Source organism: Manacus vitellinus, unplaced genomic scaffold, assembly GCF_001715985.3.
Source record: "Manacus vitellinus isolate BGI_N305 unplaced genomic scaffold, ASM171598v3 scaffold_3_pilon, whole genome shotgun sequence".
Classification (NCBI taxonomy): domain Eukaryota; kingdom Metazoa; phylum Chordata; class Aves; order Passeriformes; family Pipridae; genus Manacus; species Manacus vitellinus.
Window position 1 is genome coordinate 5,772,799 of NW_021940535.1, and position 71,764 is coordinate 5,844,562.

The 71,764-nt window shown below is 38.2% G+C and overlaps 2 protein-coding genes across 6 annotated transcripts in view; one reads left to right on the top strand and one right to left on the bottom strand.

Annotated features, from left to right (window-relative positions):
* Positions 1-2,129: 2,129 nt before the first annotated feature.
* CUL1 (cullin 1) lies at positions 2,130-54,743 on the top strand. The gene is made up of 22 exons (XM_018075721.2): positions 2,130-2,180; positions 17,459-17,751; positions 29,557-29,731; positions 30,623-30,790; positions 31,820-31,870; positions 32,845-32,935; positions 33,626-33,789; positions 37,080-37,242; positions 40,812-40,942; positions 43,763-43,870; positions 43,964-44,070; positions 45,216-45,264; positions 45,798-45,929; positions 46,480-46,597; positions 47,539-47,615; positions 48,106-48,237; positions 49,069-49,161; positions 50,473-50,520; positions 50,614-50,696; positions 52,169-52,274; positions 53,036-53,149; positions 54,113-54,743. The coding sequence occupies exons 2-22, from the start codon at positions 17,612-17,614 to the stop codon at positions 54,191-54,193; spliced, it is 2,331 nt and encodes a 776-aa protein (XP_017931210.1). The 5' UTR covers positions 2,130-2,180; positions 17,459-17,611; the 3' UTR covers positions 54,194-54,743.
* A 2,207-nt stretch (positions 54,744-56,950) lies between these two features.
* EZH2 (enhancer of zeste 2 polycomb repressive complex 2 subunit) overlaps positions 56,951-71,764 on the bottom strand; it is a 48,969-nt gene continuing 34,155 nt past the window's right edge. For 4 of the 5 annotated variants that reach the window (XM_029961815.1, XM_029961814.1, XM_029961813.1 and 1 more), the window contains exons 9-20: positions 70,689-70,780; positions 69,487-69,727; positions 68,892-69,061; positions 68,418-68,512; positions 62,607-62,647; positions 61,329-61,454; positions 60,775-60,953; positions 59,801-59,896; positions 59,115-59,196; positions 58,229-58,309; positions 58,028-58,112; positions 56,951-57,285 (exon numbers count right to left, since the gene is read on the bottom strand). In XM_029961815.1, coding sequence (XP_029817675.1) covers positions 57,225-57,285; positions 58,028-58,112; positions 58,229-58,309; positions 59,115-59,196; positions 59,801-59,896; positions 60,775-60,953; positions 61,329-61,454; positions 62,607-62,647; positions 68,418-68,512; positions 68,892-69,061; positions 69,487-69,727; positions 70,689-70,780 — 1,349 coding nt within the window. In that variant the 3' untranslated portion in view covers positions 56,951-57,224. The remainder of the gene's footprint in view (positions 57,286-58,027; positions 58,113-58,228; positions 58,310-59,114; positions 59,197-59,800; positions 59,897-60,774; positions 60,954-61,328; positions 61,455-62,606; positions 62,648-68,417; positions 68,513-68,891; positions 69,062-69,486; positions 69,728-70,688; positions 70,781-71,764) is intronic. The other variant, XM_029961816.1, reaches the window with a different exon arrangement.

Consider the following 71,764-nt stretch of genomic DNA (forward strand, 5'->3'; position numbering starts at 1 on the left):
ACTGGCCATGCTGAGGCTGACTAACACAAACTCTCCTCTAGCACAACTCACCTACGTTAGGAAGCCAGAAATTCAGCTGTGCCTAGGAGTGGTATTTGCAAAGTACATCTACATAAGCATCGTGATGCCACCCAGTCGACTGAGACAGTGTCCCTGCTACACATTAAACCAGTTCCTCAGACAGTGCTTCCCAGGTGCTTAGTCAGCACTGCTTCATTGGAAGGGCTGTGTCACTGACTGTGCTTGTGTCCACTTCAGTAGGCTGTGCCGTAGTAAGGCATTATTATACAGGGAAATAATTTTTCAAGCGCTTATATGACTAAAGACCATTAGCTTCGAGAAGGCCAATTTTCAGAAAAGGTGTACAGCTGGTAGAACCAGAATGCAAGTGAAGTACTTTTCAGAGAAAAGAAATCTTCTGTTTCTTCCTATTGCTTCCCCATTGCTCTTTCACGTGAAGCTACTGCATTTTCTGGGTTGAACTCTTGATACTAATATAAAGGACAAGAATATTTTTTTGACATCTTTTGCAAACACTGTTCTTTTCCTTTGCACCACTGCCCCAGCAATATAATTCCACAGTCTTCAAGAATAATTAAGACAGGACTGACTCCAAACCACTACTTTTCTAAAACCTGCCCTAATTTTGGTATGATTTTGTATCATGGATTTCATACAAAGAAAAATTAACTGTCCTACTTTCAATCCACATATAAGTGATGCAAATATGCTAGGAGATTTACATTTTATCATCATATATTAAATTATCTAGAGTAAGTATTTTTGCTTAAATTTATTCACAGATTGCAAACAGGTCCGTGTAATTTCTTATTCCTCAATCAATTAGACCAAATACTTTCCCACATCTTCCAACCAGCTCACAGCTGAACAATAAAATTTCCTTTTTTTTTTTAATTTCTACCCTGTTCTTCTCTCTGTAATGTTGTTTCCAAGTTGTTTTGCTACTGTTCTGAAATTGACAATTACAGAAAGACTTCTATGTTCTTACAACAGCCACACTTTAATCAAAGTTTTCAAAGCAATGTTCATGCACCTCGAGGTAATGATTCCTGATGTGAATAACTCAAAGAAGCCTCACAGCTCGGTTTAACACTTGCTTGACAAGGACGCACTGTTATCCCACAGCTGTACCATCCACTCAGGCTCCCAGACACAGTATGGTGCCACTCAGTATGTCCAGGACGCTCTAGAAACCCACGTTTCTCAGAAACACAAAAGTAGCTGCGTAGTTAAGGATGGAGGAAGCGTTATCACGCCTAATGATATCATCCTGAAACACACAATTATAGAATCTAAGGGGTAGGAATGGACCTTAAAGATGACCTAGTCCCAACCCTCTCTGCCATGTGCACGGATACCTCCCACTAGACCAGGCTGCTCAAGGCTTTATCCAACCTGGCTCTGAACTTAAATTTCCCCTCTTTCAATTTGTACCCATTACTCCCTGTCCTATCACTACAGTTACTGATGAAGAGTCCCTCTCCGACTTCCCAGTAGTCCCCTTCAGATGCTGGAAGGTTGCCATGAGGTCTCCACACAACCTTTTCTTCTCCAGACTCAACAGCCCCAACCTTCTCAGCCTGTCTTCATAGGAGAGATGCTCAAGTCCTCTTATCAACTTCGTGGCCCTCCTCTGGGCTTGCTCCAGAGGAACACGAGAACTGTACTCAGGACTCCAGGTGGGGTCTCACAAGAGCAGAGCAGAGGGGCAGAATCACCTCCTTCGACCTCCTGGCCACGCTCCTTTGGATGCAACCCAGGACTCGTTTGCTCTTCTGGGCTGCGAGGGCACATTGCCGGCTCATGTTGAGTTTTTTGTCAACCATTACCCTCAAGTCTTTCAGCTCATCCTTCAGCTCTTCTGGCACTGGACTAACTCGGGGAGGGGTCGGAGCAGGGCCGAGGAGATGGCGGCCGGCCTGCCCCGCGCAAGGAGCTTCCACGAGCGGGCGGCTCCGCCAAAGAGCGCAGACCCCACCCTGGGCCGCCACAGCCCTCGGCCCCTCCGCCCCGCCGAGAGCCGGGGCGGGGCGGGTGGCGAGGGGCCGGCGCCTCGGCGATCCCGGGCCGCGCCGGGGGACTGCAACGCGGCGTCCGGGCCCGGCGGAGCGGAAGGTGCGTGGCGGACGCGGCCCTGACTCTGCGGACGCGCGATGCTGGTGAGTGCGGGGAGGCCGCGCGTTGTCTGTCGCAGCGACGGCGGGCCGGCCCGGGGCGAGCGGCGGCGCGCCGCGGAGCCGGCCGGAGCGGGGCCGGCATCTGAGTTCACGCCGCGGGAGCGTGGCAGGGGCGGCCGGGCCCGGCCCCCCGCCCGCCTTTCTTCTCCGGGCGCGCTCCGGCCCCGCTCCCCCCAGGGCGCAGGGGTGCGCGGGGCCGCTGCCCGAGCCCGACTCGTGATTCCGGCCGGGGAGCCGCGGGCCGCGGCCGGCTGGGCCGGGGAGGCCGCCGTACTGCGCATTCGGAATGCATCGCCCCCGTCGTGGGCGCTGGGACGGCGCCGGCCCCGCGCCCCCGGAGAGATCTGCCTGTCCGCTCCTTCCTTCTCTGCCTCCTGCCTGCCCCGGCCCTCCCTGCCCTGCCCCGTGACCGCGGCCCCCGCGTGGCCGGGGCGGCCCCGGTGGCTGCCCCTGCCTTTCCGTGCCGTCCCGGCTCCTCTCAGAGCTCGGGCCCGTCCTCCCGGAGCCCCATGCCCTCACTGTGCCCCTCCTGGCCCCCGGCACTGCCCACCCGAGCCGTGCCAGGCTCGTCCCAGGCCTCTGCCCTCATTTTTCCCTTATGAGCTTTTGTCCATAACCTCACCGTAAGTGTTTAAGGGTGTTCACCCGCTTTCTGTCCTCCCTGTCCTTTTCTGTGCCTCTTCCTTTCACCCTGTTGTATCCCAGCCATCCCCAGAGCCCCAGTGACGCTCAGGTCTGTCTAGGAGCTGTTTGGTTTTACCTAGAGAGATTCCCCAGTGTCCCCAGCACCATCCTGGCTGCTGGGGGTTATTTGCCACAGTTCATTCTAGTCACCTTCTCCAGGTTTGTCTTGCTCTCAAGGACTGTGCACCAGGCTTCTCCATGTTGCCTCCTACTGTTGTGGCCTTAGCAGAGAAGGTGCCCCCTGTAACCTTTTGTTTGTCTGTTTGTGCATTTATCGCCTCCATCCAGATGACTACTCCTGCAGTTTTTGTCTTTTTAAATAATCACCTCATTTGTTTCCCAGTTACTTTGCCACTGAAATCTAACTGTGTCCTTATTGGGATCCTTTCCCCATCCTTCTTACTTCCTCTTCTAGTTCTATTCCAACACCATGATTATCCCTCTACTACCTTTCCCCTTTCAGTTTTCTTCCTCCCAGTAACCATTTCCTTCACCATGTTTTTTTGCCCTTCTGATCTTACTTTCCTGTCATTAGAACCTTCCTTGTGATCTTACCTAATACTTTTTCCTTTCCACATACTCCTTTCCTTTGTAGACTCATATACTGTCTCCCTGACTTTGTATTTAAATCCTTCATCTGTGCCTTTGAGGAGAAAGGAATTTAACCCTAGGTTATCTGTGTACTTGTCAGCACTAAGAGGGCAGAGATGACTTAACTTGTTTTACCTTATTTTAATTTGTTTTGTTACTGACTTCCTTGGCAACCTGGTATAGGTGTTCATATGTAATCATATACCCCCGCCCTAAAACACACACATATCCTGGTGCTAGTCAGGGAGGGAAAAGTCTGTATTGGAAATCCTTTTGGCAGGACTGGGAGGAATGGTCCGTGTGGGCCAGAAATACGTAGTAGCCGTGTCACTTGAATTAGGCCAAATAATGTTTGTAATACCATATTGTGAATTGGTACTTAGTTGATGTGGAGTGTGTTTGGGATGCATCCTCTTTGGGAAAGTAGTAAGATAATATATAGGTACCTAATTTTTACTCACAATGAACTGCTGTAAGAGTGTGTGCTAATGGTTAGGTGTCCGTCCATGCTGCATCGACACTTTGTGTCTTTGATGGTGACTCGACTAGAAAGAAGTCTTTTCCCTCTGCTTTGTACCTTCTCTTGTATCTCAGTATTTGTTGTCCAACTTCTTATTTTATGTCTTTCTTAGCCACCTTGGGTCTTAAGATTGGTTACATTTCACAGTCATGTCACCACCATGTATCTGAGGTGCAGTTGAAACACTGGATCTACTTGTCCCATGGAGGCAGGATGAACACATTTGATTTCAGGAGTAATTTATACACCTAACTCGAAACCCCAGGTTTGATGCCTACCGTTAACAGCTTCATATTTTCTCAGCTGGCTACACACAGACCCTAGAAACTTGACAGCAGCTCAGAACAACTGAACTAGGCTTCTGATCTGAATTACCCCTCTGGCGGAAACTTTCCATTGCCTAGATAGAGATCGTGTAGAGAATACCTAAATTAGGCATATGCTTCCTGCTCCTTGGCTGACAAAATAGTTGTGCTGGTTTAGCTAATGATTCTTCTTCCACCTCACTCCTTTGTACACTGGTTTGAACTGGCCTTGTAACTCCGGCCTGTTACTGAGACTGTCAGCTTGAAAAAATCACATTGCTTTAATTTAAATAACTTAAATTCATTTAAGCAAAATGGATGCACATCCTTATTTAGATACTGCTTTGGGAGTGACTTTTTTTGAATTTAGCTTATTCTTAGCCTTGTTGAAAGTTCTTGGATTTTAGCTGTATTGTTATGAAAACAATACTGAGTCCTTTGAGAAAGTTTTCTCAGATATTCAACTTAAAATTTTTATCTTACATGTTACAATCTCTGAGTCCTTCTTTTCATCTGTAGTGTTTCTTAAGTAGTGCCTAGGTTAGCATAGCCACAATTATTTCAGTAGGGCCCAGCTTAATGATGAGTCATATCCTGGTTGTCAGTAGTTGTGTGAATTGGGAATACCTGGAATCTTCTCCTAGCTACTGGGAAGAGCACTAGTTTAGGAAACAGTGTGTGTCCCAGTGGGTAGTTTTCTGTCACTTTTCTTTTTACCCACAGAACTGCTGATGCCACAAGAGTAAACCTCTTCATGTTGCTGCCTTACATCTTCTTATAAATGCTACAGGTCAAAATCAAATACATATTTTTTTAACTCAACCAAACTTTGACTGCATTCCACTTTATATAATGCAGTGTTTTTCAAGCCCCTCTTTATCTATGAGCCTCAGAGAAATAAGTGAAGGCTACTGTGAAAATAGGAGAATAGTAATTGTTTTGCACTTCAGGAAACTGGTATAGAGTCATATGTAAATTTTTTTACAAGAGTTGGTGTCTCTTATACTTTATCTCTCCAAAATTGCACTATTATCTTTGCCAGTTGTATCCTGAACTTGTAAAAAGAAGCAGGTGATTCTCACCCTCTCTTCTGCTCTCATGTGACCCTGCCTGGAGCAGTGCATCCAGCTCTGTGGCACCCAGCACAAGAAAGACATGGACCTATTAGAGCAGATCCAGAGCAGAGCCCCAAAAGTGATCAGAGGGATAGAACACCTCTCCTGTGGAGACAAGCGGAGAGAGTTTGGGTTGTTCGGCCTGCAGAAGAGAAGGTTCCAGGGAGATCTTATTGAGGCCTTTCGGTATATAAAGGGGGATTATAAGAAAGATGGAGAGAAACTTTTTACCAAGGCCTGTAGTGAGAGGACAAGGGGCAAAAGTTTTAAATTGAAAAAGGGTAGATTTCAATTGGATGGAAGGAAGAAATCCTTTATTGTGAGGATGGTGAGGCACTGGAACAAGTTACCCAGAGAAGTTGTGGATGCCCCATCCCTGGCATTGTTCAAGGCCAGGTTGGATGGGGCTTTGAGCAATCTGATCTGGTGCAAGATGTTTCTGCCTTTAGCAGAGGGGTGAGAGTTAAGTGATGTTTAAATGTCTCTTCCAACCCAAACCATTTTATGGTTCTTGAATAAACTGTGTAACTTTGATGTGGTGTTCTTCCAAAAACTCAGGAAAAAAATGTAGATTGTCTTCTTTTCTTACCCTTTTGATTGTTCTGGTTTTGGAGTCAGAAGGTTCACTGCTGTAACTTGGTGTAGCAGGCACAAGGCATTGCTTGACATCAATACTAAGAATAAAGGGTCGAATACATTTTCTCTGATATCTTTGTAGTTACCACTAGATTTGAATATCGGTTCGATACCATTGACTTCTGTTTTTCTTAAAATTACATACAGGTGTTCTAAAATGCTCCTTGTCTTTGGATTTCAGTAGATTTGCTCTGGTTAATGCTGCTATATGTCTCAAGTTTGGTGTTATTGTGAAGGAGAAATGGAAACTTTATTTACACATAGGATGGTGAGGACCATGATGATGTAAAGTCCTTGCAGTGTGGGCAACTTCTCACTCTGCTCTAGTAGTGCACTTATCTTTTGAGGACACACATATGCTTCTCTTCTCCCATTTTTTTGGAGGTACTGGTGGTTTTGATACTGGGACCCAGATGTATTCGATTCATTAATGTACAAGGTAGACAAAAGTTAATTTTTTGAACTTAAAGCAGGGATCTACAAGAATTTGGGTTATTAATAATTTAATTTCAGCCCTAGCTGAACTCAGAAGCTTCTTGTTTGTATTTTTAATTTGCGTGCAATGTAACTTTGCTTTTTGTTGCTCTGTGTGTTTAAGTTTGGACAATATCTTAATGTGGATTAGAGTTCAGAACTAAGGCTGCTGGTGTGACCTTAGTTCACCCTGTTTTGCTCTGTAATTTAAACTTAATTTCATATGTAAATTTGCAAGGTCCTCTAGTCTCACAGCAGTGGAGACTGTCATCTGAAAGCTTTACCTAAAGTTTGGAGGATTGAATTAGGGGAAAAAGGAGGTGTTATAGGAAATATACTATTTTATTAGCTGTTAGTGTTTTCATCTTACTGTTCATGGTAATAATAATTTCATGGGGAAATGCTCTACTTGCTTCTTGGTAGCTAAAGGATAAACTTTTCACAGTACAATTCAAAATGCTTTTTTAGAATGCTTGCATTTTCTTAAGAAAACAGATTATTCTCATACTGTCCTTTATTCAGAGGTAACTTTGAAATAGTTTTGTTATCTCTGAAAGTGTGCCATCACCCCTTTGCTAGGGTGCCATCACTAATAGGGATAGTATAAAATCAAAATGTGTATCCTTAGGTAATTAAATTGATTTCGTTAGATTCTGATGCAGGCTTGGATTTAAAACTTAATGATGCAAGCTTAATCAACAAGAAGGAGAACATAAATGTGACTGCTAGGGATGTGTGTCAATTTTAACTTTTACGAAATTAAGTCAAATTTTTTCACTTCTGTACCAGAGGTGCCTGTTGCAGTTATCAGAGGTCAAAACTGATTAAAAGTTTGGTGAAAACAGTAACTGAATTTAAGCAGAACTAACATTTTGTGAAGTCTAAATCCTTTACTGAAAGTTAGGGTTGTTACTATTCAGATTGCATAGTTGAAGCATAGAAATTACATACAAATCCCTTTCTAGACTTTAATGAGAAATTTCCCATTCTTTTTTGCACTGGCTGTGTAAGTGAGTACATGTGCCTTGTCAGTATTTAGGTGTCTGGAATGACTATATGAGAACTGAACTGTTCATTGCTAGCAGTGGTTGCAGCATTACACCATAGTAGGACTCAAGATCGCTAGCACATATATCTGTGCACTTAATGTAGACCTGATTTAAAAGAAAAATAAGAAAATATGGAGGGGGCGGCTTTCGCAGGTCATGATTTTGGAAATGAATGTGAGTAACTGCAACAGTCCTTGATAGTTGCAGTCTAGTGAAACATTAGTATGAAGGTGAATATAGGAGGAAGCTCTTCAGTATTTAAGCTGTGCTATTGTGGTATATTTGAATGTCTGAAAATATCAGACTGTTTGCAAGATGGATTGGTGTGACCATCATCTTTATTTATAAATTGAAATGGAAAACTGCATTGCCTTGATCAGATGAGCTCTTGCGAAAGTACCAAGATGGAAGATGCGGTAAAATTAGCAACCTATTGGGAAGAGATTCCAGCCAGAATTGTTTTATGCATGTTAATGTTGGTTTAAAATTGTCGGTATGAACTGCTGCCTACCAAGGGCATGGGAAAACTCTGTATGGAAATATTTTTGCAGGTGAAAATTCCTGTTTGTGTCTTAACAGGTCAGTATAAAAGTGTGTGTTGTGGTGCACTGAGTGCTGTTAAAATGGTGGGTGATTTGTATTGTAGTTCAGAGGTGCTGTGGGTTCTGGTGAAGGTCATGCTGTGTCTGAAGCAAACTGTAAGACATACCAAGGTTTTCTTCGTGGAGATCAGTAGGATCATGGTGTTTTAGCGTATTAACTTGGATTTAGTTAAAGTTTGATGTCTGGTAAGAGCTTTTGGGAAAGCAGTTATGTGTAAGAGTTGTCCTTGCAGGATCATTAAGGGCTCTAAACTGCCTCCCTGCTGCTGCTGCTTTTTTTCTTATTTTTTTTTTTCTTTCTAAGAAAACAAGGTGTGTTATTCTGTCTTCTTCTTGGCATGTTGGGTATCTAGCTTTGAGTTTTTTCATGGCTTGTCCTCCCTCATTTTCCTTTTCTGCATCTTCGTAACTGATTCAAGAAGTGTATCTTCATGTGTGTTGTCCTTCAGGGCTTATGCTTATTTGGGTTTTGTTTGGTTTTTTGTTTGCTTGTTTCATTTGGGTTTTTATGCAGGTTGTATCATATATATGATTTGAGCCAGAAAGAGAATGGGAATACTCAAGGCCCTTTGTTTTATTGTGGTGGTTTGACCCTGGCTGGGTGCCAGGCACCCACCAAAGCCACTCCATCAATCCCCTCCACAAATGAACAGGGGAGGGAAAATACAATGAAAAGCTCATGAGTTGAAACAAGGACAGGGACAGATCTGTCATTGATTACCATCACTGGCAAAACAGACTAGACTTGGGCAAATTAATTGAATTTATTACTAATCGAAATTAGAGCAGGTTTTGCGAAGTAAAACAAATCCTAAAAACACTTTCCCCCCACCGCTCCCTCCTTCCTGGGCTCTACCTCCTGCCCCCCAGCAGCGCAAGGAGACAGAGAATGCGGGTTATGGTCAGTTCACCACAGGCTGTTTCTGCCACTGCTCAGGGAGAGGAGTCCTTCACCTGCTCAGGTGTGGGATCCCTCCCACAACAGACAGATCTACATAAACTTCTCCAGCATGAATCCTTGCCATGGGCTACAGTGCTTCATGAACTGCTCCAACATGAGCCCTTTCCATGGGGTGCAGTCCTTCAAGCACAGCCTGCCCCAGCGCATCTTCCACAGGATCACAAGTCCTACCAGGAAACCTACTCCAGCATGAGCTCCTCTCTACACGGGTCCACAGGTCCCTGCCAGGAACCTGCTCCAGCATGGAATTCCCATGGGGTCACAGCCTCCAGGCATCCACCTGCTCCTGTGTGGGGTTCCTCCAAGGGCTGCAGGTGGATCTCTGCACTCCTCCATGGGCTTCAGAGACACAGCTACCTCACCATGGTCTGCACCTGCAGGCTGCAGGGGAACCTCTGCTCTGGCACCTGGAGCACCTCCTTCCCCTCCTTCTCTACTGACCTTGGTGTCTGCAGAGTTGTTCCTCTCACATATTCTCATTCCTTTTTTCTCTGAGCACGTATACTCCTTAAATTTGTTGTCCCAGAGGTGTTACTGATTGTTACATCTCTGATTGGCTTGGCTTTGGCCAGCAGAAGATCAGTGCTGGAGCTGGCTGGCATTGGCTCTGTGAGACATGGAGGAATCTTCTGGCAGCTTCTCACAGAAGCCACCCCTGTTGTCCTCCTGCTACCAAAACCTGGCCACACAACCCCAGTAAACTTATGTAAACCTTTCTTCCTTCTCTTCAGTGCGCTCATGTCTTGACTTGATTCTCTTTGTGTGATGTTGTTCTTTTCCTAATCTGCTGCCTTCCTTTTTCTGAAGTGTAAAAGCTGAGCATGATCAGTGTTTTAAGGAGGTATGAAGCTTATTATTACTGCAGGGCCTGTATCCTTTTTGTAGCACAGGAATATTGGAGCCCTTAGGTTAGAAAGGACATTTCAGTTTAGGAGTAATCTAAAAACTTTGTACGTAAGGATTGCTTCATCAATGACAAAGTGAGCTCTCTTAAAGATGACCAAGCAAAACTTGAAAAGTTTTGTCTGTACAGTTAAGTATGTAGTTCCCTTACCCTGTTTTCAAAGTTGATGTGGTAAGACTACTAGGAAACTTTTAAAGCTGAAGGGATTGTTAATATTGACCAAAGTTTACTTTAGTGGCAATTACAGAAGGGAGAGTTTTCTTTTATGGAATACAACAGCAAACCTTGTCTAATCTAGATCTAGCCTTCGTTTATGAGGCAGCATGTACATTTTGGGTTTTGGCATGTTTCAGGGTTTTTTTTGTTAGCTATTGCATTACTGTAGTGAGATATCTGTTAAAAACTGCAGGTCAAGGAAGACAAGGGTAAAGGAAGAAATAAAGGAAAAATGTTAAAGAGCTAATAAAAGAGTGGGCAAAGAGAAGTGAAAAACTCCCAAGTTTCTTGATGCTCTTCTGAGGAAGAGTAATTTATGTTTTGGAAAAATCCTTGTAGTCAGGCATGCAGATTAAAACCATGTTATTTAAAAAGGCTTTTAGTGAACACAATCATGCATAATTTAAATAAATAATGCTAGCGTGAAAACTATGATTCCAAGTTACTTCCGTATATTGTGTTTAAATTTGAAAATAAAAGTGAATTTAAGTGTCTTTCTAGCTGTGAAAAGCATATCCAGGCTTTTGTTTTATTTTTTTCAGCTGACAACTATATCATTGGCACAGGAAGTAATGTAGGAATGTATTCCTTATAATGCTTTAGATACCATTGATCAGAGCTATAACACATACAGGAGAGGGTGTGGGGAGAACACTGGAGCCCTAAACTAAGTTGTTGTTTGGGAGGTACAGTAGTAACTGCTCAAAATTTACACAAATTTACATGACTTGGTCTGAAATTACTGGCAAATTAAACGTACTTGCTTCTACTCTTTTTTTTTTTTTTTTTTTAATGCTGCACAGAATGTTTTTATCACCCAAAGACAACTTCTGGAAGGGAGGAGTGTATGCATGCATACATCTCTGCCTTTTTCTCATAATGAACTGAATTTAACTCTCTTGAAAATAAAATGAGCTAAAGCTTTTCACACTACATGTAAATCAGTATTTTGTAATAATACAGAGGAACTGAACATTGTAATTTTCATAATTTGTCTCTTAAATATCTTTATTGGAAAGGGAGAAAAGATTCTAATATTTCTCTTCTGGTACTGATGTGATTTCTGGAATAACCAATTTTTCACAGTAGTTGTGTCATTTTGCTGGGGCACTGTGAAAATGTCTGCTATAGACAGATTCTCCAGATGTTGAAGTGCTAAGGATGTTACACTTCCTCCTAGTCTTGCTTTAAGGACTGTGTCACATGCATAAACTGCCTGTCTAGTTTATATTATTTTATTTATATTTAGTGACCTAAAATACTTCTGGACAGAAATGTGAGTGCTAAATAATGTTGCATGCAGGACCATGGGCCAACTAAGCTGTGTTAAAATTTTGGGCTCATAATGGTAACCTTAGCTGGAATCAAGTAAACACAAAATTAATTTGCAGGTATGTGGATATGAAAAGTGTCTTTGAAATCATAAATTGTGAGTGCAAGTGATTTTAGGGACAAAATAGAATTACTTCTCATGTCTCCTCTCCATCAAACAGATATGCGTTGGAATGAAGGTTACGTCCTTTAGGAGTCAAGAGACAATTTTTTAACCTGGAAAAAATTTCCAAGAAATAGCTTATGCATTGTGAAGACAAAGAAGTAAAAGGTGACAGCAAACAGCTTTTAAATCTCTCCCCACCTTGTACTTAAATATTTATACTTTTGTAAGTATATACTTATATAAGTATACAAGTATATACTTATATATACTTCTCCCAGCACTTACATGTAATTAATCGTGTAGATTGTATCTTACAGGCTAACTAGCAGCAGAGGGAGATGTATTGTTGTTAGCTCTGTACATTGCATTTGCATGCCTTTTTAAAAGGCATGTGTTTGCATGACTTCAAGAGGAATCTTAAAGCTGGTTTGTAGTACGGGTCATTGGCAGTCTCCTATCTGTGAAACTGTCCCTGTTTGGTAAGAGAGGATATATGAATGTTAAATTGATTATTTTGGGTTTGGTGTTAATTTTTTGGTATGTTTTGTTTCAAGCTTAAAGCTGAAGACAATAAATCTGCCTTTGAATGCTTACTCTAAGGCAAAACCAAACCAAATGTTTTGATATGGTAGTACTTAAGGGTCACTTCAACTATAGCCATTTTGAAATTTATGTGAGCTAGAGTATAAACTAGCATTCGATATCTTATGTTGTTTTTAAAGTAATACAAGAACAAGCAAACAGTTTGTGCTAGACCAAAGGTTTTGTTTAATGTGCTTCTGTTTTAGTTTCTTGAAAATACTTGTATGCTTGTGTCATATAGCATTCAATCAATGTTGAATATCTTGGGTCACTTGAGTAGTTGCCTTGGCTCAGTGTAGTGGTAGCAGAGACTTTGAGGGGAATAAAACTGTTCAGGAACGTTATTGAGTGTTGCCGTTTGTTGAACACAAGAGCATCTGTTGAATTTCTGGATCAGACTTGGTGAAATACAGCAACAGGAGAGCAGGATAGAGTAAGTTAGAGGAGTCAGGCTGGAAAAATGGGGAGGGAAGAGCTTGCAAAAGAAATGTCATGCTGCATTTTTAAGGGTGTGACTGTATTAAACTTACTCCTTTTTCTTGTCTTTTGAAGCCAAAGATTAAACGTTCGTTATGCTTTTTTCTTTCAGCACAGAAAGATATTTTGCTTTTAGCAGCCATTAAAGTGAACATGGTTCACTGCCTCAGTTTTTACAAAAGTTACCAACCTGCACCCACTGTCCAAATGAACTAGTACTCTGTTTTTGTTACTGAGAAACTAGCATTCAGTTTTAGAAAATGAATATGAGGCAGTGTACAGAGATGAAATTCTGGCTTTTTACACATGCCTGTAAACTTTGGAAACTTCATAACACTAAAGGTCTTTGAACTTGTTTTTAATGACATTATTCCACAATAGCTTACTAGTGAATCTTGCTTCTCTTCTCTAATGTGTTTGTTTTCAGTATGATTAAATCTGGTCACCTTAGCTCATGCTATTATACATGACAAGAATGCTCTCTTCACGTCTGAAATTAGACAGGAGATAAAATACTTGGAAATTACTAAGTCTAGGATCTGTTCCTGTCTGTGTCTTTTAAAAAATGCCATCTGGGCTCTTGGGTCAGCCGGGAAACCTTGCTGTGGACCTGTAAGTTCTTTCTGGGCCAAGAAGCTGACAAGTTCAAATTCTATCTGTAATTATTGAAGTAAACTACCTTGAAATCTGTAATTTAGAAATAAGGGGTTGTGGGAGATTAGCAGGTGATGCATAGGCCTTGGAGCAGTGAAGCTGAAAGTTTTGTTGTATTAGGACACAAAAATGAGATACTTAAGCAGATGGCTTGAGATGCTGTAAATCTGGTGGAGTTTATTATGTTTTGTAGATAAAAGGGTTAACTTTGGCATTTTCCTAAAGGCCTCTTCTAGCATACAAATCATTTTCCTCGTAGAGGATACCTAAAAAAATACTCTTAATTATTAGATTATCAATGAAAACAAAACCACTGTTTTCTAACACAATGTGTTTCCTTCCATATGAGACTTGTCATGATGTGTATCCCCAAGTAATGAAAAAGAGGGAATAACATTTTCTTCAGTCCTTCGAGGCTGTTCTAAAGTGTTACCTCCTTTTGTTTTGTTTGACTGTTTTAACTGCAGTACCTGAATGGAAAGATTGGATGGTGTTGAACAGTCATATTGCTGCATCACACTGTGTGTATATTGTCTGGAAACTCCAGGGGTAATTTTTTTCAAGTAAATATAGTTGGCCTGAAGCTGTAATGAAATCTGGATTCTCTGTTCCAGAGCTACAGAGGGCATGTTGCAAATTGGGCAGGTGGTCTTATCCTTGAAGCAGGTCAGCAACAAGTCTGATCTGTTTGGGCAAGAAAGCACAGTGATGGTCAGTTCAAGACCAACTTGTGCAGAAGTCCTGCCAACAGCACTTTGCAAGGTGAGAGATCCCACTGATGTAAAGGTTATGACTTAATGACGAGGTTTTAATTCACCTGTAGCAATTCACCTTGCTCTCGGCAGTTGTGCATGGCCTGGGCACTGAGAAATTGAACTTAGGAACTCTTTCTCCCTCTTTTAAGTTTAGCCATTGGGAAGGTGGGTGAAGAGATGCAGAGTTACTACTGTGGACCAGATTTGACCTTCAAGAATTGTTTGCCTAGGAAAGGATTTTTTGTGTGTGTGTGTGTGATACACAAAAATAGCACTTTTCACATTAAATACAATTTCAGATTTTCACTGGGTGTTTGTGTATAATAACAGTGGTGCTGAGTTACATAGCCTTGTTTTACCCCTTCTCTTTCTATACGTTTAATATCATAACTTAGTTTAACCACTAAGTACAAATGATTGCATTCATAAATATGCTTTTGTAGTCAAAGTATTCCTATGTATTGAAACTTTATTCCTGTTAAGGTAATATATTAATAATTACCTTACTATTTTTCTGCACATGAAAAAATCTGCAAAAAAAATTAATAGTAGCTTCATCTATTGCTCTATTTCGTGGTTGTATTAACTAGTAATTAACTGGAAGAGGTAAATTATTTGAGCCTAAGAAGTGAGATGCTGTCATTCTGCTGGCTACGCTTTCTGCTAGCTAACAAGGGGTTGGCCTTTTGTTATAAACTTTTATCCAGCAGTCAAGTGTTTTGTATTAGGTACACCAAAATGTGTTCACTAAAATACGCTCTAAATCTAGGCTGCTTGCTTTTGGCAGATTGTTAAGAGAGCAACAGTCAGTTAATTTTTGCACACATTCATGATAGAATTGCAGATTTGTAACTGTGTCTTCTCTTCTGTAGAGAGTTCAAATAGTACCAGATTTAAGGAATCAAAAAGTTTCTGCTCTCCTGGATTGTAGACATTTAATTAATTTTCTTGCTTTACATTGCAATGCTTACTTATGATCATAGTCCAAGATTGTGGGTGTGTAACATGCACAGAGTATTTCCCTTAGTGGAGGTGAGTGGCAACTCCTGGACCTTTGTTCTTCCTGGTTTTCATTTCTCAGTTGTGAAAGTCCTTCATCATTAGTACCACAGCAGGTTCGATTTCCAGAAATTAAAGAAGTTAAATACAAACAAGGTATCATCTAGTTTACACTTCAGCATTATGATGCATTATTCTCATCTGTCTTTAATAACGACTTTGCTGTAATTACGGAAGGAAAACAACAGGGATGAATTTTAGGTGTGTGTTTTCTAGATATATATTGATTGAATTCTTGTTTTTCCACCTAATTCTCTGAGTAATTGTTACCCATAGAAAAAGAAAAATTAGCTACATAAGCAGTTGTATGTCAGATTAAAATGAGACAGTACTTGTTACTGAGACTGACATAATGAAAGTATTTCTCTGTGTATCTACTTAGAGCTTGAGATTTAAATGCTTACAGGTAATGGGAAAGTAAAGGGCTATTAGGAGTGGTAATTTCTGTGTTCCTGTAGTAAGACAGTCATTGGCTGAAAAAAATGAAGAAATGTCTTGATCTTAGCTGGTCTTTTTAGGGTCCAGGAGAAAAGGCAGAAGAGAACTACAAATAATTGGGTGGGGTTCAAGGAGAGTGTAACACAATACTTAATCTTTAAAACTCTGTGAAACCTGGAGCGGAACATGTAGTAGCCTGGAAGTGGCTGTGAGAAAGCACCTCTGACTTACTGTAGATCCTGAAGGAATATCTTTATATTCTGCTGTCAGAAGCCAAAAACAAATAATAGGATTTATCTAGTCTTGACCTATACTGTCTTTGAAATTATGGAAGTGTTCATATGAGCCTTTGATGACAGGTTTATCTTAAAGCTGTACTGTCTATAGAAGAATGGAAAAACATCAAGTTTCATTGTGTTCTGAGTATTTCAGTCAATGAGCTCTAGGGTACAGAATAACAGGATGGTTTGGGCTGGAAGGGACCTTTAAAGATCATCTAGTCCAGTCTCCTTGCCTTGGGCAGGGACACATTCCACTAGATCAGGTTATTCAAAGCCCCATGCAGCTCAGCCTTGAACACTGGCAGGATGGGCATCCACAACTTCTCTGTTTCAGTGTCTCATCATCACCCTCACAGTAAAGAATTTCTTCCTTCTATCCAGTCTAAATCTACCCTGTTTTAATTTAGAACCATTGACCCTTGTCCTGTCACTACAGTTGCTGGTAAAAAGTCATCTTTCTTATAAGCTCCCTATATAAATGGAAAGGCTGCCGTAAGATTAAGTTGGTCCTGACTTATTAAAACTCTTATTTTTGGGCTAATTTTTTTTATTGTGCTACCATCTTTGTTATTTTTTTATATCTTAATTTTGTTGCTTTGATGGATAAGACATGATTCCATGTTACTGGAAAAATATTTTTATGGACTTCTGTAAAAATGGATCTTCTTTGCTTGATGTTTTTAGTGTTCCCTTCCACGTGACTGTTTTCCTACCCTGTCATTTAATGAAGTTGATGAATTGATATCCTTTTTTTCACTATGTCCCAAACTATGGTCACTAAGACTCATTGGAGTAGTACATTTTCTTAGTTTCTGATTCTTTCATTCACAGTTCACACACTATTTATTCTGTGTACTTCCCTTAGTAGTTCCTTCTTCCCACCACTTTTGACTGCATGTTCTCTTGCTGTTAAAATTACATGAAGGAAGTGGTGTTCTTTTACTTAGCAAAGAAATCAGTGTAAGCATGTGTTTACCGGATGGAAAAATTCTCTGCTTCCAAAATACCTTGGACTTTCAGGTTACCTGCAATAGAATCTCAAGTCTGGAGGAGTTACTGGTAACTCTTTCTTTCAAGAAGAAGTTATTTGTAGTATCTTTTGGTTAATCTTTGGTATTCATTAGGATGTTTGTTAAACAATGAGCTACCACAGAACCTGGAGTTGGAAATACTGGAGTTTTACTGTTGTATGGGGAGGAAACACTTCTTGATAAGATAGTGATTGCTGCTTGGAAAGATTTTTACTGTTGTGTTTTGTTAATAGCATTAGGATTTTGTTGTCAGCTGCCCTGACCTAAGTACCTGCAGTCTTTGGGCAGCTCTGGGCACTAACTGTCCCATTTTCTAGTGGATTGCTGAATTGCAAGATTACATTCCTTGGTTTTGGTATTTCAGATCTCATCTTGGATTTCTCATCTATGTAATTGACAATGTTTCAATGAAATAATTAATTTTGTATCCTTAATGTGAATGAATTCGGACTGTCATATAAGGTGTGTATTTTCTTTTCCTCTTGCAGGTTATCTTCCTGGGAAACATCACTTCTTGCATGTAAAGAATATCTCACTGAGTTGCCGCAACTGAGTTTAGAATGTTACTTGACTTGTGATTCTGATGGAGGAATAACCAGATCTCAGGCTGCTGCACTGGAAGACTTTACAGGAAATACAAAATGTCATCGAATAGGAGTCAGAACCCGCATGGACTTAAACAGATTGGTCTTGACCAGATATGGGATGACCTTAGAGCTGGAATTCAACAGGTTTACACCAGACAAAGTATGGCGAAATCCAGATACATGGAACTCTACACGTATCCTAATGCCTGTGACAGTTAGTACCCTGCTAGTAGATTAGAGATAGCTTTTTACTTCTCAAAACTCAAAATTGTTTCATAACCATTGGACTTAATGGCTTTTAAGAATACTTATTTTTATTTTGAAGATTGGCCTTTTCTATTAAATATTACTGGCAAATAAGCAGGAACATTCTGTTATTTGGAAAACTGACTTCCATAATTATTATGGCTACCTCTGTATTTCAAGTTTGATTACTATTATTTTTGATAGAGCAGATGTTTAAAGTGATTTTATTAATAGGCGTAATTTTGAGTCCACAATACACACAAAGAAAACAGAATTTTTTTTTCCTTTATATGTTAGTCTCTGGCATTATGCTGCAGGTCTTAGTGGTAATAATGTCCAGTTACCTGAAAAATTTTTCAAATGTCATCCTCAAAGTAATATGTGTCCAGTGGATTTCTCTTTAATTCCTAGCTTGCATCAGAGAGCTGTTTTCCAGTATTTTCCCATTCTGGGAGTGGTTATAAGATGCTAAAAGGGGGGTTAACATCCTTGTGTGAGTGTGCTGGAAGATTGTAGGAAGCTTTTAAAGATTGTAGGATCTTTTAAAACTAATTTGAAAGAGACACGTGTCTTGTGCTATATTATAGCTTCAGTGTTTGACTTAAAGATTTTATTTAGAAAGTGAGAAATTCTTTTCCATTCCACCTATACAGTGGCATGTAAAAGGATTTGGTGAGAAACCACCTTTGTTTTGCATCTATTATGTTGCATTGACTCTCGTAACCTTGTATTGCTCTGTAGAGTAAGTGCTGCTTGAGAAGGTGGTGGTAAGTTGTGGTAAGTAAGAAGGTGGTTGCTAAGTGTGTAGACATATGATAGAAGTGATGACTGAATACATTTCATATCTTCCTTTGAGTAGTTCTGCTATTTTTCTTTATCAATTTTTAGAGTTGCTTTATTTTAACAAAGTTGTTGTTCTGATACATAAACTAACATCTAAAGCTGTTGTTGGCACTGAGTGCAGCATATGAAATTTTAGTCTGTGTTAATTTTTTTGAAAGGACAGAGCTTTTATAAAAGAAGGAGGAGCTTGAGGGCTATAAAGCAATCAATTCGGCAGTTCCTTGGACTTTCTAAGGAGGTAGAAAAGTTTTTCTGTACATGTAATCTCAGCATCAATGTGTATTCTTACCCATCTGTGCCTGCAGAATCTGTGCTTCCGGAGGTGGTGGGAAGAACCCTGATCGGTCTGCTGAGTGTTTCTAGGATACTTCTTTAATAGTGATGGGAAGATGTAATAACATTTGTTTCGGGTCAGACCTTTTACTAAGACTTAAAATTACTGATTTCTTGCAGCGCTAGGTTCAACATTGTTCTTGACTCAGTGAAACCAGTCTGCAAAAGTTGAATGTCTGACAGAAACTTGTCATGTGGTAGAACCTCTGAGAGAGTTTTTTCTTCTGAGTGCCTTTAATATATCCTTGTTTGTGAGGTCTGTTAAGCAGGGCAGCTGAAGGCTAGGTACTAATTATAATGGTAAAACACTTTTTTTTTTCCTCTCCTGATGTTCTCAAATATTCTTGGAATGAAGCTGTAAAAGGGATATACTGTCTATTAACTACTAATTTTCTTCCCATTGCTTCTTCAAGGAGTGGTCGGGTTCAAAACTAAAGACTGTTTTTGTTACTTTCATAAGTGAATTAATTTAGTGGATAATTTTGTTGGTCAAGTTTGATTTGTGGATTGTCAAGTTTGATAACTCAGAATATTTGACACTGGTTAGGCTGAGGTTTTCATCTACTATGAAGACAACAATGCATTTTGCATCCTATACCATGTGCACATGTTCAAAAGTTGTGCTTAAAAGATTACTGTCCTTTCAAATGCAGTAACTGTAACATAGTTGCTCAGTCTTTGTATACAGCAAGTCCAGTAGATTGATGGACTTTTATTTCAGGAAGCTCTGCCTATTGAACAGCCTAGTTTGGAAAGCAGAACAGATGCGGATGAGTTTCAGCTGCAACTGTAATTGGTCTGAAGATCAGCCCTACTTAAAGGATGCTAGGTCTTGTGCAGTGGGCACTTCAGTCTTCACTCATCCTCTTTTGTCCTTTTCCTCCCTTCTCATCCCCCGTTTTTTCTTTTTTTTTGTCAGGGTATGAAATGGATTCAATTTCATCCCTCTAATTTATAAGCAGAGGAGAACCATGCATACAAGCAAACTTGCCTTTAATCCTGTATCTGCTATTAATTTTTCAGTCAAAATTGATTGGAGATGTAGAAGGTTTTATTGTGCCTTGGTCAAGTGCATCTGGAAAAGAATGCAATTCAGATGTTTGTATCTCTATCACACCTGCACTAATTTTCTTTATTCAGTGTCTCTTTTTGTGAGACACTAGAGTCAATCTCTGAGTACAGGCCAGAGTTTGTACTTTAGGTGGGGGTTTTTTTCCCCTTCATTTCAGTGGGAGAAGAAAGACGGTTATTCCAGGGCTTTTCTAGATCTGAGAATACTGAGGTGAACTAAAAATCTTTCCTCTCAACGGTGGTTACCAAGGTCATCATCCCTCCTTTTTCTAACTAAAATTTATTTGTGCTTTTGATTGCAGGATGCGGGGGTTTTTGTCAGTTTTTTTGTCAGATCAGATGATCATCTGTTTCTTTCTTGTGTGTTTTGTTGTTCTGGTGTTTGGGCTTTTTTCCCTATATGTGGGATTCTTGAAAATGAAATCTGGATGCTTTTCTGTTCCTTACCCAGACATCAAGTAATTTCTAGTACTGAAGTGCCTGATAGCTCCTACAGCAGTAACTAACATCATCTGACAGCCTATATTACAAGCTAGCATAGAATTATATGCCAAGCATTGACTTCATGCAGAAAAGAGAAATAGTCAATAAAATTAACTAGATTTCTCGGAACAGTAGATCTAACAGCACTACTAATGTGAGTGAAGGGCCTGTGTACCCTATTTTCAGTTTAGTGACAATTAGTTTATAGGCTGTGAGCCACGGGACTAGCTTGTTAAAGTCAATGTTAGAGCAGTACATATAGACAGAACATCTCTCAGCAGCATTTAGTCTATTTGGAGGAAACTTCAGTTAGACTGTCCAGGAGAGGACTGTGTTTGTGTGTAGCAAGTTGCCAGTTTCTTTTTTGAATTGTTAGTTGAAGACTTATTACTTTGTTTACTGGAATTATTCTTACTTAACTTATTTATATTGCTGTAAGTCACTTGTCTTTATGGTCACCTCTTCTTAATGTCACCTGGCACGGATAAAATAGTCATACATCTTGTGTTATTTTCTTTGTTTTTTTTTTTGCCACAAGGTAATGCCTGTTTTTCGAACTAATCTTATGGTGAGCCTGCAGTTTATTTTCCTGAGGCCTCGTGGTATGAGAGGATGAATTGGGATTTACTTACATTTGTATTTAAACTTTGCAGTGGAGAGAATGAAAGGATTTTGTTAATTTTCTTGTTTTATGTATCTTAAGCAGATTCGCAGACCAAGTACTAGACTGTCAGAAAACTTTCCTGCACTATTAAAGCAGCATAATTTTTCACAGTGACTTAGACAAAAAAATTAGTAACTTCCTAAAATACTTATTTTTTTGTCCAAACACACATCAACTTACCAATTTTCAGATATGAGTGGTGAATGGAAAGATTAGTGTTGTGCTTCTATTTTGTATGTGTGTACTTTTTTTGAAATGCCAAAATTACCGTTTTTTTACATAAACTCAGTTTAAAGAAAATTCAGTTGGGAAAACTAAGACTGTTTAAAGATTCCAAATGCCATTAATTTACAACAAATAAGATTTTTCTTTACACGAGGATATCTTAAAATCTTTTCATTGATAAGGATAGTTTACTGTACTGTGGAAAGTGTGGTGTGGTTGTTTTGCTAAGACATAAAATGCAGTGTCCAGATTGTGGTGTCTGGATTGGCTTTCAGAGTCTTTCTAATGTGTACATAAAAATTACCAGTGATACATTTGAGTAGTTGTTTGGCATAATTATCATATAGCTCTTATGTGAAAATTTGAAGTAAAATGACTGAATTTACTGTGACTTAAGATTTGTTCAAGTCACCTGTAAATTGGATTTTTCAAATGTGTTTTCTTATATTATTCTGTTATTAGCCATCATTAGTAATTATTTTCAGAATAATTTTTGAAGTATTTTAAGGTTAGGCTGTTCTTTTACATTTCATTATTTTATGAAATCCTTGTTTCAAAATTTGCTTATTGTGATTCAATTTTTTTTACTTATTTACTTATTTTAACAAAGAGGTAGTTACTGATTATCCATTGGACCAAATGTAACTAACTGTACATCACAAAAGGTTACTGTAATTGTTTTATAAGGTGGGATTTTTTTTTTCTCAGATATTGGCAAGTGGTAAAGGAAAATGCTGTGTTAAACATTAAATAATTCAGTGTAGTATGCTTACATTTTAAAACTACCAGATGACTCAGGATAATCTGTCTGTTCATAAAATAGAATGTATAAATATAGTTAGCAATTTTTTTGCCTCTGGATAGATTCAGCACCAGTAGCACATGTTGCCCAGTCAAAACCATGAAGCCCTTCTTTTGGCATCCATTTGTAGTTGCTTCTATTGCAGTCCTTTTCCTAGTGGCTTTCACTTGAATTCCTGTATTTTAGTAGGATTTTTACTCAGCACATGCATATTAAAACTGTGAAAATCCTTATTTTCTAATCACATGATTCTGTTGTTACCAGGCAGCATGGTATGTTCTTGTGGGGTTTTTTTGTCTGAAGAGATTGTTATGCTTTTTCTGATATTGAGAAGATACTGAGCTGTTAGGGCATGCTTTTTTTTTTTTTTTTTTTTTTAATCTTGGAAACTTCCACTTTCTCTCGAGTTTCTGTCACTCTAAGACATCCTTTCACTTCAATGTCAGATTGTTTAAGGTCACTTTGGTGCATCAAAGCAGCTTCTGCTGTCTGCTAGTATTAGTCTTGCTTACTTTCAATACCTGATTTCGTAGCATTTATCCCGTGCCAGTTAGGGCTTGAAGGTAGAAGTAAATGTATTTGTTTACATGTTTGAAGGGTACATAACATGCCTTTACATGTGTGGAAAAGTAGGTATCATTGTATGGATTTGTGTGTAGTTACAAAAATGGCAGCTTCAGTTTGAAAGAAGGGCAGAATATGTTTATATTAATCATTTCCCTTTATGTCCTCTTCCACAGTGATTGCTTGCTGTTCTACTTTGCTTTTTATAGTAACCAATAATATTCTGTACAAAACCAACCTCTCTCAATGCAACGAAAGCTAAATTTAAAAGCAACCTCAGTTACAGTGGATCTTACATTTCCTGGCATTAAGACTGTGCACTTTGTTTATGCATTTGGCTTTGAAAATTTGTGTTTTTCTTGTAACTCAGTGCTTCTCTGTGATTCTTTTGAGTTTATGCCATGAAGAGGGAAAAAAGAAGTTATCTATTAGTCTTCAGATAGCTTTTGCTGGAAGTTTCTCTGATCTCAGACTTGTAGAAATGTGTCTGAGCTGAGTTATGCCTGGATTTTCATAGCAGCTGCACAGCTGATGCTGTAATAGCTCCTTCGTCCCTGCCCCAGTCCTTCCCTGACTAAAATGGTTTGACTGAAATGGGATGGTTGAACAGCAATTGTATCAAATCTAAATACTTAGATGTATCAATTAAGTCTAGAGACTTAATTGCTTTGTAACACAAGTGGTGAATGTGTGGGGTTGGGGAAGGGATCTTAATTTGTTTCTTTGTTTGTTTTCTTTGAACTGTTTTGTGGAGGTAACCCTTCCTTACTGAATGATGAACTGAACATACATAAAATCTCTTGATGATACCTTCTTGAAAAGAATGAAGGTTTCTGGGTTTTTTGTTTTACTGCTGCTCCTCACAAAGCTAAAGTGAGTGTTTAAAGCACTTGTTCTGAAGATTGATTGCTTTTTGACAACCTTATAATTTCAAGAACTTTTGCAAAATTCCTTAATCTGTTTGGCTTATGAAACAATAAAGTCATGTAGGTATGTCTCTTAGCAGCTTTACTTATGCCCGAGGTGGCTTTGTGAGGTTCACACAGCCTCATCTTCTGGATTTCAACAGAAGTTGAGTGGCTTTAATTTAAAGAAAATAAGTAAAGCTGTTCTTTAGTAAATATAATAGGCTGTATTGTTTGTATTAGAAGTGGTTTTACAAGAATACAAAACTTCCATAATCGTTCCTAGCAATTTTCTTATCAGTATTTTCAGTAACTTTCTGTATGGTGTTCTTGCATGCCTTTGGTGTGATCTAGGAAAAATACAAATTTTTCACAGAAGTGGAACTAATTTCAACTTAGTCTAAATTTATGTCTAAAACTGATGTTTATAATAAAGAGACTAGACGTAAAAACAGAGAAATTTTGGTAGAGCATTCAGCTTTTGTTGTTGTTGTGGGCTTCCTCCTTTTAAAAAGCTTAGTTGTCATTTCTCTCTGCAATATAGTTTGTGCTATGTTGTGTTAATTCTGCTTCCCTTTCAGTTCCTTCAATTTTACATATCTGTTCCTCAACAGACTTGCTTCCAGTTATATGAATTTTTCATAGGAAAATGGAAAAACTGTGGGGACCCAGCTGTACTGCTGAAAGAGGAATCAGTTATTACCTCAGCAGAACTGTTTTCTTTTTTAAAAATTTAAGACTAAGGACTCTTGCAAAACTGAGTAATTTGCACCCATCAGTGTAAAGTCTGACTGCTTTCCTGTTGTGTGTTGAATTACAAAACTGATAATTTTCCTCATATAATTTCTTTTTGCAGTTGCTCTTGGACAAAATTAAAAAAAAAAAAGCTGTATGGAGTACTTTGGTACTTTTCTGGGGAGGAGAGCAGGTTAGAGCTGAGCATGGCATGCTCGAGCTTGTGTTTTGATGGCATACTTGCCCAAAAAATATATGGACTGTTACTGAGAGAGCCTGTTTCACTTCCCTTGTGTGGACACAGAAGTTCAGATCTGTTGAGCAAAGGATCTGGGAACAGGGACAACAGTTAGTTGTAGTGGTGGTTACTTCCCTAGTCCAGATGACTGATGGCCTGCATGAGCTCTCATGCTACTGAAAAAGCAGGTGCCAAGGAAGATCTCCAGGTGGGTTGTGGAAATGGTCTTATACCAGATGGCTTGGAGGCATGGGATTTTTTTTTCCCCTTTGCTCTGCTCACCTTTAGAAACTGAGCCAAGGAAGTCAAAAGTAGTGTCAATTATATTGATGACAAAGGTGGTAAAATTAATTTGTCTTTGGCTAGTTTTTGTATCCCATTTCAAAGAGTATCGTAGGAGAATAACATTCTGAAATAGATTTTTCGTCTTGAACAGCACAATGCTGAATCATTTCATAAACTTCCTTGCAGTCTTCTTCCTTAAATTTTAATTTAGATAAGTAAATGTAATTTCTCCTTCACTGTAAGGAAGGTGTAGAGGTTAGAGGACATTGGTCTCGATCTGTTCCTCCTATAGATGGTTTGTCTGCTGGGCCAAATCTGAAGTTCAGCAACCAGAAGCTTGGGGACCAGCACGGCTTCACTGTGGTGCAAACTATTCTACTGATGAATTTACTTCTCTGCTTATTGTAGTTGGAAATTGCTATGCAGCATTGTGCAAACACCCACAAAAAAGTTTCCTGATAGCTGTTTGTATATGTATATGGCTTCTAGCATACAAAGCATTGAGGGGATTATTTTGCTTTCTGCAACCAAGAATTCTTCTCATAGTGTTCCCCTTGTTATTCTGAGATGGACTGTCATATACTTTGTTGTAACAGCACAAATCTGATTTTGTTTTGAATATGTCAATCTTTCTGTCAGTGGCTGGCTTTAGCAGATGGGGACACAGATTGTAAACAAAGTGTGAGAGAGCATTCTTTTAGATGTAGTATGTCAAAGAGTTATTTACACTTGCAAACAGCCTTCTGCACAGGCAAACTAACTTCAGTGTGACTTGTATAGAACAACTATATTAGAGAATTTCAAAAGTGCTGCCTTGAACCCTTTGGGTAGCAAGTCTCAAACCAGAATAAAAGACAAAGATGGGCATTACTGATATTACTTTTGTTCAGCTCAGAGTTGATTATTGTCAGGGATGGACAAAAAGTCTCAATCTCTCTCAGTATTTACTTCACAAGGAATCCTGAGTTTAATAGTAAAATGTATGGAGTTAGGAAAAGGCTTTTGCCTTCTAACCTTGGTCTTTATTTTTCTGAAGGTTGTTGTGATTATTTGTAGAGGTGAACAGAAGGAATATTTTCGTCAGGCGCTACTCTCAAAGCTGCAAGAATTACCCATCATCTAGACAGTCTTCATATTTTTAGGCTTGCTCAAAGCTACTTGGGATAAGAGAGTTAGAGGAAGAAGGAAACAAGTCTGTCAACTGGGTATTTATGAATCAGCCCTAAGTTCCTTGTATCATGATGGAGAGGTTTTCCATTTTAGATAAATTTATAGTAACTCCTTTAAAATTAAACTCTGAGATAAGCCCTGCTTTTCTTGTTTCTGGAAATAAAGTAAGTTGCGTATCTAGAAAAAAATTGTTGTGCTGTGTGGTGTTCCTCACTCGAACAGGGAATTCTGAAGTCAAAGTGTAGATGGTAATAGTAGCAGCAGTACCAGGGAATTTGAACAAACAAATGATTAGGAGGTAGAAAAAATCATTAATGTCCAGGAAATCAGTGGCTGATAGAGATAAGGGGCTGATTAAAAGTTCAGTTGCTTCAATTCAGCACAGATGAAGTCTTTATGTTACTTGTTGATACCATTGGAAATTTAGTTTTTTGGCACCTGGATGAGATAACAGATAGGAAATGAAAATATGCTTTATGTTTTCAGAAAGGGTTAATCTTAGACAAAGGGCATTTCTTCTTTGCACAGAATGCAATGGCTTTCTGAACAAGTATGTGAATACAGACCATGAGCAGTCTTTCCTTCCAGTTTGATATGAAGACTGTGGGCCTTGTTCCTGATGGCATGCAAGATACTCTGATCATTAAACCCAGTTTAAGGGTATGATTTGTCTATGAAGCTTTTTTTAAAGTTAATTACAAGAAAGTTAACTGGATACTGTAATAATTTTTTTTTACTTGAGTTTACTATTTATTACAAGCAACTCTGTTCACAGTGACTGTAATGTGTCATATATCTGGGGTTTATAATTCCCTTGGGATTTGGTTGTGCTGATGTCTTCCACTACATTGTGATGGAGTTTCTGAAAGGAAAGATAAAAGTCAACTCTGTTAATTTCATAGTATGTGTTGTACTGTGGAAGAAACCTGTCTGGTGGTTAAAGCTGGGTCCACTTGTGCTAAACACAAGTTAAAACCAAATTAAACCTTCTGGATTGGTTAGTACAGTGTTCTCTAACACGAGATGTGATTCAAAAGCCTGCCCTTAGACTGTCAGTAGAAGCATGAGTGCTCAGTAGCTTTGTTCCTGTTGGCTGATTGTTTGCTGTGTGAATCATTAGGGTGATTTTTGTTGTCAGATCTGAGTCCTCAGCAAGTTCTTTTAGGTGCTACCCAGCTAATTTATTTTTCTTGCATATGGAGTGATTTCTTTCAGGATGCTTTCTTATTTGAAATGTTTAGGGCAATGTGACTTCCTCTTAATACTTCGAAAGAACTCTGAATATTCGAATGTTTTAGGTCAGAAAACTGAGTGTTTTCTTGAAATGTTATATTAACAGTTCCAGGCTGTATTAGTGTAAGAGGAAAAATTATTGCTACCACTTCTTAGGGTTGTCTGCTGCCTTTGTGAAGCCTGGCTTAAAGGTGTGAAGAGAAAACTTCCTACCCTGGTATGGTCCTCAGATTTTTCAGGTAAACAGCGATGAAGTTGCAGCCAGAAGTCCGAGGGTAATCAACAGACACTTCAGGGCCTTGGGATGACTGATTAAGAGATCAGGAGTGCAAGTACTTTTCTCCTCTCTCCTTCAGTTGCAAGGAATAAGAGAAGAAACAGGAAAAGCTGGCAGATCAATACCTTGGCTCCAAGCCTGGTGTCATTGACAGAATTTTGATTTTCTTTTTTTTTTTTTTATCTTGGATTGGTTTATACGACACCAGGCCTGTTGGCAATAAACAGGATACACCTGTCTCAAAGGGGGGAAAGTGTCTTTGCATAGCAGGGCTCATTGAGAGAGCTTTAAACTAGATTTGAAGGGGGAGAAGGATGAAACCAGGGGGCAGCACCAACGTTTAAGGGGTAGCATGCTAGTGAGATCCTTCAGTCTGCCATCTCAGTTGAGGTAGGGGATAGAGATCCATGTGACAGCAAAGACAAAAGGGTCACTGATATGTTAGAAACCACAGAATTGCCTGGTTGCGTAGGAATTAGAGCTTTTCACCCTGGATCACCCTGGGTTCAGTAACCCAAGTGCATCTGTGTCAATGCATGCAGCATGGGCAACAAACAGGCAGCCAGTCACAAATGTTCTTCCCCAGGGCTCAGTACCAGCACCAGTTCAGTGTAATATCTTCATTGATGACTGAGACGAGGGAATCAAGTACACCTTCAGTCAGTTTGCACAGGACACCAAGTTAGGTGAGAGTGTTGATCTGCTGGAGGGTAGGAAGCCTCTGTAGAGGGATCTGGACAGGCTGGGTCAATGGGCCAAGGCCAGTGGTATGAGGTTCAACAAGGAGAAGTGCTGGGTCCTGCACTTCAGTCACAACAACCCCAGGCAGCACTACAGTTTGAGGAAAGAATGGCTGGAAAGCTGCCCAGCAGAAAGGGACCTGGGGGTTCTGGTTGATAGCTGACTGAACATGAGCCAGCAGTGTGCCCAGGTGACCAAGAAGGCCAATGGCATCCTGGCCTGTATCAGCACTAGTGGGGCCAGCAGGACCAGGGCAGTGATTGTCCCTCTGTACTTGGCACTGGTGAAGCCGAAGCTCAGATCCTGTGTTCAGTTTTGGTCCCCTCGCTACACAAAAGACTTTAAGGTGCTGGAGCATGTCCAGAGAAGGGCAACAGAGCTGGTGACAGGTCTAGAGCACAAGTTCTGTGAGGAGCAGCTGGTGGAATCACTGTCTCTGGAGGTATTTAAAAGACCCATAGATGTGGTGATTAGAGAGGTGGTTTAGTGGTGGACTTGGATGCACCAGGTTAATGGTTTGACTCATCTTAGAGGTCTTTTCTTACCTAAGCAATTCTATGAGTCTGTGATTTTACACTTAAATGTTGAGATTATACTTGTAGCCTAAAATTGGGTTCCATTATTTATTTATTAATCTTTTAAATGTACATGTTTCTCACCATTACTACTTTCCAGGTTTGTGCCCTGTCTGCCAGTGTTAAGTGGACAAATCTTTTATAAAGGATTGTGTTTGAAAGAATGCAAAAATATTCTCTATGTTTTCAACTACTGAATGTTGCTTGAGGGTTAGTGTTGAACTTTCTTCCAGTTCAAATGAAAGCTTAGGTATTTGTAGAAGGCCAATATAATACATCAAATAAATTCCATTTAAATGTTGAAAATAACCTTATCAGCAAATTCCACTGCTTTGTTTTCTTGGTGATCTTGTTAAGTAAGTGTTAGGTAAATTTGATGTTGAGGTTAGTACTTGCAGTGCTCTCAGCAGTTTTACAGATTTCTACTGCAGATAACTGCTGAAAATTACTTCATTTTCTTAGCTTTGGTATGATTTGATGTGGCCTAATGCATCTTGTAATGTATTATGTTTAAGTCATATAAGTAACATTATTGAAATGAATGTAGTTTTTCATTTTATTTTTAATGTCTTACACTGGTACGTATGTGTTCCTTAACGCTCCTGTCAGTCATGTTTATAACTACTGTACCAGTGTACACCAGTCTAATCAAGCACGGGGAGCTGGAGTACCTCCTTCTAAATCAAAAAAGGGCCAGACACCTGGAGGTGCTCAGTTTGTTGGCTTGGAGTTGTACAAACGGCTAAAAGAATTTCTGAAGAACTACTTGACAAATCTCCTTAAGGTAAGATGGGACGTGAGATTGATCTGCACTTGTAGTAAGTAATAGGGGCTAGGTTGAGAAAAGCTTGTATCAACAAACCTAGAAGTGTATGCAGCCACTGGAAGTTAAAAAAAAAAAAAAAAAAGAATAATCTTGAAGTCTGCTTTTGTCTCCATTAGCCACTAGAATGTTTTGTAGGCTTTACCTCAGTTGCTAAGTTGTACCTGTGAGCTGCTTTTCCCCATCAAGCCAAAACAGCATTCCTGTGTTTTAGAGAAGTACTGTTACCTGCCATCTTAAACTGTCTTGTATTTTAACATTATCCAGAATGTACTCATGGCTTTATTCCCTTGTCCATTCAGGCTGTAGAGGTCCAGTTTGGAAAGACACTTGAACTTTAAAATTTTATCTTTCCTTTTTTTTTTTTTTCTTAAGAAAAGGAAATATTATGCCATACCTGTTTTCTTGAATGTGGAGCTTCATTTACTACCCATTTACTTCATTACTACTTCTCTCCCATCCACACTCACTGGTTTCAGCTCCTCAAGGAGCAACAGTGGGAATGGGTGGTACATTTTATGGAGGTTGTCATTTTGAATGCGTTACCTGGTGCACCCATCAGTGTCACTGCTTGATTCTAACATAGTGGCCTCATGCTCTCTCCCACAGGAGGGACAGGAGTATTTTCTGGACCTTTGTCTATGTTGTGCATTTTTTTCCCAGCATTTTAATTCCAAAATCTCATACTGGCTTTGTGCTTTATTAATGTAGAACTAGATGTATTAACACTTATGTTTCCTATAAATACATTGCATGGTGTAGATTAATTACGCAGTCAGTTTGTACACCCTTATATATCTTGGTTTTACCTTGAAATTGCCCAACAGTACTGGTAAACTGTTGTTATTTTAGGATGGTGAAGATTTGATGGATGAGAGTGTGCTGAAATTCTACACTCAACAGTGGGAAGATTATAGGTTTTCAAGCAAAGTATTGAATGGGATATGTGCCTACCTCAATCGACACTGGGTTCGTCGTGAGTGCGATGAAGGTCGTAAAGGAATATATGAAATTTATTCAGTAAGTAGCTTTTTGAAGGGAGCAATTTATCTATTCCATCTGTCATGTTTGCATTATCATCCTGCAGATTGCTACTTGAATCCTGTAGGAAGTTCATAGAAGTTGAGCAAAGTGGAAATCTCCCTTCCTTCCATACTCCCACCCCAGTATATTTGTAAAAATTCCAAGGGTCTCAGCCTGTGAGATGTTCAATCTGCCTTGTATGTATTGAGACTTGCAGTATTAGACTGTTGAGGGTTGTCTGTCTGAATATTTGCTGCTTATACCACTGTCTGTGTGCATCAGTGTGGCCTTGTCATTCCACTTAGAATTCAGCCAAGTGTTTCAAATACCAAATGAAGAAGTAAATTGCAGTTTTTTTCTGATGACTTCAATACATCTCTTCAAATTTTTTAGCATTCAAGCTGCTAAGATTCAGTCAACATTTGGTTTGTAGTGTAAGTTATTTTGGTACAGTTCCGAAAGATTGGTATGTGATCTTGATAAATTTTTTTGTAATGTAAAGTAATATAAATAAGAGAAGAACTTAGCAGAAGTACTGTATCTCAGATAACTAAAAGTTTGTTGTTTGGGTTTTTTAGAAATGATAACTATTGTCCTTGCTGGTGTAGCATTAGGAAAGTGATTTACTGCTTCTCTAAAATAACTTTGCATATAGTAGAAAAACAGTTGGTATCCTTAGTTCCCTTCCTCTTAACTTTACTAGCCTAAAGCTAAGGGACTGTATCAACCTGGAAATTGCCAAGAAAAAAAGCTGTATATTGTCAAAGTAATTTCCTGGCTTTGTTAGTTTTCACAGTTGGCAGTGGATCTCTGTCAGAAAAGGCAGAGTTAATAATAAAGCAAGTGGTAATTTAGGTGTGAAACAGTCTTGTTGATTGAGAAATGGGTGTGCCAAAATACAATAATTGTAAAAGTTCTGATTATTTAGCATACTATATCAGCTTTCTTTAAGAAGTTATCCTGCATGTATATGTGTATATGTAAATATTTTTATTCCATCTTTCACCTCCTTTCCTTTCCTTCTAGCTTGCCTTGGTGACCTGGAGAGACTGCTTATTCAGACCATTAAATAAGCAGGTATATATATATAAATATATTATTATTATAGTGTTATTTTATTGGGTTAGTTTTATATATTGTTAGTAACTGCTTCAGAGAGAATTTGGAGGATGGGAGGGGCACAAATCCTGAAAATAAAAGGGAGCCTTCTGCTTCTCTTTTGTGATGTTAAAAAAGATAAATATTTGAGGGAATAGGCCTTTCTCTGTGTGTATGATTGAACCTTGATAACCAAGACTGTTCTGTTAATCTCTCTGCTGAGAGGACTCTTGTCTTTTTTTAAAAGAAAAAAAACTAAGGAGACTCATTTTAAATGAAGTAGCAACTTTAGCTGTTTCTAAGCCATGCAGGAATCGGGGCTGATGACAGTCATGTCTTAAGGTTTGAGAGTCAAGATTTTATGAGAATAGATAGTGACAGGCAGGGATTTTGGTCTTTTCTGATGTTACTGTGAATTGTTAAATCTACACTGATGCCTGGGAGATTCAGGTCAACCAAATATTTTAAATTATTTAAATCAACACAATATAAAACCAGACATTCCACCACAATTTTCAGGTATGTACGTATGTTGATTTCACTTACTTACCAGTACTTCATGAGGAAGTAGTTGCAGCAGATCATTTGTGTAAAGAACAGGTGGTGAGTTCAGCTCTTGCCACAGAGTCGTCTTGTCTTTTAGGTATAAAACAAAAGAAGTTTGGCTTAGAAGGTGCTTTTTTGAAATTAAAAAAAAAAAAAAGATGAAGAAAAAAGACTAAGCACTTTAATACCCATATATATCTGACCATTAATCAGACTGTAATTATGTTATATAACTTAAAGGTGTAACATACTCTGTAGGAATTTCATATGTTCAGATCTCTTTAAATGTTGTTTTCAAGGGGCTTGACTTGTCTTCAGTATAGGAATACACTCCTGATTAAATACTGTGCTTGATCTGCCAGCTGCTTTTTCTGTGCTTGACTTACTTTTAATTCCTGTTTTCTAAGGTAACAAATGCGGTGTTGAAATTGATTGAAAAGGAAAGGAATGGTGAAACTATCAATACAAGGCTGATCAGTGGAGTTGTACAATCCTATGGTAAATGAGATTTCTTTAAGGTTCTATTATTTTCTTAACAATAAGTAAATATAGGTACCCTATCAGAGCCTGGAAGTAACATCCCACCTCCTCGGATGTCCAATAAAGATTTTTTTTTATAGTAACTTAAATACAGTTGTGTATTTTTGAACTTCATATTTGTACTGACACTTGGTACAATTACAGTTGGTTATACCGTATTTGTAATACTTGAAAGTGCAACCGATGGACAAGAGTGTTCATTGTTTACAAATCTGTTATTTAGAACCTAAATCTGGAAGGGGAGAAGTATAGTAGTTTACAAAGCAGAGTGGGATTGTTTTTTCCCATTCGCATTGAGAATTTTGCCATCCAGATTATAGGTTTCATTAATAAAAACAAAAGCATATAATCAGGGGGGAAATTTGAACTAGCTTCTGAGATTGCAGAGTTTTCCAAATCCTATAATCCATTTAAGAAATGTATCCAAAAATGAAATTTACATGAGTAATGTCTTGTGTTAGTTATTGTGTAAGTGCAAAATCAATGTGTACTTTTAAAAGTTTTTAAAAGTGGCATTAATACAGTCCCAATCCATTACCTTCATCTAAGTTAGAAGGAGTATACTTTGTTTATTTGCACGAGACCACTTCATAAAAAACAATTTTGTCATTACTTGGGTTTTTTTGTTTTTGTTTTTTTTTCATGTAGTGGAGCTGGGGCTGAATGAAGATGATGCATTTGCAAAAGGACCTACACTAACTGTCTATAAAGAATCCTTTGAATCTCAGTTTCTTGCTGACACAGAGAGATTTTATACACGGGAAAGTACTGAATTCTTGCAACAGAACCCAGTCACAGAGTACATGAAGAAGGTAAGTTACTTAATCAGCTTTGTGATTAATTTTTTTCCGGATACAGGTATTTTTTAGAGGTAAAATAATATAAATTCTAGGCTTTTATTATCAATTTCTTAAAATGCTGGGTTTTTGACAGGAAGAGTTAGCTCTTTTTTCCTGTAGTGATTTGCTTCTGTGTTTATCTGGTCTGAAGTTTGTCTCCTTTGCTGCATTTCAGGAAGTACAGTGGAAGTTTGAAACATTCTTAATGGGCAAAACAGAAGAGAATGTTAAAGTAAATTCACATTTTGTTAGACTTCAAGACACTAAAACAATAATTTTGCTTTAAACCTACAGGTTGACTGTTCCTGTACAGGAACTGTGTGTTGGCACATTTATTGGAATCTCTTCCTGACCAAGCTGGCCAAGGAAATAGATCATTAATGAACTTTAACTCTCTCAGAATATTTCATTGTAATGAACCTTACACAGTTACTTCTGTTCAACAGAGGCCAGATTTTAAGTCTTGACTAGTCTCTGCTTTTGGGAATCCCAGACAGAGCAACTAAGAGCAAACAGGATAAACATTGACTATTTCTAGCCTGGTTATTGGATCAGTCTTACTGAATGTGAAATAGATAGGTCATCTTCCGTCTTGGACATGTGCTGCTTTGTATATTTTTCTCAGCACATTTTGTTACTTTCTGAATTGCTGCTTGTTTTTTCCCTTTCAACTTAGTTAAAAAATAAGAGTTTTTTGAGTATGTGATATGCAGATACACATCCCTCCATGCAGTATCTTTTGTGCAATGCTTTTTACCACAGAACACATCCTCTCTTGACTCTTGGCATTAAAGTCAATGAATTAACCAAGAAAAAAAAGTGGGAGAGTCCTTGATATAACATAGTAAATTGAATCATGCCTTTAGTCTGTTGGGATAGTTGCCCAGTAATTAGCCAACCTACCTATGTTTACTTTTCTGTTGTTGAATTAATTATTTTTTGCTACTTCCATTTTAATTTCTTGTCTTAACTTTCATCCTAATATATGTCTAAAAAGGGAGTAAGGGAATTTCAGTCATTCATAACCTGAATGACTGGCTCATCCAGGCTTCCTTGGTACAGGACAGTAAAAAGCTGTCTGAAGGTCATTGCTATTTCAAGAACTGGAGATTAGTGGCAAGTAGAAATAACTTATTAGTACCCCAAACAATCCTCAAGTCTTCAAAAATCCACAAAAGAGCAAATCACTGCTAGAAGCTGATGTTGAAGCTGAAAGCACTTATAAACTTGGCAAAAGACAGGGCAGATCTTCAGCAAGAAAATGTGTAGCCTTAAGTCTCCGCTCAAATTAGTATAGTAGAGATGTATACAAGCTATTTGAGCAGTCTTGGCATCTCCTTATAGACTAGTGGTTATAAGATCTTAAAAGTAATCTGTTGGAAGCATGAACTGCAGACGGAGTAATCTGCTGTTAGTATGCTTACTTGACATTCTCCCTGAAGCACTGCACATTAAGTTCTGACTGGGCATAAATAGCATCGTAAAATAAAAAGAAACCTGTTGGAGTACCTTAGTGCACACCAGCATAACATCACTGTTACCATGTTATAGTAGAATTGTGGTTGTTTCTTGTAGAATACTCAATGAAATCCTAATTAGAATTAGGATTTGTGTGTACAGTTATACAGGCAGACTTACTGAGTTTAGAAGGAATGTGAATTTTTCTTCTCAGGCCAGAACTCATGAGTAAAGCTGGCATAGCCTGATGTGCTGTAGGGAAAAAGGTCAGTATTTTTTAAGACTGTCCCTTGAAATATAGTCTGAAACTGAACTTTTGATCACTATAGTTAAAACAGGTGAAAATATTTTGTGTGAACTAATTATTTTTCCCTTGTTTCTGAAATGTGACTTTAAAAGGAAAATGGAATTATAAGAACACAAAAAAAATGAGACCATAAGCAAACATGAAGTCAGAGTAAATATTTCTTTTCATAAAGGAACTGAAAGTGAGAGTTTACTGTTAATGTTAAAAGTGATGGTCTAAGGATATTTTAAGAAGCAGCATTAGAAGCAGCAGAATTTCCTGAACTACAGAAGTACAGAATTGCTTAAATACAAGATCAGTAGAACTACTAGTCTGATTCCAGTCCCCAGTGTTCATCAGAAAGATTTGCTGTTATTTGCTGTCAGTAAAGATTTTTACTCCATACTGGTAAGAAACTAACAAGTACTCTGAAGCAGGAGCTTATATTCCTTCCCAAACTGTTGATTTCATTTCCTATATTTTAATCAGTACTGGTTTAGCTCTAGGAGACAGTAATCCAGGACCATTTCACAAGAACTTAAGTGCAAAATCATTACAGAAAGAAGTGAAGCTAGCAGTGGGTGAGATTATTTAAAGCTGTCTAAGTATGATGCAGTGGAATTGTTCCTTTTTTTGTTGTCCGTATTGTGATCTTTCATGCTTAGTCGATATTCTGACATACTAGGAAACTGAATTAACCTAATGTCATTTTCTTGGGGACACTGCTAATTTAAATAATTTGGACTGATAAGAGGACATACACACTTTATCCCTAATAATGTGCTGCAATTAGAGATGGCTTGTAAAGCAAATCTTTAACACTTTTCCAAACAAAGTAGAGATAATTGTTATATAAACAATTTCAGTTTTACATTTTGGCGTAGGTACTATTCCTCAAGTGACATTTAAAATTTTAGTTTGCCAGGAAGATACGCATATGTAGCATTTCATATGCCAAATTAAATGCTAGTATAATTTAAATGATTGTAGTTTATTGGGAAGCTTTTCTGTGTAAGAATGTAGATGAGATCATTCAAATAAATTTGTCATAGGCATACTGTTAAATTGTAGTTTTCTGCCTTTTAGTTTTGTGGAGGCATGAAATACATTCATGTTTGTCTTAAACAAAACTACCCCTGTAGCTGGTGAGCTTTCTGATTCTAAAACTGCCAGCATCTCATGTCAGCAGCTTTCTCTTTTTCTGACAGCAAATTTCCATCTGTAAACTTCTTATTCAGAAGCAATGGGAAAACAGTCTTGCTGTGATTCTCCCCCACCATTTAAACAGTACATAATATTATCATCAACATAAGCATCGATTCCAAACATATGTTATGATTTCCAGAAAAACAACTGCTTGAGTAGGTGGTCCATAACAGCACATTAGTGAGAGTTTTGATTTTTTTATTGTTGTTTTCTAGATTATTTTGTCGTTTTAAGATTATTTTATCTGTTTTCTGCTGTTGGATTCGTGTTCTGCCTTCCATGCAGGTTTCATGTTTCCTTCTGTGTTCTGTAGGCTGAAGCTCGCCTTCTTGAGGAACAGCGTAGAGTTCAGGTATATCTCCATGAGAGCACACAAGATGAGTTAGCACGAAAATGTGAGCAAGTACTTATTGAAAAACATCTGGAGATATTTCATACAGAGTTTCAGAATTTGTTGGATGCTGACAAAAATGAAGGTAAGGAGATTCAAACATTGGTTTTAGGCTTAGAGCTCTCCTCCCTGATGATTTGTTAATAATGTAAAATCTGGTGCTGGCTAAATATGATTTGTTCAGGAATTAGATTAAGAGAAAAGATAGTCACTAAACTGATTGACAAGCAGGTTTTGATTAAATTGGGATGTCTGATAATATTGCTTCAAGGAACCTATCCCAATCCCAAATACTAAGGCAGAACATCACTAGTTTGATTTCTATTAACATGGCTGGAAGAGCTTCAAGAGCACTGGGGCCATCCTTCCAGCAGGAGCTGAAGTTTGTGTGAGAGAGATGGGAGATGAAAAACAGATGATTGCTCTTTCAGCAATCCATGGATCTTTCTGAGTCATCAGTGAGAATTTTAAAATCTAAAGTATTTAGAATTATGTATAGGAAATGTGAAAAGAGGAATAGAAGCAAATAAGTAGCTTTTAAAACAGACTATATAAAATACATAAAACCCCATATCAGCACAAGGAAAGGGTGGAAATTACTAATTGATGAGCTAATTTTAGCTGTGAAAATGAGTCTTAAGTGTTACTAATGGATCGACTTTATATCATCATTGAGAATACCTAGAATAAAGTCTTCTTCAGCAGTTCCTCTAACAGAAGTGAAGATTACCAGAGTTTAGGTATCTTTAAGGAATTGTCAATTGTATTGGTTTTTATGAGTTTCTTTGGAAGTTAATACATAGCACAAAGTAAGTCACAACTAGGGGCAGGTAATTCCTGTGGATCGTGCAGATGATAAGGGTGAGTAATGTTTCTGATTTTCCAGTTGGGGAATTAATTAAATCTGTATTTGAAGTCTGAGTAAGGCTCTGTAGCTGAAATACTGCTTTTAAGGATTTAAGAGATACTATGATTAAGTTACTAATGATGATACTATTCACTTGAAAGTTTTGGATTGCAACTATGACTGTCTCATTATATATCAGTCTCAAAATAGCAACTATGAATTATTACTGTAATAGTCATGTTGATAACTAAGAGATGATTCAAAACTGAAAAGGGCAATTCAGCATGATTAGTAGGTCAGAAGCTAGCTGATTCAAATATAAATATTCTGTACTAGTATTTAAGAGTCAAATGTTTATGTTTGTAAATATTTACTTTCTAATTGGAATAAATGACTTTATAAATGACTTCTGACAATCAAAGTAGTAGTAGAATAAGCAAGAAAGGGGGTGTTTTGGACTCAGGAGGCCTTCACAGGCTTTTTTTCCCCTTTTATCAAGTTCATGGGTTATGTGAGCCTTTAATACAGTCACTTACTGTAGTGACACAATTCTGTAAGTTTGTCAGGGTGGAAAAAAAAGAAAAGGAGTATCTTGTGTCTTGGGCACTGTCTAGTTGTATGTCTTTGGTTTTACTTTCGTTTAGGTTATTTCTAAGATAAGTTAGGTCTTTTAAAACACTCGATTTTCTTCTTCTTTTTCAAAATATTTTCTTTTCTCTTATCGGGCTTCACTTGTGCAAATTACAGTAGTTCCCTGCCCCTTTTCTAAGTTTCACAAAGCCTCAAGATTAGAAACATTTATTTTGAAAGATTGTCTGATAATTCATTCTTTAATCGCTCTAATCAGTTCATTCTCAAATTTGTGATAGGCTAACATAGCCTTTTATAGACTATCCTAAACTTACAATAAAAACTTCTTGCTCTCAGTTAAAATATATATTGCTTTGCTCTTGAAAGTACACACTGGTTTTGAGGTCCTCCCATGTGAACTGTGCTTAAGCATATCGTATTACAGGCCACTCCTGTTGGTGTTCTGTAACTTTTTAATCTCATTGTGCAACTGATAAAGTGGTTATAAAGGTTGTGGGACACATTCATCATGTATCACCTGTTCACATCAGTATGATCCCTATAGGAAATAATTATGTTTATTGGGAGCAGACTGTAACAATGTAGGTGGAGTCATTGTGCAAATCTTCCTCGAGGCTTTGTGGCATCTCTTCCTTATTTCACCTTACATAGACATCCTGATAGACCAACCTGTGAATCCTTGCTTGTGGATAGATCTGGCAGCAGCTTATTATACCTGTGCATAGCATTATTTTCCTATCTTTTTTCTAAAATTCTGTACAGTATTCTTATGTTCTTATAAAGGTTAACATCAGGTTGCAATCATGGTTTTCATAGAAAAAAAAAGTTTCCTTTTCTAATCCAAAAGTTTGACAAAGTTCTAAGGAACAGAAAATGTTACACAGAAACTGATCTAAATTGAGGTGTCATCGCTTCTGTACTAGAAGGCATCAAACTGTGTGTTGTATTTCAGAGTTAGTTAGAGCTCCAGCTTCTTTATTGCTCGGTTTTGTTTAATCTGATAATCCTCATATGGCAACAAATTGCTCATAAGCCCTTCAGAGAAGTCCTTACACTTTAGAAGAGCTTGATGCAGCCGACAACCTTAAGATGGAATTGACAAGGTGAAATATCCTCATTAGTGTACAGTAAATAATCTGATTGTTTACTGTTTCACTTGAGTGCCTGTTCAGTGAGGGCAAGATTGCAAGAGGATAACTAGTGGGTTTGCATACCTGGTTCACAGTCATATTAAAGTTTGCTTTTTATTTTAAAGAGTTCTGTACTCAGAAGGTACAAAGCATCTACCCTGTTGAAACTGAATAATAAAACCAAAACCCTCTTCAATATTAGACTTTCCAGAATTACCAGTTGATTTGGAAAGTCTTGGCTGAAAACTGGTGAGATTTGAATGTGATGTTTTAACATATGTGAAATGACATCCAATTTATTTTTACCTTTATTAGTTTTGTTCTATGGTAATATTTTTCATAACCTCTTTTTTTCTTTCAGGTACAGTTATTTCTACTGATAATCAGTTTGGGTTTTTTTTTTAAGAAATGTCTCTTATTAACAATGCTTTATTGAGAGAAATTTGATTTATGATGTTTCAGTTTATCTGCTAAGGTCATATCAAGACATAACATTTTGCCCTAAATTTCCAACCATTACCACTGGTGCTGCCCAAAGTAAAAGTGTTAATATACAAAGGGCCACAGGTAGTGTTAGATCTCTGAGAACTGTCCTGTTCAGATTAAGATTTAAAGGACAGTGGTCGGCTGGAGAATGTTGTACTTGTAGCGCAGCCAGCAGTAATGCTAGTAACAGTCTCTAATTCATGGTAACACTTTAGAATGTTGTGTAAATAAGAGCATTTTAACAATCATTGCTTTAAATCTATGAAAACTAGAAATCAGAAGTAAATTTTCTACCATTCAAGTGGGGTTTTTATAGTCTTGAGATTTATATCACATGGTGAAGCTAAAACATATTAATATTAAAGGATTGTTTTCTCTTTAACTAGTGTTAGCTTTCCAGGTGAGTGCAAAAGTTTGCTATACTGTATAATTTTTTACTGTAGTTTTTTCTGGTTTTTTACAGAAGCAGTTGAATGTGTGTTTTTGTGACAGTGGATGTTTAATTCCTATTGGCAGCTTGTAAATGAGGAATTGGAATCATAGCCGGTGCAAATGGGAATTGTTAGATTTCCTCTTTTTTTTTTTTTTTGCCTTTTCCAGACTTGGGTCGCATGTATAACCTTGTATCACGAATCCAGGATGGCCTTGGAGAGCTGAAAAAGCTTTTGGAAACCCACATTCATAATCAGGGTCTAGCTGCAATTGAAAAATGTGGAGAAGCTGCTCTAAATGCAAGTATCCCATCAAACTAAATCTGTGTGCAGTTGCTGCCAGTTTTACGTTAGAGGATGGTGAATGCTTTCTGATAAAATTTCCAGTTTGCTTATGTTTTCCCTCTCACTAATTTAATTTGTAAGTACTAGGCAATTCTTAAATGTTGATAATAGGCTTAGAACAAGTTATATCACTTTATTACTACTCTTTGAGTTTTGAGGGGGTTTTGGAGGTGTTTTTCGGTTTTGTTTAGGTGGGAGGGGTTTTTGTGTGGTGGGATGTTTTTTTTGGTTTGGTTTGGTTTTGGGGAGGAGGGTGAGTTTCTGTCTGAGTTTTTGCTCTCTGTCAGGATGTCATGCTGCTTGGAAAGCTGGCTGTGCAGATACAACACCCAACACTTACAATACAAATAGACCTGACAGTCCACTGTTTCAAGAAGCATTATCTCCAGGGGACTGTATTTTATTTCATCGTCTTACAGAATTCTGACTTGGGTAGGACTGTCTGGAGAAAGCATCTGTTGGTTTGAGTTTTTTGGTACATGGTTTTATGCTTTTTAGAAAAGAATGAGAAATAGAAGAAGAAAAAAGAATTGAAGTGGTCGGAAAGGTCACAATATAAGGAGCAAGTCAGGCCTTCTGAATCACTGCAATCGTTTAGCCATGTAATTGGTTTTTCGATTTTTATCCCATTATTGTAATTTCAGACTTATGTCTAATACTAATTTGTATTCATTAGGGTTGCATCTTGGAAACATGATGTTGTTTAAACCCTTTGCTGACCTTTCTGCCTATATATAGACAATATGATATTTTCCAGGAAAAAAAAAATAATTAAACACTGCACAAGGCAAAATCAGGATAGAATATAGATTCTGGTAAATTTTATTTAAAGTGGAGTTCAGGAAGCACTTGGAGAATGCTCTCAGGCATTGTCACGGATGATCATAGCATGGTTCTTGGGGTGGTCCTGTGCAGGGTCAGGAGGTGGACTTCAGTGATCCTGTGGGTCTCTTCTAACTCAGGATATTCTATGTTTAACTTTGATTTTTGACAAAGTTCTTTTTAAACTGTTGCTGTCCTGAGAAATTCTTGAAATAACTTCATACTAGTAATCTTTAAAGCAGTAATCTCTAGTGATGTGTGTAGGATCTGTGGTTCACTTCAGTAGTTTTAAGTACATAGCTTTTTAGCAGTGTTGATCCTTTATGAATCATGAAGTAAGCATGAAGCAAGTTCAGGAATCTTCAGCTTCATCTGTAGATATCACCTTAAATTTGGAAATCAGATGCACTCTGATTGTGTGCTTGACACATCCCCCTAGTGGTCATCACTCTTGAGGTTTTTTTCTGTTTAGACCTCGAAGAATTTATCAAAAAAAAATATGAAAACTCTTTCTCCAGGAATTAGTTCCTCTTTGAGAGAGGGGAGGCCCGAGATTTGTATGTATTAGTTTTTTTGACTCCATCTGTTTACAAAACTCAACCTGCTCATGACACTCTTCCTTGTTTCTTCATCTTTCTCTTTTGTTCCTTTTCTTATTTCACACATTTGTTCTTCATATTCATAGCAGTACCTTTGGCTATTTCCCTTGGGAACCATCTTGCCTGTTCTTCAGTATCACTCACACCTCTGTGTAGCTGTTCATCATTGCCTTGTTAGCCCTCTGTCACACGTAGGTAGGATTGATTCCACCTAACTTCATTTACCCATACTGTATCTAAACAGATAATCAGCTGAGCAAATGCTTCTCAGTTTTTCTGCAGTCAGTGCAGAGAAATAGTCATACCAGTTTGACTCATTTCACCTATTTTAGATTTTTACTGCAGAATGAGTTGTGCTCTGGTCTCTGTTAACTTTATTAACAAGACTGCTCTTCACTCAGAAGATTGCTGCTTTTTGTGCTTTTGGGTTTTGTTGTTGTGGTTTTTTTTGAGTCCTTGTAATCAGTAGATGCTTTTCTGAATGTTCTTCAAATCCACTTGAGCTTTATGAGATTCTCAGTAATCTCAGTTCTTTATCTCAAGCACCGCATTAGATTGGTGGTCCACGTAGTCTGTGCCTGTCTTCAGGGGCAACAGGAAGCGTTTTTCAGGATCCTGATAAAACCCAACCTGTATTCTACCATTTCTTGCCAACATCCAGAACTCTTGTTGCCAGATAGGAATGTTACAAGAGTAACTCCATGCCTGGTTGAACTTGCTGATTCTGTTTCCAGCAACCTCCTGTGGCAGCAAGTTCCAGAAGTCCACTACCTTATGTGTAAAAATGGCCTTTATCTGTCTTAAACACTTTCATCAAATGCCCAGTAGTTACAAAATGTGGCTTTTAGTGATAATTATCTTTCCAGTCATACTCTCTTCAAACTTCTGATCTCCAGATTGAAGATGTCTAGACTTTTTAGTCTGTTGTATAGTAGCTGTCCTGTGTGCCTGGTGTTTTACTTGTCCCTCACTACTCTGACTCCACTCTGTCTTTATTGAGATGCAAAGATCAGTAATTGCATGTAGGACCCGGTCTGTGAGTGCCATAAACTGATTCGAATTAAGCATAACTTTTTGAAAACGGTTGCAGTGGTTGAGTAAATGATTTTGTTGTCTTTTGTACTGTGTAATGTGACACACTGTGCACTCTGGTTGCTGTAAATGAAAACTTGCACTGATGTAAGTCAGTCCTGAACATAGGACCTGAATTACTCTAGTTACTGTTTTACCTTTAAAATATTTCTAACACTTTGTAGACTTCCCCCTTAAAAATTTGCTTAGGCCAGTGAGTAGCTTCATTTTGGAGGAGGTAGAAAGTCAACATGTTGCAAAATCCAGTCTCTCTTTATTGCAGGATCCAAAAATGTATGTACAGACTGTGTTGGATGTCCATAAGAAATACAATGCTTTAGTCATGTCTGCATTCAACAATGATGCTGGCTTTGTGGCTGCACTAGACAAAGTAAGTGTATGGAGTGGCATATGGTGAACTTCTTTTTTTATTTCCATTCAGTGTTTTGTCTCCCAAAATTTCACTGTCTTTTGTGATTTATAGGCTTGTGGTCGATTTATAAATAATAATGCAGTGACAAAAATGGCTCAATCATCCAGTAAATCCCCAGAGCTACTGGCACGATACTGTGACTCTTTACTAAAGAAAAGGTATGTCTTCAAAGACAAATTATTGTTTCATGTTGGCTTTTGTTTTAAAATGTTTTAGTGTTTGAAGTTTTATACTGTATCTTCAGAAACAGAACTTAATGATCCTACTGAAATTAAGTATACCAAGTTATGGATACAAAACTTTCAATAGGATCATTCCTAAAGATTATGTTGACTTTTCTTTTTTAAGGAGGAGGGGAAATAAGAAAACCTTTCTTTTCTTATAGGAATATAACTTCTGGGTTTTTAATAAAACAGCAGGAGGTTTTAGGTGGGTTTTTTTATCAAAAAAATTTGAGTTGGGTTGTTATAATGAAGAGAGACACATTCCCTTTTCCATTATAACTCTTGCTTTCCTCCTTTTGTTTTCTCTATACCTTCTTCCATCAGGGCAGAAATCGAGGAGGACAAAAACTGCTTTCTAATTTCTGATGGTTCATATTTTAATTCAAAGTATTTGGCTTCAGATGGTTCAGCAGGTCATATACTGTATTGGTATATGTTGGTATCAGTTCAATTCATACTGGATTGGTGTCGGCTTTGTCACTGGCAACATTTCTAATTGTTTTGGGGGAGGAAAAAACCACCACCAAACAACCCAAAAATGGAAGAATTTGTTCACTTTTCCCTTCCCCATCCCCTCCTTCCTTGAGCAAAGGTTTTATTTTCTCCTTTATAAATACTAGCTTTCTGCAGGGTAGATTTGGGATATACCTGCTGGACAATCATGCCGTGGAGGAAAAGTGTGGTGCCACCTGAGCTTTCACTCAGTCAAGTCCCAGCTCTATAAGCTGTTTTCTTCTCACTGTACTATCTAAGATAAGAAATAAAGATAGCATTTAGCAACAGGAAGAGACAGATCTATGTTTAAGCCCATAAATCCTGAGAAGTATCAGGTATCAAGAAGTCCCGAGCAAGTCATGGTCCAGGACTTCACCCTGGACTTCAGTTGCATACTTCAGAATTGCTCACAGGTGGAGTAGTGAAGTGTTAAATTCATTACATTGTTTCCTCTTTAAAGAGTCTCTGATCCCGGAACTACTCAAGTCTGTATTTCTTTATTTATGAAGTTTCCACATACATCCATGTGTTGGCTTAATTCTACTGTTTTGAGATTCATTAAAAATGCATTTCTTTAATTGCAGCTCAAAGAATCCAGAAGAAGCAGAGTTGGAAGATACACTCAATCAAGTGGTAAGATGTCTATAAACACAGTTCTCTTCTGTGTTAGCTTTGACAAGTTAGGAGTATTCGATTGTCACACAAGGCAGATAAGGAAAAAAAATATTTTTACATATTTGATTTCATTACTTAGTATTTCAGCTTTTCAGTAATAATCCCTGTGTGGCTGTTTAAAAATTATTTTCTTTTGTGTGTTAAAAAAAACCCCTTTACAGCAGTGGCTATATTAAATCTATGCTTTTACTTCATCTTTGTATACATACATATATAATTTCTACAGTATCTTTTTATATCATTAAATATGTACATATTAAAAGGCTGCACATGTGGAATATAAAGTTTGTGCATTCAAATCATATCCACATTTAAAACAAACACACACACACTCTGTTCTCTTCCCTCCCCCCCTCAAAAAAAAAAAAAAAACGCCAAACAAAACCCCTGATCTTAAAAATTTAGGTGCAAATGAAGTAGCTACTGCTACAGATTTTTCAAGACAAATGTTTAAATATTTTTTTCCTTACAAGCTATCTTGGCTTTTCCAGATGGTTGTCTTCAAGTACATTGAGGATAAAGATGTGTTTCAAAAATTCTATGCTAAAATGCTGGCAAAAAGACTCGTACATCAGAACAGTGCTAGTGATGATGCTGAGGCAAGCATGATCTCTAAATTAAAAGTGAGTATTCCGTGACTGTCTCATGATCTACTTCCTTGCACGTCTTCCAACTGTTTTGGAAAGTATTAATGTATGTCCCTTCATTATTTTATGTACAATAGAAAAATGCACAACCTAGGTCTTTTTTTTCTGTCTTTTTTCTTTTTTTTTTTTTTTTTAATCAAAGGAGCTGGTAATGCATGTCTGTCCGGTGGAGTTAAACTTCATTATTCTTATCCAAATAAATGACATGGATATATTTGTTCAAGGGAATGACTACTGAAAAGTAGCTTAATTTCATTAACTCTTATTCATGCAGAGTCAAGCAAAATATGATCTAATACCCTTTGAGTATTCTGTTTCACTGTGTGTTTTGCTTCATTGTCAAACTTAATTTTCTTCAGTTTTCAGTGACAGTTAAAGAGCTCATCTAGTTGGGATCAGTACTTTGAGTGAGGGAAATAGGGAACTTTGTGCTTTTTTTAAGGAAATAAGTTCTGCTACTTTGTTCTTCTCATTATCCAATGTCAAAAATGTGTCTTGCTGATGTATCTGTGCTTTTAAAATACAGCAAGCTTGTGGTTTTGAATATACCTCCAAGCTGCAGCGGATGTTCCAAGATATTGGTGTAAGCAAGGATTTGAATGAACAGTTTAAAAAGCACCTGACCAACTCAGAACCATTAGATTGTAAGTAATACATTTACCTAAGTTACTGTTGCATAGTTTAGCTTCCTCTTATTTCTGTAGAGCTAACTGTGTGAGGGAAGTATTCGACTTAGACATTGTTCTACCAGAAGTTAGTTAGTGTTCTTCTGTCTAAGACAACTGGGATTTTTAAATTAGTCCTATAGGTCTGTTCTTTGTATTCTGATAGCACTTTATATCTTTTGTGGGTAGCCGCCTCCTGATTTTGCAGCTCATGTTTAGGTATATAACTAAATGAAGTTGAATCCTGTCTTTTCTTTTTTTCTTTTTCTTTTCCTTTTTTTTTAATTTTTGACTGGAGAGATGTTCCTCTTTAAACAGTTTTGATTTTGAACACAAAATGGCTTAAGTTCATACTTGTGTGAAAGGATTGAGGAAAAAAGTATAGGGTGTTCCATGTTGCTAGATGGCATTACCACTTTTTTTTATACATATTTTTTAATTGAAGCACGTTGAACCAAATTCTGCCAGGAATTGATAATTAATTCTTGGATTACAACTAGAGCTGTGTACTGTCAGGCTTTATTTTACTTAGTTTGTAGTCTTAGTCGACTTGCCCAAAATGCCTTACACGTATAAATGTGAAAGGTCTATTCTTGCAGTTGCGTCTTGTGGAGTGATGACGAATGCTCACAATTTTCACACTTGCATGTTAAAAAAGAAGTCCATTGTGGGGATAGGAACAGGATAACTTCTCCAAATTAGAGAAAATTGAGTGCCTGTCACATCTAAGGCTCTCCAGCTGCAGCGACATCTTTCATGAGTGTCTTTTGTTTATGATCTGAAAAAAAAAATTATTGCTTAATGATTCTTTACCATGTTAGTTTGACCAGAAGGCATTTGTGTTAGAACTGGGGCTGTGTTTGAAGAGGGGCTAGGAGCAAGGGGAATAATGCATCTCAACCTCTTCACTTCTTTTTCAGTGGATTTCAGCATCCAGGTGCTGAGTTCTGGATCGTGGCCATTTCAGCAGTCCTGCACATTTGCTCTGCCCTCTGAGGTGAGGCACTGCACTTGGTTCATCTGAACATGAAATGATCATGTGAGAAATTTGTTTTACAAGGCTGGTGTCTCCTTCTGTTTTGTTGTGTATGAGAGGGGACTGGGAAGTGTCTCTGGTGTTTGCCTATTTGGCCTGAGGATATTTGGAACAAGATAATTGAGTAAAGTAGTAGGAAGGAACTGTGTGAAACACGTTTTTTCTAGTTGTGCTTAATGTATCATGAAAGAAAGAATGAAACTTAAAATGCTGGTTTACATTTGTGTTGTTAATGGTACTTTAAAGGGGAAACTTGTAACAGAGGGAAATTTCATCCAGTCTGCAGAATTTGAATACCTTGGATTTCTGTTTGTGTTGTTCAGACAACACGGTGGTTGAGGGTGATCAGATTTGATGATGTTCATCTGTTGCTTCATGTTGTAGCATGTTTTAGTAATGGTAAACAACGGTGAATAATATTATTTATTTGTTTGTTATTGTTTTTATACAGTTAGAACGGAGCTATCAGAGATTTACTGCATTTTATGCCAGTCGTCATAGTGGAAGAAAATTAACATGGTTGTATCAGCTGTCCAAAGGGGAGTTGGTTACCAACTGTTTCAAAAACAGATACACATTACAGGTGAGGACAATGTCATGCCAGTAAAACAATTGGTAATGATTGCATTCAGAGGACTGGATACAGCTGCTAGAACCTTTATTGTGTGTTTGTTTTATTTACTGCACTGATACTTACGATCTGTGCTTACGATCTGTGCTTAAAAGAAAATTGACTTCCGAAAGGGAATACATTGCCTGTGGTCTAAAGAGGTGTTGAATTGCATTGTGTGAGACAATTGCAAGCTCTTTGTGTAGGATCTGATGCTGGTTATACTTCTGTGTCTGCTTTCTCTCAAAAAGTCGACAGAGGAGGGGAGTTCGCAACAGTGAGAAGAAACAAGATAATCTCAGACTTTGACCGTGTTATCAACATATGTTAACCTTGTGGTGATAGCCACTGATAGCTGCCTTGTTCATAAATTCAGTTTCATTATTCTGCTGGAGTTGTGAGAATTAATTCAGTAGTCTGTGTAGGTTTTAATGAAGATTAAATGGGGTAAGAGTCAGGGAGTGACAGAGGAAAATAATTTAAAATTATATTAGCAAGTACCAGGATAGTGCTTTGACACCATAAGATTTGATGAAGTGTCTGCAGCTAGCTAAATGATCAGAATCCTGGGATTTATGCTTAGATAATGCTGGAAGGTGGAGTTCTGGTTGGGTAAGCAACATCAGATTTTTCTGTATTATGTAATGATTAGCACTAGTTGGGTATTCTCTGTTGTCCAAATATTCCAGTATTTGTGTTTAACTGGTAAATTTCAGGCTGTTCAAATTCAGAAAATGTGTTTTTTCGTTCTCATTTTCTGATTTCCCCCCTCTCCCCTTCATTCTCTGTTTTTGGATCTGTTAGGCATCCACATTCCAGATGGCGATTTTACTGCAGTACAACACAGAAGATGCCTATACCGTGCAGCAGCTGACAGACAGTACTCAAATAAAAATGGTAGTGACTTTGCACATTTTACCACACTCTTGTGAACAAATCTTTTGGTCTTCAGGGCTCTTTCTGCTATCGTAAGAAACTGGGATTACATGTGTTTGAAGCCAGAGTCGGTTTCTGTCCTGAAGGTGACAGATGTGCTCTATTCTTGGTCAACTTACTTTCCCTGTTTACTTTCCTGTAATCATAACTGCCTGATTCTGATGAATCTTAGTGAGTGCATACTCCTGTTCATGACTGGAGTGAATTGTGTAGCTCCCTGCTGAGCTCTGATAGGAAGTTTTCAGGGTTTCACTACATACATTTTAATGTTAAAAGACAACACTGTAGCAAAAAAAGCATTATCCCTAAATGATTGATCTGTGTATCTGTCATTCTTTTACATCTCAAGGCTTTTATACATGAACATAGCAAAATCTGAAGTTTCATTGGCTAACTCTCCTGTGGAACAGGTTCCCTCCTTTTCTTTCCAAGTAGACTTTAAAGCCCACAGTTTATTTAGCATCTGTGGCCTTTATAGTAGGTTTGAATCAAGTCTGCTTCAACTTCTGGAAAGTTAGGCAATTCCTAGTCAGTGAGATCTTTACTTCGAGAAATTCATATCTAGAAAGTTACTGCTAATGATGGTTTACAGCAAACCCAGAAGTCTTAGGGGGTTGCCCTTTATTATATATACTTTTTTTGTGGAGAGAGAGATTTCTGTAAAATAAATATTTAGCCCAAATTATGGCTGGATCAGAATAAAACTCTTTATACAGCTGAAAACTAAGTGCTTGGATCCCAGAAGATTTCCACTGTGGTAAAATAGCAGTTTTGCAAGCCTGCTCAGAATGTTGACCCTAGTAGCCATCTGGGTGACTGACCAGCAACATCAACAGAACAGATCCCTAGTGTAACAAAGAAAGTAAAAAGATGTTAATCAGAAAGCAGAGTGTGCTTTCTTTCTGAAGTTTAAGTTTGCCATGGTGTATATATATTTGCATGGTTTGGGAAAAATTATTTCTTAGGCTTATGAATCTGCTTGCAAAATACTTCCTAAACCAGCAACTAGAAAGGTCTACTGTTTGGAATTAGTCTTTCTTAAGAATTTTATGTCACTTGACCGACCACAAGGGGAATAATGTCATAACACCCAAAAAGGGCCTTACTGTATTTTATTTCTGTGAACTGTGTTTTTACTGCCTTTTTTTCCCCCCCTTATTTTACAGTGTTCTGCACTTGCTAGTTCTTAGTCTAAAGATGTGCATTCTTGTTCAAGTTTTTAAGTTAGAGAAAGTGCAATCTGTACTGATAACATTTCCTGTAATTTTGTAGGATATCTTGGCACAAGTTCTACAGATACTTTTGAAATCAAAATTGCTTGTAAGTACTCTTGCTTTTTTATGACCTGCTTAACACACAGCAAAATGTGTTAATGGCTATTTATTTATTTGTTTGTTTATTTATTTCCTACAGGTTTTGGAAGATGAAAATGCAAATGTTGATGAAGTGGAGTTAAAACCAGATACTTTAATAAAACTCTATCTTGGTTACAAAAAGTAAGGAAAAATTTGAGCAGCATGCATCACTTATGTATAATGGGTAGCATCCTCCTCTGCTTTCAAAATCTGGGTAAAACCTGATATACCTGAGATGAAAGCTTCGGGGTTCAATTGCCAATTGAAATACAGATGCAATGTGTACCAGCACTAAGGGAGAGGGCTGGCAAGTGGGGGGGATGGGTAAGATTTCAGCTTTATGACTTAAAAGTCTGTCAAGCCCTGGATGTATTTTCATATGCCCTTTTTGTTCCTTGATTCTTGTCTAATTCTTGAATTATTTATTTCTGATAAGACATGGTGCTGCTGTTTTACTGAGGTGCATGACTCGCTCGCACTCAGCGAAATACGTGGTATTTTATAAGGTTACAGTTGTGCACAGTGACCAGCAAAGGTCAGAGTCATAACTGCTCATCCACTAGAGCTAACATGAGAAGATCAGGCTCATTTCAGAACCACAGAGTGTACAGTGATTTGAAGACTTAATAAACATGATTTTCAGTAGGGTTTATTGCCTGTTTTAAACAGTCCTGCATTTGAAGCTGTTTACAGTACTTGTGGTGACTTTTTATCATGCTTACCAGAGCATAGATGTAAACACACATAAATTCAGTGAGTTCGGTACTTCCTGAAGATAAGATATCGAGTGAAAGAACCATTTTGAAACCTTTCCTTGTACCTCACTGTTTACCTGTTTTCCTCTTTACCCATAATTAAAGGTTTGAGCATTCGTGCCTTAATGTCAGTTACCTTAATGCAGTGATGGGAACAGCTCAGTGTTGCTGCACTCTGCAGCTCAGTGGTTCCCAATATATGATGCACAACACTGCATTAAATAAAGAACAGATTCCCCCTCCAGTGCAGCCAACAAGCTGAGCAGAGCCCTGTGCACGTTGGTACTCTGATGCTGAGGTTTGTTCCCCACTTGTGACACAGCACCTTGTCTTGAGAGTAGTGGGCTCACTTCAGCACAACCATCAGCACCAGGGAGCGCGTGGAAGAAAGGCAGAATTCAGTTTTACAAAACAGATGGATTTCTTCACAATGTGGTCAGAATCCAGTCTGTAAATCAGAAAGGTCATTCTGTTTCGACTTACTTTTCTTTGTCCCGTTCACTGACTCAAAGCTTCTTACTAAACATAGAAATGTTTCAAATACAGTGTAATTGTACAGTGCTAGCTAGACCTAGCAGGTCACTAGCTGGATTCAGTAAGACATGAAATACAAGAATACCAATCAAAAAGCTATTTTGGTTTTTTGATTGGTTGGGGGTTTTTTCCAATATTTTTTTTAACTTAAATAAGAGTGTCTAAAATTTTCAGAAGAACCACAGTCCTCTTTTGTTGTAAAGTAATTGTGGTGGTGTGGCTTTTATTTTGGAGTTGGATTTTGTTAGGGGGGTTTTTTTCTTTGTTTCTTTGATCAGTTTCTAAACAGGCTAATTTTTTATTAACTTCTGCTTTTCTTTACAGCAAAAAATTAAGGGTAAACATCAATGTGCCAATGAAGACTGAACAGAAGCAGGAACAAGAAACTACACACAAAAATATAGAGGAAGATAGGAAACTACTGATTCAGGTAAGTTGTATTGCAGAATGTTGCCATGATCTCAGAATTACAGCTTTGTAATCCTTTAATGAAGCTTACTGTGGGGTTTTCTTAATTTTTATTAGAAGACAACATGCCATTGCAGTGCACTGTGTTAGAGTTAAAAATGTGTTTAAAATGCTCTTAAAGGTGATTGAAGTCTGTAATAGAAAGTGGAGGAGGGCATTTCTACAGATGGAATGTGTTCTTCACATTTGTTCTAATCTGATGTTGATAGTGTTTGGGTTTCATGGATGCACACCCTCACCAGACCTTGTTCTGGGTGAAAACTAATAATACCCAAGTAGTATGAAATCAACAGTGTTTTTATATCATTTCTTTCGGAATCCACTCGAGAAGCAAAGAGGCAGGGGAAGGAAATACACGTGTGCTGCTAAGAGAGCATTACAGTAAAGTTAAATATATAAAGAAGGCTTTTTGTTACACAAGGTAGTTTCATGTTGCTCTTGGTACCAGCTGGTGCTATTGATAAGACCAACAGTAATTACAGGTCTTAAGCCTTGTGTCAAAGCCACTTCTAATGCCTGTGTGCTGTGTAGAACCTGAGTTCTTACAGCCTGCCTGAGTAGCTGACATTTGTGGGCAAACTTCTCCCTGTCTGGTACTCACGTTTGTTGTGGTGGTGCTTCTGCACAAGCAGATGTGATCTGCTGGGGAAGTTAAATGTTAAATGGCATTATCCAGGACAAGTACTTTGCTCCTAAGCACACCTTTCCCACTTTGCCGTGCAGGCTGCTATTGTGAGAATCATGAAAATGAGGAAGGTTCTAAAACACCAGCAACTGCTTGGAGAAGTGCTAACACAGCTGTCCTCAAGGTTCAAGCCACGAGTTCCTGTAATTAAGGTATGGGAGAACCACATCTCTGTACCTGTGTTCCAGGAGGTGAGGAGTGTATATATATAGACAAAACACATGCTTCTGAATTAAAAAGGAAAGCTAAGGAGATGGGATGGGTAAGAACAGATTTTTTTTGAGTTTCAAGTAAGTAGGAAATGTTTTAACCAGAAATACTGCATTTCTCTTAGGGTAATATGCATGTTTCACATTGTTGGCAGAAGTAAAATAGTAGCTTGATTACATCTTTTCACATCAGTGCCAGCTTACCGTAGCCTTTGCTCCAGGCTTACTGTTTATTCCTGCTCTCCTAGTTGTGGGAGTGCAGCCAGCCTTTGGGTTGGCTTGATGAAACAGCTTCCTGATCTCTTTCTGGATAAAAATGTTGGGATAGGAGGCACTGTATTTAATTATTTACTAATAATTGTATTGATTATATTAATTACTAATTAATGGGTGTTAATTTCTTCACCAGATTGTTAAAGTGGGCTCACCAGTGGTTTTTACATACACAGCCAAGGGGATGGGTGGGGCAGAGAAGAGGCAGTGGAGACCAGTTGCATAAACTGGCACCGGTACTGAGGTGCTTCCAGACAGGCAGTGCCACAGGCAGCTCTTACTGCAGCTGCTGTTTCTAGTGCCCTTACAGTGAGCACTCTGCACCTTGGTTTAATTCTCTGTTTGCTGTCTTACTGTGAAGTTGCTCAGCATACTGATGATGGGTTGATCTACCAGCCACTCCCCTGGAATAGCATCAAGTAGGTATAATTCAGTTAAATGGATTAGCAATGTTCTCTACTTGGATGTGGTCAGAAACAGGAGAGCAAATTGCCATGGTTTGTGCCCTTTGCCTACTCCCATCTTCGGCCTGGCAGGGAACTCCCACGGGGGCCAAAATCCTTCAAAGTTTGTAGCAAGCACCGAGAGGGCTTTCTGCCAGTGTCCCACCACTGACCTCTGTTCCTCCCACAGAAATGCATCGACATTCTCATTGAGAAGGAGTACTTGGAACGTGTAGATGGTGAGAAGGACACCTACAGTTACTTGGCTTAACATTTTTATTAGCAATTACTTGACTGTGTGACACTCGGCAAATAGGTATGTGATGGAAAGGATGAAAGCGACGGAACTTCATAGCAGCCACCCTGCTGCCATTTGGACCTCCCTTTTTAATAACTGAGACCAGGACTCCCATCAGCCAGTCTCAGATTTACATCAGAACTGCTCAGGATTGATACATTTCAAGTATGTAAATATGGACACCAATGCCATTTAACCTAACTTAAGAACAGAAAGGAATCAAACCCTTCTCCTTTAAGGGTTGCATGCTACTGCATTTAAATCAATACATTGGCTATATGATAAACAGCTGCCATCACAGGCAGTACTTATACATGTTGGCAGCACTTGGAGAGCGAGTCTGAATGGACCCATGTGTAATCTGCTATGAAAAACCATTTGTATAGTGTGTTTCATTTTTTAATGTGTGATAAATAATAAAAAAAAATTAAAAGATTTCTGTACAAGTTGCATTTGGTTTTATTGTTTTAAGTTTCATGACTTATCTTTCTAAATGTAAATAAAAGGTATAATGGTTATGAAAGCTATTAGAAATTCGTTTTGCTTTTCCTCCCTGTTTTCTGGTGATTTAAGCACATTTTGTTCTCTGAAGAAATTGTCATCTATCATCATCTATGCATGTTATTTCTTTTTTAAGAGGAAAGGTCTGCACTTTGAAAATAAAAGGAAGTTGTGATGATTTCACAAGATCTGCAGAATAGAAAATACTTGGGATAGACATGGCAATCCTTGATCATCTGAAATTGGAGCTGTTTTTAATATTGCTCAGTGTGCTGTAAAATGCATCACACTTGCTTAAATGCTGCCTGGGATAAATGAGGTTTAGGCTGCCCATTTCTTTGGCTAGAACAGAAAATTGAATGTGTTCCTAAAGATTAATTCCCATTAAATGCAGCCTGTGATGGGAATTAAAATACTTTTGAGTGTTACTACACATGCATTGATTGACCAGGCTTCATTCCATTCTTCTCATAACATTTTGTGAAATGAATATTGGCTTTCCACATGCTACAAGCAAGATGCTTCCATCCTCACAAGTCTCATTTTGGTAATTTATATTTTCTAATCATGATGGTGAAAAGAACTTCTGCAGCCAAACCCCTTTTTTTCCCTTTAGAATTTGTGATTTGTTCAGTGTTTCTTCTCACAGGAAGATAAAGGAGCCAGGTTTGGTGTTGCTAATGTTTTTCTCTTGAGGGAAACTAATGGTTACAGCTGAACTCTGACCTAAAAAAAATGTATGGGTTTAAAAAAAATTATGGAGCAGTATTAGATGTGATCCAAAGTGATTTGGAAAAGCAAGGGGGAGGTTCATCTGCAACTGAGATCTTGCAGGCTTTCTAGTCATGTTCTGAATTAATGTTAATTGTACTAAAGACTGTCAGCATGGGGACTAGAAGCATCTTGCTGTTCAGTTTTAAAATTGCTTTTCGAAATTTAGAAGAGTGGAGCTTGTGATGCTTTCAGGGATGGCTTTTTTTTTTTAGTAGTAGTAGTAATAGTAGTAGTATATGCTGTGTTGTTTTTGTAAACAATTTTTGCAGAAAGTTCAGAGCTAGTAGATTTTTGTAGCAGGATTTAAGAGTGGTATGATGACAGAAAAACAAACAGCCTGAATGTTGTTTGTTCTCTGTTGGAAGGCCAGAAATGACCTGCTCCAAGTTGCCTCTCAAAGCCAAGCCTTACCCCAGGGCTGGTTAAAGCAGTACTCTGTATACTGTCAGCGTGAGACCCAAGAGCCATGTTCTGCCCAAGCATAGAGAAAATAAGTTTTTAATGTTTGGACTTCTTTTTTTCTCTCATGAATTCTCAGGCCAGCACAGAGCAGGAGAGCCTGCTGTACATGAGAGTGTGGCAGTATGTGCTGAACATGACCCCTAGGTGCAAGAAGGTACACAGTCATCGTGGACAGGATTTCTTGAAATCAGTTTTGCAATGTCCCCCTGTGCCTGCCCTCCCACTCCAGCTGTTTTGACTAGAGCACTGTGTTCCATCCAGCAACAGGCTGCAGAGTTCACACTCCACAGGCAAATAAGAAATAAATGTGTGGCAGCCCTGTACGAGACCCAAACGGACTAACTGCAATCTAAATAATTTTGGATGAAACTATATATAAAAAAATGAAGAGATGCAGAAGAGAAATGTATATGTAATTACTGTTGCATTCATTATTCAGTTGGTGCTTCAGAGATGCCACAGCTTTGTCTTGAAAGTAGCATTTGTCACAGAACTCACAGCTGTTCTGGTTTTTGTTTGGGGGGGACAACCCTTTTTCCCCTGCATTAAATGCCTCTACTGTTAATGAAGAGACCTCTTGTCTGATGCAACTCGGCAAAAGTGGAGAAAGACTAAAAAAAATGCAGTGCAGCTCTTCCTGTGACAAAAGGTTAGATGTAGGAGCTGAGGATGTAGGATGTTGGGATGTAAAGGTTAATTGTAGGAGTTTCTCAGCTGCAGCCATTACTCTATAGAGAACATGAATGTAGCTGCCATGCCAAGGGAGCACAAAAACTGCAAGACCAAGACTGACTGAGGTGCTGCAGCACCACCCTTAACCTGACTGATGTCTCCTACACTGTTTGAATCTTCACATGAATCTTAAATGTGACCTAAAGTAACAGTATCAAGAGGGGACAAGGGTGGAGCTGCCTTTGCTCAGAAGTTACAAGTTAAATTCACATTGCTTCCTCAACTGGCTGACACAAAATTCCAACTCAGTTCCAGTAAAAATGAAGAAGTTCAAGTATCCTTTATTCAAGGTTGAAAAATGTACCACACCACATTATTGCAAAAGTTCATAGGTACAAAACACTTTGCAGCTGGTGAGAAGGCAATAAAAAGTTGTTTGTTTTTTTTTAAAATTTGTTACTATAAATTACTGTTACAGTACTTTGCAAATACATAATTTCAAATTGCATCATTTTTATTTTTCTAAAATTGCCCACAGTACTAGAAATTCCTGAAGATAAGGCAGCTGTTTGTTTAAAAGAAGAGGTAGCTGGTGTCAAGGGATTTCCATTTCTCTTTCAATGCCCACATACTTAAGGGCATCAGCTTGGCTATATCTGAAATTAAAAAAAAAAGGCAAATAAAAACCAGTATCACTGAACATTTCAGCTTCATTGTTCTGACATGACAGAAGGCACTACAGACTGGAATACTTAGATTTCCCATAGTTTCATCACCAGCTGGGGCCTTTGCTCCTCATTTGAATTTGCAGGTGCAGAACAATGCTGACCACTCAAGGAACTACTTTTAGAGGAGTTTGATTAAGAGGAAACAAAATTCCACTAAAATTCCACACTTTTTTTCACCTTGAATCTCACCAAGCTGAAGGTCATTTTAGCTAGTGGAAAGCAACTGCATTTCTGAAGGTTGACTTGCACTGTATTGGCACTGGACAGCTTAGTTTTCTTCAAGTGGGATGATTTTAGAGGAAAGTAGGAACACATTCTTAGCAAGCACTTCTCTCTAATAACACAATACTTCTTGCCCATTTCTGAGTGATGGGAGAGTCAAGCCCATACTAGTACTAAGGAGCCCTACCAGTTAAAGTCTGTTGTGCAGGTCTGTCCCCATTTGTCACTAAACTTTGCTCTATACAAGCTGCTGTTCCAAGTTTGCTCAATTCAGTCTTACTCTGATATCTGGCTTAAAAATACAATGCAGAGTGTGCATTCTGCTTCTCAGCTGCTGAGACCTGAGGTTGAAGGACCAGGCAGGTGGAGTAATTAACTATGAGCTGAACAGAGATACTGAAAGCTAATCCAGTATGACACAAAGAAATTACAAAATCCATCTACCCACCTGTAGTCAAAGAACAGTTCTTCACCAGTCTGAATGGCTCTTTTAGCAAATATTCCTATTCTGTGATCACCATTAACCATCATAACTGTATAAAAGAAATTTAAGCTTATGTTAGTACAAATACTGATAAAGTGCGCATGCTAAACAAGTATCTCACAACATTTCATACATTGCTGAAAAGCAAGAAAATTTAAAACTTACCTTTTGCATAGCAGTTGGGATTTACTGAATGGTTTGCAAATCTAATTTTGTTGCCCTTGCGTGTTGCATCAACCACAAAATCTAGGGGGGTGGAAAAACAACAAAACCCACAAATGATGGAGAGTCACCTACAAACAAGTTTTTGTGTTTAGTGCCTAGTGTGCTTGGATTTTAACAGCTGGAGAAGATAACTGCACAGCTTCCTACATGGAAGAACTGGCCCATCATCCTACAACAGATGTACCATTCTGCAAGACAAAATATTCCTGCTGCTCCACACTGTGCTTTCCCTTTACCTCTTGCCACAGTGGCACTACCTTAGCTTCTCATTTGAAGCTTCTATACATTTATTCCACAAGGACAAGCTCCATAAATATGCTAAGCAAACACTGACATAAAGCAGAGGATTCTTCCTTCTTTCAACTCTTTTCTGGTATTTTATGCTTGACACTGCAGTCTGTATTTTTATCTGCTAGTGGCAGTAGCCACATAGCACGTATCTGTGTGTGGCTTTCCTTCCCCCCCAACACAATCACCATCATCACTTACTGGTTGATTTAAGTCATAGTAAAATTATTTCAGGCAATACTCGGCAAGCCTTTTAAATTATTTAGTCTACTTAAAGCCTGCATCTAATTTTACTCCATGAAATTCAACTTCTACTCATCTTGTATAGTTACTTGTGTAATAGGCTCCATCACTACATCTAGCTGACTAGCATTTAGGGAAAAAAAATAAAACACTAGCTATCAAAATTGATAGGGAAAGATGTGCAGAAAAAAAATCTCTGTGTTACCTGCTGTCTGCAAAAGAACAGGGCTGAACAAAATGGTGAGCATACATATTTTATTTATGCTGCAAGGGTTGCAAACTAATGCATACATACCATTATTCAAGTTAAACAGAAAGCTGCACATGTATTTGTCATACACTTTTCCTCTTCTGTCTGCCTCATCCTGAGAAATAATCTGAAAAAAATAGTACTTTTATAAAAGAGATGAACTCTTCCCTTTTGTAATATTAGCAGCTTAAGGTCAAAAACCCCAGACATTCTGAAAGACAGGTGAAGGGTATTTTATTCTCTGGGATTGAAAGTATTCCCAAACATAAAGTACTTTAGCAAGCATTCTGCACTAACAAAACATCCACCATTTGCTCTTAGCATAAATAAATCCTTTCAGAGCAGAAGAAAAGCAAGAATTGCTTCTCATCTCAAAATCAAGACTGCATACCTGATTCAGGGTTCTATTGCTACAGAATATAATTTTGTGAAAGCACCTACTGTACGAAATGATTTGGCACAAAATTCCAAGCATGTCTGAACCAAAATTATATCTAAGATAAAAATGACATTCCAGCCTCTCATTTTCACAAGAACCTATTTCAAATTTTTTGTGACATTTCAACCATGTAGCTCCTGGGTTTTGAGTCTCTGACACCAGTGTCTGTGCACTTAGTCAGTCACATCACTCTGTCTAAACATGATACCAGGTTACACACAATCTGCTGGTCCTTGTCAACAGAAAACTTCACCAACTAAGCTCATACATAACGAGCATTCTCCATCCTTACCTCACCACAGTATTCAGAGATGAATTCATTCTTCTGTACAGGATCTTTGATAAAAATTCCCCAGCCTGCCACATCTGAAGGTGCCAATAGTAAGTGCTGTGGGGTAGAAAAAACCAAAAAATTTAGACATGCCTGGCTTAGTTTGAGTTCAGGGGGTTTTTTCCATTTTGTTTTGTATCACTTTATGAAATGTATTTGTTGGGACTCCAGGAGAGTGGACAAACATAGATTCTTCTAGTTATTGAATGCACACTAAAATTACAGCTTGTGGATCAGAAGATGTATGTAAAAGAAAAACAACCTCAAGTATTTGAAAAGCATTAAAAATTTTAGTTTAACCTGGAAATGAGGGTGTTACATAAAAACACATTTACTAAAGACTTCAACCTAGAAAGGTCTGCAGACAAAAGCCTACTACACACTCATTAGCTCAGTACTCGACTGAACTAGTTTGTGAGGTGATGTCCTAGAGGTGATGTTCCAGAGTAGAAATAAACTTTGGTTGATTGATTGATTTACCAGAGCTGAATGAGCTTTTCAAGGTATCTTCAGTATACCTGATACAAGTTTGTGCATTAGAATCAACAACTGGATAGAGAAACAGCCATTCTGTGTCTGAGACAAACTTCCTTATGCTGATCTAGGGAAGGACTGCTGAGGTATCACTTTAAAACAGCAGCCTATTTGCAAATTACAAGTGAAGCCTGAATGGGGGAAAGGAGATAATCCACTGCAGTGCTACACAGAAAACACTAATTGGTACATGACAGAATGTAGACAGAGCTTAACAGCAGCATATAAGCAAGCTAACAAGTGACAGCTACCACCCTTGTCGTTTTGTTTGGTTTGGGGGTTTTGTTTTCTTTTCGCGTTTGACAGCACGAAGGCAAAGAAATTCCATTCTCTGGCTTGAAAACATAAAACCACCTCAGAGCCCAGGTATTAGGCATGTAGTTGTGCAACTATGGTCATACTTTTTTGGATCCTCTCTGAATGCTGCAGTTCTTGCAAGAAACATTTTTGCTGTCCCAGTGGTCAGCTGCTCCACACGTGAGACAGAGGTCAGGATCACACTCACGCACAGCCAGGTAACACGGACACTGCTTGGTGTTGCATTGTGCTTTACAACGGCATCCAGGAAACCGGTTTTGGCCTACAAAGGAATAGATGGAAAAGAGCAGGTATGAAAAAAGTACAACGTAAAATTAAGACCGTGCAGATTATAGCATATCAGAATATTAATATATTAATAATAACACAGCTACTGATATCTGTATAGAATATTCAGAAGTACTGTAAATTCTTTCCTTTCCTGATTTTAGTCTTCCTCAGTTTTAAGTCTGAAGACTTTCTGACTTCATGCAATGGCTAATTATGAGGGCCAAATTAAACTGAACACATGCTCACACTATTTGATACAATTTGCTGCTACTGCAACACCGTCTGCAGTACGGACTGACTGCAGTACCGAGCTAGAGGGTGGGACAGGGAAAGATGTTTATAGATTACTTTTAAATGTTTTACTTACATTCTGAGCTGCACTGACAAAACTTCTCACAGAAGTTTTGAGCAATTACACATGGGCATGAGCTATCACAAGGCTGACGTGGGTGATCACATGGCTGATAGTTGTAAACATGATTCGATGACCCATCTGAATAAAAATAGCAACATTTTGTAAAGCTGTAAGTTGCAAACAAACAATACACAATTTCCCTCACTCTCCAAGGTAGAAATTCCCTTTGAGTCATTTAACTAAGAAAGTCCCAACCATGAATAAAAAAACCAACCCTACAAATGAGTGGGGTTAAAAACCTGAGACACCTAACCAGAACTGTAACATTAGTGAGATGTTCTACACCATTAGCTCCTGCTTTCTAGGGCACTTTATTCTGCCCATTACTCAGCTGCTTTGAGTATTCAAGCTGAAAGCTCTTTACTGTGGAAAACTGAAAAACGAAACTACAATGGTATAATTTCCTGTGAGAATATGTTCTATAACAGGACCGATATTATTCGGCAAAATAAATTTGATCAAATAGTCAAAAGTAATTTTTAATATGGAACAACAGTCAGCTTTCAAGCAGGTTAACACTGGCAACATAATACCTGGCTATTATACCACTGTGCTTTCCCAAGTCAATTTTCCAGTACAGACAATGTTGAAGTCTTCTAGACGAGAAAGGAAATATCAGGGACGAGTCTAGAGCTTTACCTACAGAGCAGCTAGGAAAATTTGGTGGTATATAAATTATATTTGCTGTTAATACTACTGAGCTGGTGTTGGGTTTGCATGAATTTGTAAAAGTGCTCAAGTTAGCAATCAGCAACAAAAAAGGAGAGAGACAAACTGATCAATTATTTATGTTGCTAGAAGTCCCAACTATTCTCAACAGATTTTCAGAGAACTATTTCTAAAATAAGCTTTTTTTTTTTTTACAAAAACCCACAAAAGCAGTTTTTATCGCAGCTCCAATTGCTAATACCATTTTTACCTGTACTTCGATGAGGCCATACTGAAAAGATTGTAAACTCAGCCTCCTTCCCTTTTAATTGAATTATACAGAACTCTTCCAGTTATGTAAACCAGAGTACCTTTTGTCCTACAATATCTGTAATGAGAGCTTACTTTTTTTTCTTATTATTCCTCTATAATCTCTAGCTCCCCACGGAATGTATATAATGGCCTAACATTAAAAATAGGAAAAAAAAAGCCACAAACACAAACCCCCCAAAAGACAAAACCAAAAAAGCAATAGTAGAATCTTAAAAGTTCAGGACATAAATTGAATGGAAAGATGCTAACCCTTTTTCAGCTGTATCTTTCTGCAATGAGCAGCCCACAACCTGCAAAAACACAAAACAAACAAGAAGGTTGACAGGAACTCCTCCTGCAGTGGGCTGGAAAAGGGAGCTGCATCTTGGACCCACACTTAACTTAAGATGGGAAAGCTTCTGGTAACATGAACATCTGCCAACTGCACACAAGTCAGAGGTGACTGCAGCAGAAACACCCTGTCCCAGTCTCTTGGGGTTGACAGGACCAAAGCTCTGCAGGCTGCTTCCCCCCTCCCCACACCATTCCTCTAGTCCCAGAATTGTACAGACAAGCAGTCCCCACCCAGCCCAGGCTAGAGAAATGCTTAAATTCAGATGGCCTTGAAGGAAAACCTGCCAAGAGCAGGTTGCTGGAGCCGCTTCTAGCAGGCAGAAGCGGCAGCAGAAGGAAGGACTCGGAATTGCAGATCTGGAGGGTCATGTCTAAATAGGGGGGTGAAAGTCTGCCAGCTGTTTGATTCACAGGACTCCGCCCCAGCACAGCACTGGTTGTTGTCTACAGATCACAGCCAAGTCCTATCCTTCACCTGATGAGCTCCAAGTATGCAGACAACAGATGATGATGTCTGTCTGGCACAGCCAGAGTGATGTGGCCTCAATATTTTATTTCTGGCCAGACAGACTTTTCCCCGGTTGTTCTGACTGGTGGTACTGCACTAAGCTTTTCCCCTTCTGCTTCAAACTCTATACACCTTTCTCTTATGTCCTTACAGTTTTCCTTCAGTGTCCCCTTTCTCAGTCAGCTTAGCTAAGTACACCTTTGCCAGAAGTGGTGCTTTTCTTGTGTAATGGGTTTTATTGTTTGGATTTGTTGTTTTGTCGGGTTAGGGTTGGGGGTTTTCTTTAAGAACAACATACTTTTGGTTATCATAACATGACTCACTACACTTTAACATTCTTGCAAGTTACAATTACCCCTTTATTTTATATCCATTTCAGATTGCAAGCTCTTTGGTAGGGAATGTCAACTATTCCATAAACAGCATGTCAGACACAATCAAGCATAAACACCTGTCTGGACCTTAGGTACCTAAAAGGAAAACCAGACTTTTGATTTCAATAGCCTTAAAATTAAAGGAGAAATCAATTGGTTTACTTTTTTCTTCACTTCTAGGCATTTTAGTTAGCACTTGTATTTCAGTGAATACACATAATAAAAAAAATAGATTAAGGATTTTCAAAGTTTATACATCTTGGAGTTTCTCAGTATGACATATAGCAACATCAAGACAATATGGGAGAAGCCTCATTCCCTTGCCAAATGATACACTGCCAGCTGCATCAAGCTACCTCACTTTCTCTGCAGATTTACTGAGCAGTCCAGGACACTCATGAACAAAGGTACTCAAAAATCCCTAGCACAGAACACCTAGAAAGCTATTCTGCCTTTTAGTGAATGCAACACTCAAAAGTTTGCACTCTGAAAGAAATATCTCCTGCTGTAACTATTTAAATAGGACTTTTTTAGCTGTTCCTTCTTTCATAAAAGCATATCAGTTTCTACTTCAACCAAATGGTGTGCTGCACCCCCCCACAGCTTCAGATAAATAAGATCCTCTACAAAATTGCCCTCTCAAAGCTTTACTGTTAGATTTAACTCGACAACAAACTTTCTTACAGGTATTTGAAAGGGCCCATGTTAGAAACATGTTAGAAACACACAGAGGCAGACTTGCCTGGGTAACCGAGGTTGAGGGGAAGGAAAAAAACCCCAGGACTATCAGCATTACAGAGCACTGTAATAAATAGATGATATTCCTATTAAGAGTGATTCACCCTAGAAAAAAAGGCTACCAACATATATTACAAGACATTGAATCTTTGCAAGAAGATAGCTGCCATATAATTGAAAGGAGTGCAATTTTAACTTAAATTACTCTAATGCACATCAAACTACTTTCTCTTTTGTCTGTCTGGTATCTGGAAAACGTAACATACCGTATTTTTGAAAAAGTCTTTCAGAGAAACTTGTCTGTCACCCCAAGATAATAAGGACCTACTAGCACACCAAGCTGTTCTAGATGGGTGGCTAGACTTCTTAAAATACCATTTCGTTAGCAATTAGTAGGGTTTTTTCTTTTCCTAGGGTAAAATCCTAATATTTTTCCTATTATTTATCCTAATATTTTAAATGTAAAATGCCACCATCAACAAAGCACTGATGCTAACAACTCAAACCAGAAAGAAAACTACAGATGGCAGTCACGATGGGAAAGGCACCCACTGAGCCACTCTTGTGCAGGAAACTGGAGTCATGGGAGGAGGAGAGCCCTGCAAGAAAGGAGCTGGAGACACACAGTGTCAGCATGAATTGTGGGGAATGACAGAAGACAACATGAAGGTGCCAACACTGACCAGCTTGACAGGAGCTTTGCTTAGCACAAGCAAATAGTACATTCATTGGCTTGTAACTTTCCAAAACTGCCAGGAAGCATTGCAAGTTCCCCTGGTTAGTGCACAGAGCTAGAGCCTGGTACCATACTAAATGTGGAGTAACTTTTCTATCTGCCCTATAATCTGCCATCTCAAACAGAAACAAAAGGCAAGATCTGGTCCCATGCACCAGGAAGCAAAGGCAAGGAAAAGGCAAAGTTGAGAGAGCACTCACAACTTGAAGCTTCATTTAAAAAAAGCAAACTGCAAACTCAAGTGGCAGGTTCCCAAATAAGCCGGTGGATTTGCACATGGTTGCTGACATCTGCAGGATAGCCAGCTTAGAAAACCAGTGTTTCCAGAAGCATCATGAAGCTGTCAAAAATACTGTTCTTCTCTCCCAACAACCTACTAGACTTTGCCAGTGGTTTTAGGAGGCAGCAGTATCAGCTAATCAGGCAGTAAAAATGCATTCTTTGGAAGAAGCTACACTAGCATTTCTTGCTCTGCACAGGGATACTCTGCTATCAGAAAGAGCACTGAAAATTCAAAATACATGCCAATTATGTCAAATATGTAATTGAGTCTTTACAGTGTTTGATTTTCTGGCATCACTCAGACTTCAGTCTCCTAAATCATCTTATCCACAGTCTCCCCGCCACTCCAAGATTCAGCCTTCCAACCAGGTGGCACATAAGAATCTGTGCCAATGCCTCAGCTGCACCTTCTACCTGATAACAGTGAGACTTTAAATCCATACAAAAAGGCATCCTGAACTCTTGGCAGAACTACATCAGCTATTCAAACACATGCAGTGAACAGCAGTCCAGCAGAAAGCAAGGACAGGAGGAGGAAAAGGAGAAAGTGGGGAAAAAAAAGAAAATACTTTCAAATAAAATTTACTAAGTGGCATCTGAATATGGGATGAGAGAGAAGAGGAAAACCAAAATAATCAAAAAACAGCTGAACATGGCCTTACAATCAGTAACAAATTTTTACCAAAATAGAGGAAGTAGTGTTGATTAGTTAAAGCAAATACAATTCAGCTCCCAGCAATGGAAGAAAAACATACATATAGAAGAATGAACGGTACTGAAGTACTGTCCCTCCAGCACACATATATGCTTTTTGGAATTGTCTTGGTTCAGATTTTTTTTATTGGCTTCTATGCAAAGTACTTACTCCTCAGGAAGGCAGAGTTTTCCTAAACTGCCAGGGTAATTTCTGATACATAGGAGAGGCTCTGACACTTCCTGTTTCTCCAAAAAGCAACTACATTAAAAGCCACCTTCTCTCATTAATCAGCCTTATTATGGTCATCTAACAAAAATGACACAGGCAAGTAGGAGAGAATATATTTCACCATCCAAGAGGGGTGTAGTCTTGCCAGCTAGTTGCTCAGCATGCCTATACAGGCACCGTGATGACATGGGAAATAGGCAAGTCTTGTAAGAAAATCTGCTATCAATCAGTTACAAGAGGCCACTAAAGGCAGCCTTCTGCTGCTGCTGTTCTCCTTGGTCAATACTGCTTTTGCTCAAAGGCTATCTGCCACGTGCACACGTGGAAAACCTGCAGATCAGTAAGACCCTTTCAAAGGAAAAGTGCAAAAGTAAAAGAAGGGTCTTCCCAGCTCTAGGACTGGATTTACTCTAAGAGTGAGTAAACTCAACTAAAAGAAAGGTGAAGAACAGAGAAAGACTTCCAGATGTTTGTCCCAATTGCTGGTTGTGTGACATCTTTAGAGTGCTCATATTACAGCAGAATGTAGGTAGGCGAAACTATTTTCCTTTTTTTGAAAGATGACTGCACATAGGAGAACAGAGACAGCTTGACTGCCACATATTCTGGGAAATAAAAAAATGTATTCCCTTCCTTCAAGGAGAGTTAGAAGAATTAAATGGCATTTCAAAACTAAATTGCTACCATAAAAGTTTTTATATTGCCAACTAATAAAACCAAAAAAACATCAAGAAACCCCATGCAATGGTGTGCGCGTTTATTTACTTGGGAAAAAAAAAACTAAACTAAAAAAAGTCTCAAAACTGCTCCAAAAGAATGTCATCCTGGTAACCATAAAATCCATTTCAGCTTCAAAATACATTTGAGCCTTTTAGTTGCTCTTTTTAAATAGAGGTAGTGGCACTATTTTTATAGCAACTTGTATGAATCTGACAGCAAGCTAATTCCCAGCTGCATATTCGAAGCTTGCACCATGGCTAATAACCTAAATTTAAACCGCCAAGCCCACCAAATGCCCAAACACTTGAAAACTGTGCCAAGAGCATTAAAATCAATAGCTTTTGCTGAGAGCAGAATCTCTTCCAGATGCTCACTGAATCTTTTCCTAGCTGACATCGCCAGCCTCTATGCTACAAAGCAGAAACATTCTATTCCACGTCAACAGTATCTCTGAGCCAGTATCAGGAATTTCACTAAGCCTGGAAATAATAAATATGCTTACACAAGCTAAGACAGAAGCAAGAAAAATTGATGGGAGAAGAACTGGAATAACAAACTTCAGGGAATATAGGGAACATTAAAGGGAGACATAGGAAACTATATGGAAAAAAGTGTACTTATTGCTTGCTGAAAGAAATGCTCTAGCTTATTTTCAGTCAGCTTTTTATCTCCTGTGTTCTTATCCCTGGCAATAAAAAAAAGAAAATCCGTGCAGAGTTGCATATTCTGAACCTCAGTATTCTCAAAGAAAAATGCATTTTACTGACAGACAGTAGCCACCAAGTTTAAAATTTCAACAGAAATGGTTTCAGATGGTCTTCGTGGCCCAAGCAAAATGCTTGATTTTGTTCTTCATTGAAGCTTCATTCCAGAAAATAGCTTGTTAGCCTGGTTCTTGCTAGTTGCTAATGAAACTAGGATGCTACAAAGGAAGTGTCTCTTAAAGAAAAAAAAGGCAATCCTACTAGTTTGCTACAATATTTTTCTTACTAACCATCTGAATCTTAATGAAATACACTTTACCATAAAAAATATGAGTTTTAATTTACAAAATTAAATGTATAACCATTACTGAATCCCATTGTAATGCTTCCAAATTTTTATGTTTGTTGCTGCAAACAAAATTATACCACACTATCTTGAATGTTGCAACAAGCTGTGTTTTGACTACTTGCAGCAATACACCTACAAGAATCTGCTAACAAGACTCTGGTTGTTAAAGAGCTTAAAAGGAAGGGAGAGAGAAAGAGAAGTGGAAGGTTATATTTGCCAAGGTGGTAAGACTTTTGTCTGAAACCAAAACACCATTTTGTTTTACTGCTGCAAATTTTGGTTTTGGAAGCAAAAGAAATGTTGCACGACTTTTCCTCCAAAATACTTTCTGTTCTGATCCCCTGTGCTTCCAATTTATTGTTATGCTAAGGTTATTTAGTAACAGATTTACCTGTGTTTCCTTTTCTTCTTTCTGGGAGGAGTATCAACATCTTCAGCAGGGACTGGTGCAATAATACTAGATTCCTTTACTCTAAACTCATACACCTAACAAGAGATACCATAATACATCCACGATAAATCTCTCACTAGTAGAAAGTTGCTCATTTTCTAAGTTAGTATGATTTCCTTCAACCAACAACTTACAGATTATATCCAGTCATAGTCTTTTTTCAATACATTTAAAGCTGATTATTTTTGTCATTTAATAACTGATAGGCTAATTTAAACCTCCTCTAAATTTTATTTAAAAACATTTTTAAAACTAACTTTTATGTATTTGTGGTATGAATTCAGGATCATAGCATTCTTGGGAAAACCAAGAAAATTAATTAATTTTCTCTTCTAGTAATCAATACTGGTATTTCTATACTTCAGTTTTAAAAGTAAAAAGCTATCACCCCTAGCAAGTAGCTTCCTTTCTTACCTGTCTGCACGTTTTGGTCCCAATCAGTCTGGCAATTGCACAGAAGTTGTCATAGTAGGTGCCAATAAGAACTCTAAACATTGAGGCTTCTGCACCACTCCATTCCACATTCTCCGGAGGCTCAATATTTGGCTTCATCTTTATCGGTGTTTGACACCTAGAATTTGCTTCTGTAATAAATAATTGAGAGTAAGGTAATTTCAAAAATTTTACACAGCCCTTAAAAATGTCAAATTGTTAATTGCAGTTAAAAATATCCCAGGTTTTTGTTGTTGTTGTTTCCTAAGCACCACAAAATCCCAATGCTTTTCAGATATCTCTTGCAGAAGCTAACAGTAGCTATTCAATTACATGATCTATACGAAAATTGAGACAATTTGGGCATTTCCTTCCAGGATTTTGATTCATTAAACTCATATTATTACTCTGTCTTTTCATTCAGTCCCATACATTCCAAATACATGTTTTTAGGATTGTGGGGCTCAACTTGTTTTGGTGGGGTTTGTTGTTGTTAGTTTTTTTTGTTTGGTTTGGTTCTGTTTTATCTTCTCAAGCACTGCAGCTCACTGAATAAAGAAGCATTGACCAGCCTCACCAGAGGAACTCGATGTTTCATCTTTCTTTTCTTCTTCTTCTTTATCATTGTTTTCTCCTCCAGTTTCCGTTCCAGCTTCTCGGTCGCTATCCGTGTCTTTTGATTCCAAGACATTTATTGTTGGTGTGCTGGGTCTGCTGGTGTTGTTTGGGAGTCTCCCCCTCCGGCGGCCACCCGGGCGCTTGGGTGGTGTCTTTATACGCTCAGCGGTCAAGGCAGCTGCAAACTCCTTTGCACCTTCCTAAACACAAAACATCACAGTTTTTAGTAAAATAATCAAAAAAGTGTTTTCACCTGTGATCAGGGCTTGGGGAAGGGCACATTCTACTTGTATACTGCATAACTCTGCATTATTCTACAAAATAATCATGTACACAGAAATTCCAGTTAAATGTACTCTAACCATGAACATAAAATACCTTTGATACTACCATGAAAAAAAATCTACATTTACAAAGTCCTCATGTCAGTATTCCAGTTCTCCTTTTATTTTGGCTGCCAAGTGAAAAATAATTCAGTAGTAAATTTCTATTTTCCCAGATGACAGAAAAAATGAGAATTTCCTACAGAGAATACCTGTCAAAACACAGGAACTCTTCTGGCACATGGCACTTCAACAATATGTGTTCTGCATTTTTTAAAATGCAAGTACTGGTAATTTGTTTTCTAGTGGAAAGGGGTATGACAATGTGTAGCAAGTTTTTAGATTGGAAAATTGCATAGTTTTTCATACTAAAAAATTTAGGGGAATTATGAGAGAGATTTGAAATTATATTACATCTCACCTTATTAATTTCCATTCTTTTGCTTCTTAAGACTTTAAGTCCTGGATGGAATCTGCCTTTGGCAAACTAAAAAACCTTTATAATTTTTAGTTGTGATATAATTTACAAGAGAGCTTACTCTGCAGTTCCTTGACTAGACTGGACACAACAGCAGCAACACCATCATTAAGAGGTAATAATACTTCTTCCCTACAATATCTCGGGCTACATCTAACGGATCTAAAATATATTCCTATTTAAGATGATTGGAATTTAAATCTTTTCTTTCACACCCACTGAAGAAAACCTACTTGACTGCAAGTGGCCCACAAGTATATGCACTATCCTAGATCCAGTGTGTCCTTATATTAAGTGTATCCTGCTATACTGCAGCTAGCACTAGCACTCAGTGAATTGTAACTTATAAAATTATCTTACCAAATGTTGATAACAGTGCGGTCCACAAGGCTTATTATCTAATGCTGTTTCTGTATTCTTTCGTTTATAAGTATTAGGAGTTGCATGGAATGCTGTTGAATCAAAACATCACATTTTTAAGTTTTCATATAAAAATATATTAAATATCTAACCTTAAACAGTATCCAAAACACAAGGTTTACCAAGACTTTACTAAAACCAGAATAAAAATATTAAGAAATGGAAAAAAGCCCCACAAAATAAACTCCATGTAGTGACATCTGACTTACCACTTAAATACACAGAGACGCACATAGGTTAAGTTTCACATATCATGGAATGGTTTGGAAGGGACTTTAAAGATCATCTAGATCCAAACCTATTGCCATAGACAGGGACACCTTCCACTAGTGGACCAGGTTGCTCCAAACCCCATCCAACCTGGCCTTGAATACTTCCAGGGATGGGGCACCCACAGCTTGTCTGGGCAATCTGTTCCAGTGTCTCACCATCCTCACAGTCAAGAATGTCTTCCTTATACCAAATGTAAATCTATTCTCTTTCAGTTTAAAGCCATTACACCCATTTACATCAGCAATCATCACATTTATTTCATGTATGAAGGAAGATTTGCTATATCTCCCTTCCGAACAAAAGAACAGACTTTAATTTATTGTCATGTTAAACAAGAATTATTCAGGGCTTCTCCTATTAATGCATGATCATTCCTTCAATCTGTTAGATTCAGTTGTTCAATTCCTATCTTGTCAAAAAATCCAAGCCCGTACACACTTTGGAAAGGTAATGGATCCAACTTTACATTTTCATCAAAGAGAAGGAGACACATAAGCATTTTTCCTCTATTAGTTTCTCAGCACTCCAACTAAGCTGATAGGATGGAAGAGTTCAGTTCCTGTTCCTGTATCTCAGGAACTGAACTCTTTCCCAGGGTAAAAATAAGTTAGCATTGCACAGTCACTATGGATCAGAACAACCACAGTTAAGTCTGCAACTTGCAGAGAAGTTCTGCTCCTGTATCTGATGGACTCTGCATAGCTCTATACAAGCTGTGGAGCAGTAACTCGGAAAAAAGCAGA

Bases quoted from the DNA above. Each gene is read 5' to 3' on its own strand.
- CUL1 (XM_018075721.2), top strand. From the start codon at position 17,612: ATGTCATCGAATAGGAGTCAGAACCCGCATGGACTTAAACAGATTGGT. The intron at 37,243-40,811 runs GTAAGGAGATTC...TGCCTTTTCCAG, and splicing joins GGATGCTGACAAAAATGAAG to ACTTGGGTCGCATGTATAAC. The intron at 44,071-45,215 runs GTATGTCTTCAA...CTTTAATTGCAG, and splicing joins GACTCTTTACTAAAGAAAAG to CTCAAAGAATCCAGAAGAAG.